The sequence below is a fragment of the Pygocentrus nattereri genome, chromosome 30, assembly GCF_015220715.1.
Source record: "Pygocentrus nattereri isolate fPygNat1 chromosome 30, fPygNat1.pri, whole genome shotgun sequence".
NCBI lineage: Eukaryota > Metazoa > Chordata > Actinopteri > Characiformes > Serrasalmidae > Pygocentrus > Pygocentrus nattereri.
In genome coordinates, this window is record NC_051240.1 from 101,636 (window position 1) to 173,724 (window position 72,089).

General features: G+C 38.9%; 2 protein-coding genes and 1 long non-coding RNA gene across 6 annotated transcripts in view; 1 reads left to right on the forward strand and 2 right to left on the reverse strand.

Annotated features, from left to right (window-relative positions):
- The window catches only part of pck1 (phosphoenolpyruvate carboxykinase 1 (soluble)), a 3,848-nt gene extending 3,230 nt beyond the window's left edge, over positions 1 to 618 (forward strand). Inside the window, exon 9 of the mRNA XM_017712862.2 lies at positions 1 to 618. This exon is cut by the window's left edge and continues 363 nt beyond it. Coding sequence (XP_017568351.1) covers positions 1 to 95 — 95 coding nt within the window. The 3' untranslated portion in view covers positions 96 to 618.
- A 17,154-nt stretch (positions 619 to 17,772) lies between these two features.
- On the reverse strand, positions 17,773 to 20,946 carry LOC108436409. 2 transcript variants are annotated; one of them, XR_005129987.1, is made up of 2 exons: positions 19,853 to 20,946; positions 17,773 to 19,761 (listed from the first exon to the last, which is right to left on the reverse strand). It is a non-coding gene; the product is annotated as an uncharacterized LOC108436409 (long non-coding RNA). The 2 variants fall into 2 exon arrangements; XR_001858525.2 differs by having other exon boundaries at positions 17,773 to 19,779.
- A 3,918-nt stretch (positions 20,947 to 24,864) lies between these two features.
- On the reverse strand, positions 24,865 to 44,320 carry pmepa1 (prostate transmembrane protein, androgen induced 1). 3 transcript variants are annotated; one of them, XM_017712866.2, is made up of 4 exons: positions 44,021 to 44,320; positions 30,004 to 30,158; positions 29,373 to 29,426; positions 24,865 to 29,284 (listed from the first exon to the last, which is right to left on the reverse strand). In XM_017712866.2, the coding sequence occupies exons 1-4, from the start codon at positions 44,124 to 44,126 to the stop codon at positions 28,760 to 28,762; spliced, it is 840 nt and encodes a 279-aa protein (XP_017568355.1). In that variant the 5' UTR covers positions 44,127 to 44,320; the 3' UTR covers positions 24,865 to 28,759. The 3 variants fall into 3 exon arrangements, with proteins under 3 accessions (XP_017568355.1, XP_017568354.1, XP_037392426.1); XM_017712865.2 differs by having other exon boundaries at positions 24,865 to 29,287; XM_037536529.1 differs by lacking the exon at positions 44,021 to 44,320 and adding an exon at positions 31,859 to 32,528 and having other exon boundaries at positions 24,865 to 29,287.
- Positions 44,321 to 72,089: the final 27,769 nt, after the last annotated feature.

Genomic DNA, 72,089 nt, shown 5'->3' on the forward strand with positions numbered 1-72,089 from the left:
TTAGGTTATACTTTGATCATGAGGTTAATAATGATTTGCCAATAGAGATGGAGAGGCAGCTCGAAATGCTGTCACAGAGAATTAGACAGTTGTGAGATAAAATTGACTGAAATAGACAAAGACTAAAGAAGACTTCATCTATACAATGTTTTAGAAAGTCTCAACAATTAAAAAAGTAGCTACTGCAGAAGTATTACTTTTAATATTTAGTGCTTAAAAATTCTGTTCTATCCATTAAATGGGTAGAGTCAGAGAGAGATGAGGAAATAAATAGGTTCAAACGGTAGTTTTTCCCAGCTGATACTCTTTATTAGTAATTACGTTAGTTATGTGAACTAAACTTTATCAGGGCAGTATATTTAAAGTATATTTTTGAATAAATGTATTATTTAACATTAAGTTATTAAAAGAAATTTCTAATAGTTTCTTACTCCAGGTTCTTCGTTACATAACAGCTTTATTGTATTCTGCCACCATGATCTGATTGTCAATGATTTTTTTCAATGATTTTTGCTTGGTTTTTTTTTAGATGTCTTCAATTATTTTGTATTCCTTTGAACTTTGTTTGTAAAAAAAAAAAAATTGAAGATATATCAATAAAATGTTAACATTACAGCATGTCAGAATGTCATTAGTCTTATGTATTTAAAGGGGAACATCACTGTTTTTTTATTGATTTTTACAAAATGAAATCCTAAAGATGTTAACAATGTCATTCAGAGTGGTTTAACGTGAAAAGCATCATTGCAGACAAACACGTTGATCATAATTGTCATAACTGGGAATAGGAACATTAACAAATCATCCTAACACTGAAATATTATCTCAATTTCAGATAGGACTGAATTTAGGGCAATACTTGATACAAAATAACAGTTCCTAAGTCCATAATTTTATCCTAACTCCATATAAGAAAAGAGCATTACAGAAACATTCTAACTTGACTAAATTTCCCAAATATGGTCCTACCTTTAGAATAACCCTGCTTTTAACCTTGTTTTGACCATTAGCCATGCTACTGAAAAAAGAATATTATTGGTTTTAGGCAAATATAACAAGACCAAGGGCTTCCTAATTTAATATGAGATGCTATAAGATTCCCAAATTAAGATAAGATCTGCTTCCATAATATAACCCCAATTCCAGAAAGGTTGGTACGCTGTGTAAATTGTAAAAAGATAGGTCGTAGACCCATATTTTATTCACAATAGAACATAGAACACATACCAGATGATGAAAGTAACACATTTTACCATTTCATTTCAGTTTTTATATACATTCATTTACATTTTACAGTGTCCCAACTATTTTAGAATTCGGCTTGCATGAAGTAGCTAAAAATCGTATCTAAGATCTCAACAGGAAATGTGTATGGGGCAGATATCTTTTACAATGGTTACAAATACATTGCCTGGTGCATGAGATTGATTTGCAAAAGTATTGTGCAAGACGGAAAAAAAAAAAAAAATGTATCAATGTTGCATTTCACAATGACTTTCCATTTCCTTAAAAATTTCAGTTTCCATCAGTTTTGTGTTTACTTATACAAGCTGTGATTGTACAAGCCTCCTATTTGCTAGATTTAATTGATCTTAGTCTATAATACAAAGAAATAGTGTTGCACATAGTTATGTTATCAGCAAGCACAAACTGTTAGCTGAGGTCTACGGACATTTTAGAATGAAGTACTCCGGATAACCATATAGATAGTTGTAAACCAAATGTAGTCACAACAGCCTGGGATTAATTTACAATGCCTTCAAAAATTATTGAATCCCCTTAAAAGTAATCAGATTTATCTTGATTAAACAAGACAGACTTTCACTGCAATGACAGTTCTAAATCTGTTTAGATTTCATTTCACCAGCATTGCACACGGCTATAGGAATGACTTTCACCCATTCTTCCAGGCAGATTTGCTTCTTGCGCTTCGGACCTCTGTTTTTGCCTCGTCTGACTACAAAACTGAATCCCACATTTTAGCTGGGTCATTCTGATGCTTTTTGGTAAACTCCAGACATGCTTTGTTGCAGACATGCTTTAATGCATTGTTTTTTCTTCAGCAATGGCTTCTTTCTCGCCATCCTTCCAATCAGACCAGTTGTATGCAGAGCTTGTGATATTGTTGACTGGTGCATCAATCACTTCAGTCTCAGCCACTGAACTCTGTATCTCCTTCAAAGTAATTGTGGGCCTCTGTATGGATTCCCTCACAAGTTCCCAGTCTTGCTCTATTGCTAACTCTATTGTCATTTGGAGCCTGTTTATTTTGTTATTTAATCTTTGGACTAACTTCCATTTTTGTGAAGTCCAAAAATACATGTCTGAAAGGTCATTGACAACTTTAACCTAGTGTAATTGAGCATATCTTTTTGTATTAGGTGATTCCTTAGATAGTTCAAGTGTATAAATATAATTTGCTAAAGCCAGTGACTCATCCATCCTCTCAGAGAAATATCTTGACCTCAGTAAACTTTCAAAGTGCTAATCCAGGTCCAGATTAAGTCACATGATTAATATCACATTCATTTTAGCATAATTTTTCTATTCCAGCTTCAAACACATCTAAGTTCTCAGTCAAAGTTTGTAGTATTTGACTGTATTTGCTGGCACATCCAAATGGAGTATCCAGTTGTTTCACTTGAAATGCCCCATAGAAATGATGAAACATTTAGTCTGATAGGGGTAACTGGATTAAAATAGTTGAAAAGCACATAAATACCTCATTTTGCCTGCGCTCTCAAAAAAGGTGGTCCCCTTAAGGGTACATATTCACTACCTTTAGCTAATTAGGAAACATAACTACCATAGTCATGTGCAATTACTACACCAATTCCAAAAAGTATGTAAAATGCAAATAAGCCATTTTAAGTCTACTTTGATTTGTATTTAAAGCCAAACAGTACATATATAATATTAAATGTTTTACTTATCAGCTTCATTATTTCTTTGCAAATATACATGAATAGATGCCTGGCACTTTGCCAAAAATGAATCAACAAATAGCAGCAAACTTTCTTCAAGGAGTGTTTGCAAACATTTTAAGTATTTGACTCTCTACACTGCACGGTCACTTAGTTCCAGTGAAAGTAACTGTTAATGCTTCAGCTCAGAGATTTTGGACAATTTCATGCTCCTGACTTTGTGGTAACAGTTTGGGGACGGTCCCTTCCTGTTCCAACATAACTGCGCACCAGTCCTGACCTCAACCCGATAGAACACCTTTGGGATGAATTAGAGCGGAGGCTGTGAGCCAGGTCTTCTCCTTCAACATCAGTGTCTGACCTCACAAATGCATTCTGGAAGAACGTCAGAAATTCCCATAAACACACCCCTAAACCTTGTGTTCCCAGTAGGGTTGAAGCTGTTATAGCTGCAGAGGGTGGGCTGACATCATCCTCCGGTGCTGTTGACCAGCAGGGTGCTGGTGGAAATTGGACTACTGTAGGTCGAAGACCATCAAAAAGGAGAGGAGGAAGGCGGGTTAGAAGGCAGCGAGAGAGAAGTTAAGGCAGGAGTGTGGAGGTTAGAGTAGGGACATAGGGACAATGACTGGTAAAGGCAGAGAGCTTGCAGACATGATGGACAGAAGGAAGGTAGATATTCTGTGTGTTCAGGAGACCAGATAGAAAGGAAGCAAGGCCAGGAACATTGGAGGTGGATTCAAACTGTTCTATCATGGTGTAGAGAGGAAGAGAAATGGAGTAGGGATAATCCTAAAGGAACAGCTTGTAAGAAGTGTTCTGGATGTAAAGAGAGTGTCAGACAGGATCATGAGCCTGAAAGTGGAGGTTGATTGTGTAACTTTGAATGTGGTCGGTTCATATGCACCACAGGTTGGTTGTCAGTTAGAGGAGAAAGAGGAATTTAAGATGGATGAAGAGGAGTAAGATGGATGAAGTGGTAGATGGTGTCCCTAGAGAGGAGAGATTAGTGATTGGTGCAGACTTCAATGGACATGTTGGTGAAGGGAACAGAGGGGATGAAGAGGTGCTGGGTATGTATGGTGTGAAAGACAGAAATGCCGAAGATCAGATGGTTGTAGATTTTGCAAAGAGACTGGAAATGGCTGTGGTGAACACGTATTTTCAGAAGAGGGAAGAACACGGGGTGACATACAAGAGTGAAGGGAGGTGCACAAAGGTGGATTATATCCTTAGCAGAAGATGCCACCTAAAGGAGATTGGAGACTGTAAAGTGGTACCAGGGGAAAGTGTATCAAGGCAGCATAGGGTGGTTGTCTGTACAATGAGATTAGAAACAAGAGGAAGAGAGTGAAGACAGAACCAAAGATTAGATGGTGGAAGCTGAAGGAGGAGGATGGTTGCAGGCAGTTCAGGGAAAAATTGCAACAGGCCCTTGGGGGCAGTGAGGAGCTACCTGAGGACTGGGAAACTACAGCTAAGGTGGTGAGAGAAACTGGCAAAAATGTGTTGGGTGTTTCGTCTGGTCAGAGGAAAGAAGACAAGGAAAGTTGGTGGTGGAATGAGGAAGTCCAGGAGAGTATTCAGAAGAAAGCAGCTAAGAAAAAGTGGGATAACCAGAGAGATGAAGGAAGTAGGCAGGTGTACTGTGAGGCTAGCCGCATAGCGAAAAAAAGAATGTTGGCAAAGGCAAAGGATCAGGCCTATGATGAGCTGTATGAGAGGCTGGACAGTAAAGAAGGAGTAAAGGACTTTTTGTTTACGTTTGGCTAAACAGAGAGATAGAGCTGAAAAGGATGTACAGCAGGTTAGGCTGATAAAGGATAGAGAGGGAAATGTACTAGTGAGTGAACAGAGAGTGTTGGGTAGATGGAAGGAGTACTTTGAAGAACTAATGAATGAGGAAAACGAGAGAGAGAGAGAGAAGGACAACAGGGGGAGAGATAGTGGATCAGGAAGTGCAGAGAATTAGTAAGGTGGAAGTGAGGGCAGCTTTAAAAACGAGGAAGAATGGAAAGGCAGTTGGTCCAAATGACATACCTGTGGAGGTATGGAGATGTTTAGGAGAGAAGGCAGTGGCCTTTTTAAGAACAAGGGTGATGTGCAGAGCTGCAGTAACTACAGAGGTATAAAGTTGATGAGCCACACCTTGAAGGTATGGGAAAGAGTTGTTGAAGCAAGGCTATGGTGAGAGTTTCAGATCAGTGAGCAGCAGTTTGGCTTCATGCCCAGAAAGAGTACCACAGATGCAATTTTTGCGTTGAGAGTGTTGGCAGAGAAGTACAGAGAAGGTCAGAAGGAGCTACATTGTGTCTTTGTGGATCTAGAGAAGGCATATGATAGGGTGCCAAGAGAGGAACTGTGGTACTGCATGAGGAAGTCAGGTGTAGCTAAAAAGTATGTTAGGGTGGTTCAGGACATGTATGAGGATAGTGAGACAGTGGTGAGGTGTGCAGTTGGAGTGACAAATGGTTTCAAGGTGAAGGTAGGGTTACATCAGGGATCAGCTTTGAGCCCCTTCTTGTTTGCAATGGTGATGGACAGGTTGACAGATGAGGTCAGGCAGGAGGCTCCATGGACCATGATGTTTGTAGATGACATTGTAATCTGTGGTGAGAGTAGAGAGCAGGTGGAAGAGAATCTGGAGAGGTGGAGGTTTGCACTGGAGAGGAAAGGAATGAAGGTCAGTAGAGACAAGACGGAATACATGTGTGTGAATGAGAGGGAGACAGGTGGAAAGGTGAAGATGCAAGAGGTCGTAAAGGTGGATGACTTCAAATATATTGGGTCAACCATCCAGAGCAATGGACAGTGTAGAAAAGAGGTGAAGAACAGGGTGCAGGCAGGATGGAGTGGGTGGAGACCGGTTTCAGGGCTGATGTGTGACAGAAGGATAGCAGCAAGAGTGAAAGGGAAGGTTTACAAGACAGTAGTACGTCCTGCTATGATGTATGGTTTGGAGACTGTGGCTCTGTCTAAAAGACAGGAGGCTGAGCTGGAGATGGCGGAGATGAAGATGCTGAGATTTTCGTTGGGAGTGACAAGGATGGACAAAATTAGAAATGAGCAGATCAGAGGGACAGTGAAGGTAGAGCAGTTTGGAGATAAATCCAAAGAGGCCAGGTTGAGATGGTTTGGACATGTGTTGAGGAGAAATAGTGGATATATTGGTCAAAGAATGTTGGAGATGGAGCTGCCGGGTAGAAGGAGAAGAGGTAGACCTCAGAGAAGGTTTATGGATGTAGTGAAGGTGGACATGGAGATGGTTGGTGTAAAAGTAGAGGAGGCAGTAGATAGGGCAAGATGGAGGCAGATGATCCACTGTGGCAACCCCTAAAGGGAGCAGCTGAAAGAAGAAGAAGACTTGATATAGCTGTGTTAGACAGCAGCCCGAGTTAACTATCAACATGCAATGTTGTAAGACTAGTAATGACCTTGAAGCAAATGCTGGAGAAATGCAGCCACTGTGTCACAGGCACAGAGCTGTGCTTCACAGATAACTAGTAATCATATAGTATAATTGCAAAATGTTTGTAGAAGAGAATGCAAAACTGCTGTGAGAGAATACAACATGGTTGTTTTATGTCTCTTAGCATTGTTTCTCCCTTTTTTATTTTAATTGCTCTCATTAGCAATGTACTAAGCAATGTACTCAGGCTGCAGGTATAGGCTTTTATAGTATTAATGTGAAAGTCTCTCATCATGCACATACTGTACACTGATGAAACAGATATTGCCACATGTGAGAAACATTGCACAATGTGTAATGCTGTAATAATCAGATGATTGTCTAAGGAATCAGAGTTTAGTTTCCATGTCCCTTATAGCAAAAGCATTAAAGTTGTTATGTTTGGAATATAACTTAATTAAAACATCAAGACATAAAGAGGCATCAGCATAGATAAAGTTGCTATGGCCACCTAATGGCCACCACATTATTCTGTACTAAAATCACCACTGGATCTCCTTAACAGAATGGCAGTTGTAAAAAAGGCAATCAGTGGACACACTAAATACAAAAAGTTGTTGAGGTTTCTGTGCAATTTTTTTATTAAATATGTTTTCTATTTTTACTCAAGAAGCTAGACAGAGAATAAATAACCTGTACTTAATGGCCACATTACTGGAAATTAAGAAATGAAAGGGTGATCTCTGTATGTAAAGCTTTTATGTGTAAGAGACTAAAGAAAATAACCTTTGCCTTATTAGTTTGTGACATCTTAAACTGAAGCTATTGCATTAGAAGGCACCTGGGGTGGGCTATTAGACTTGGCCATTATTCAACCTCTTGACGTCAAGCTGCCGAGTCCCCTACACACTCTTACACACATGGACCATGAACTACTATTTAATTTCTGGACTCTCTGGACCTTGTACTTCTACCTCATTTCACTGTGAACCCATAGATCTCCATTGTGTCAGCTCAGACCGAATGATACTTTTGCACTCACTTTATAAGACTCAAACAATATACTTTATATTATATTTGACCTATTTGCACCAAACAGAAATTGTACAATTCCATCCACAGCACACATAACGTCATTAGCCAAACTATGCACTGTATGATAACCAAAAATAATACTGGGCTACCACAAGGAGAGCTTAGAAAATGCTTAAACAACCACAATGACATACAAATAACAACTTAATGTATTAATGTTATTTGTATTCATAGTCATACCTGACCAAATAAATAACTTCCATCCATCCATTTTCTAAGCCGCTTTTCCGTCAGGTACGCGGCAAATAAATAACTTTTTAAATATAATTTTCACAAGTGTCTCTTTTGAATATTTAACAGACATTCTTGAGAGTTTTGGTAGACAGACAAAGAGACAGGGGCATAAGGGAATTGAGCTTCAGACTAGAAACCAGAATGTCCGGGCCATGTACTTTTAATGATTATTTGTCAATGTAGAATGCCCCTAGCAATTCAGCGCAAAAAAAAAAAAAAAAAAAAAAAAAAAAAAAAACCCACAATTAACTAAGAATACTGCAGTCAATCCCATTTTAACTTCTCAGGTACCTCAGATTAAATTTATGTTTAACATTGAACAACTACTTCTACATTGTAAGACACTGCTCCCTTGGGCTTCCCTTTCATAAACTAAGAAAATATAAACCTTTATATCTTTATATCTTTATTTTTTCTAACTGGATGCCCTCGTTTCTGCTGACAAACTTGCCTTAAGCATAAATCATATACTAGCATTTGGATTTCAAACAAAGTGGAAAGCTTTCGGCAAAATAGAGCCCAGATTACATCATGCACTCTGATCTTATTCTTAAGAGCTGGCTGATTTGTTTATGGACATATTCAACCTGTACTTTGCATGTTTCAGTTGTATGACAATCATCATTGTCCTCCTCCCAAAGAAGAGCTCAGTGACCTGTATCAAAAACTACTGAGTTAGTAGCACTGGATCAAACTGTGATGAAAGACTAGCCGTGACCCACATCCAGGAGAATACACCAGACACTTTAGAGCTTTTCCAGTGCACTTACTGCCTAAACGGGTCCCCAGAAGATGCCATCTGTTGCAGGGATGGAGGAGAAGCTAAGTAGCGTGCTATTTTTCATAGCTAACTGCAAATATTGTGTAGCTAAAAACTGTAGCTGCTACAGTTTTATACAATGTGGCTAATTACAGTAGCGGCTACAATTTTTTTGTGTAGCTACAGTCATCATTTTCACTACAATTTCTCTACAGGCTTCAGGCAATCTATGCAAAATTTTAACCATAGAATGCGGCCATTAACAAGGCTACTGCCGATTGTGCAATCCTGACTGAGCTGTGGACAGTTTGTGCATGTGCTGATCACCTCTTACTAGTAGGCTCAGGGGTTGGCAACTGCTATGTTAAGAAATGCCATTTTCAACAAAATGAAACCACCTTGGGAGCCACATTTTATGTCCGTTTTACCATCATTAATGTAAATGTGTCTCAGAATGTACTACTACAGGCTAAAAATATATTACAAATGCAAATTTACTTTGCTCTGCTTTAAGCTTTAGCTCAGTTATTCCGCCTTTTCTCAGGCAGGAAAATTTTCCATGAAAATAGGGTTTCTTGTAAAATGTCTCTCAGTGTTCGATTTTTTACGAGGCTGAAGTCGATTCTCATTCACCAGCATCTTGTTCGATTTGACCCATTCCATCTTAAGGCAGGGTGTTGCCTAGGTCAGATTGTTATTATCTGCTTTGCTGTGTGGCCAGTCTGCACACTGATCTTCAGGGTTAAAGGGTGAATTAGCAGTTATGCGTTAATTTCAGTGTTTAAGACCTTTTTTTTGTTAGTGAGAAAGCCAGAGGCGACGGTGGCAAGGAAAAACTCCCTCAGACTGGAGGAAGAAACCTTGGGAAGAACCAAGAAAACGGGAGACTCATCCTTCTCTGGTCAAACAGTATTTACAATTTAATAAGCTAAATACCAAATGAAAGCGAAGAGGATCTCTGTTTGATGTCAAGATGGTAAGGCTTTAGAAACTACACTGGTAGAGGCAGAGAAAAACTTCCTCAGATCTGAGGACAAAACCTTGGGAGGAACCAAGGCTCACAAGGGGGGCCCCATCCTCCTCTGGTGAAACTAACTACAAATTATTGCCCAAAAAAAAAAGATCCTATACATCACATAGGTCTGCTCTTATGCTCATGTGTACTGATACAGTCATAGTATATATAATGTAAGCAATGATGATGATGCTATTATTATTATTATTATTATTATTATTATTATTATTATTATTATTATTATTATTAATAATAATAATAATAATAATAATAATAATAATAATAATAGTAGTAGTAGTAATAGCTGAGTCCATGAAAAATTCAATGTAGGGTGGGGAGCTAGTCCAAGGCAAGTGGTAGCTGGAGCATGGGCAGCTGGTCTGAAGCAGGTAACAGGAGAGCTTGACAGTCAGTCATCTATCAGTATCAGGTGGGCAGTCATTTACTCAGAAAAAGGTAGGGAGATGGAATTAGTTTTCTCCTGTTTTGTGTATGTAAAACAGAGAATGTGAACATTTCCAGAGTGTGCCTAATGACTCCCGCAGATCTGACTATAACAGCATAACTAAAAAGAGAGAACCAGAAGGAAGCCAGCACTCTGTGATCTAATAGGAAATAAGGTCTTGAAGGTACTCAGGAGCAAATCCATGTAGGGCTTCATACGTGAACAAAAGAATTTTAGAATTAATACAGAATTTAACAGGCAGCCAAAGAAGTGATGATAGTACTGGACTGATATGATCCAATTTCCTAGCTTAAGTGAGGACCCTGGCTGCAGCATTTTGGACTAGTTGAAGTTTGCTTAAATTCCTGCTAGTGCATCCTGACAGTAGTGCATTACAATAGTCTAGCCTAGAAGTAATAAAGGCATGTACTAATGTTTCTGCATCATGCAGGGATAGGCCATTTCTTATCATGGCAACGTTGCGAAGATGTAAAAAAGCTGTCCTAGAGATGCTGCCTATGTGTTGATAGAATAATAAATCTGAGCCAATTATGACGCCAAGAATATTTGCTGCTGAACCAAGTGTAACTGGAAAGTCAACGAGATTTAAAATGAAATCTGATCACTTTTGGACCCAGAAGAACATCTGGGCATATAACAATAAAATCTTGAAATGTAAAAAATACAAATATTTGTCACAAAAAAAAAATTGTGTTTACATGTCATTAAAAGGCCACATCTATGTATCTAAATACTAAAATCTAAATACTTGATATGTACACCCACTAAACATTAGAGCATGTTAACAGTTGAGTCTGTATCAACCAGGTGACCTACCAGAACCTTAGCTATCACTCTTCAATGCAATAAAAAAAAAATAGACAAAGTTCATTCATCCTAACCACCAATGACAATCAACATAAGTTATACAATCCTAGGTACAATACCAAACAATGTTTCCTCGGGACAGAGATATGAAGTGTACAGAGACAGACTGTGCACATGGATGTTGCCCAATGGTGAAAACATGCTCATCAAAGGTGAATGCTTATCAGCCAGCACAGACTGGGTAAATCAAGCATGTGCTGGACATATCTGGTTGGCCAACAGCCTCCATGTAACATCAGCAAATGCTGCTACCTTAAACCAGTTACAGAAAACATGAGTCTTGTGCCAAGAGTCATATACACTCTGTACCAGTAAAACATTTTTCCAATGCTCAAGTAAGTCAGCAAAAATGTTAACCTCAAAAATTTTTGTTCTACTAATCTAATCAATATCAGACCAGTTTAACCTATTTGCAGTAGCAACACCTTTGGTCTAAAACTAGGACTGCTGGACGTAAGATCACATCTAAGGCTGTCATTGTAATCATTTATTGTGATTTTGATGCACTGTGCCTCACAGAAATGTGGATTAGATCTGATGAATACTTTGCTCTAAATGAAGCCACCTCCACAGACTACCCTTATGTACATAGCCCTCATTTAAGCGACCAGGGTGGAGGTATAGCAACCTTTTACAAAAGCTTCAGGTGTGAACAGAAAGCAGGCTACAAATGTTCTTCTTTTGAAATTATTCTTCTAAATGTAAGTGATTGAGAAACAAATAAGAATTCCTTTTTTAAAGGAATTTACTGACTTTCTATCAAGTTTAATAATGCTCTTGAATAAAGTAATAATCGTTTGAGATTTTAATATTTGACAAACCGCAGAATCCATTAAGTAAAGCATTTGTATCTATCTTAGTCTCTGCTGGTTTCAGTCAAAACATAATGAGTCCCACTCATTATTGTAACCACACTCCTAACTTAATTTTGACCTTTGGTGTAAATATAAGTCATTTAGCCATTCCCCCCCAGAGCAACGCAACAGCAATCTCAGATCATTATCTAATCTCATATGAAATTCACTTCAGTTGTAATATATGTTCATTGCCATGTTATCTTGTTAAGAGGATTATAATATCCTCCCGGATCTAATCAGGTTGTGTCAGCTGTCTGTCTGAACTTCCTGAATTAGAAAGTATGACTACATGCTTCGATGATACTTTTTATTCTACATCTAACTAATGTGTCTTTAGTAAAAAGTAAAAGAATAAGGTAGAAAAACTTGCTCCATGTTACAATGATCATACTGAAGCTTTACAACACCCTGTCAGACAATTAGAATGAAAATAAATATAAATATGTAAAACAAATAAATAAATATATAAAATAAAATATATAAATAATCTTATATTATTATTTATTTAGCATACATTCTAAATAGACTAAAACCTGAACAGCTACTGAATTCCAGGTGCCATCAGTCTAAAATAGCAATGATTTTATAAATTTCTTCAATAATTAAATTGAAACAATCAGGTAAAAACGTCAAAATAACACAGTTAACCTCTACAAACCTGCTGCCCTACATTGTAACTACTGCAGAGAAGCGGGGATCATTTGCTTTACATCAACAATCTTAGCTAATGCAGTAGTGGTGTAAAAGACATAAAAGTCTACATGTCAAGTAACATCCTCCTACTCATCTCAAACAAACAGAGGTTTATTTTTCTGGTCCAAAAGAACGATTTGTTTCTGCTGGAAACAAATAGTTTTTTTTTTTGTAAAAGCCCCCCAAAAATGAACAGAAAACGGGTTTTATGATCATAAACATAATGCCATATACTTACAATTTACTGCTGAAAGCCAAAAATCGACTCCCTCCCTTTGTATTTTTTTTTATAAAAATATATATTTTTTTTTTACAGAGCACATCACTGAAGAGACACCATCTGAATTTAGCTTCTTTTAAAGTTTTTCCAAGTCTGAGTAAAGGAAAGTGTGCTTTTCATACCAAACTACTAAAATAGCATCGATCAAGAATTTCTCCAAACATACGGGTTGTTTGGTGGACATTAGTTCACACTAGCATGCGCTACCGCTACCGTGCTATACTGACCATATTGGGTTCCCTTTTTGCACAACAGGGGCACAAATCCCCAAAATGCAAAATCATATTCAAATAAATACATTTCTATAGCATCACAGACTTTCTGTCCATTGCTGGAAAATATGAATATTTCAAAACACATATACTATATTGCCAAAAGTATTTGCTCATCTGCCTTCACACACATATGAAATTGAGTGACATGCCATTCTTAATCCATAGGGTTTAATATGATGTCGGCCCATCCTTTGCAGCTTTAACAGCTTCAACTCTACTGGGAAGGCTTTCTACAAGGTTAAGGAGTGTGTTTATGGGAATTTTTGACCGTTCTTACAGAAGCACATTTATGAGGTCAGACACTGATGTTGGACGAGAAGGCCTGGCTTGCAGTCTCCACTCTAATTCATCCCAATGGTGTTCTCTTGGGTTCAGGTCAGGACTCTGTGCAAGCCAGTCAAGTTCTTCTACACCAAACTCGCTCATCCATGTCTTTATGGACCTTGCTTTGTGCACTGGTGCACAGTCATGTTGGAACAGGAAGGGGCTGTCCCCAAAAAGTTGGGAGCATGAAATTGTCCAAAATCTCTTGCTGCTGAAGCATTAAGAGTTCCTTTCACTGGAACTAAGGGGCAAGGCCCAACTCCTGAAAAACAACACCACACCATAATCCCCCCTCCACCAAACTTTACACTTGGCACAATGCAGTCAGACAAGTACCGCTCTCCTGGCAACTGCCAAACCCAGACCCGTCCATCAGATTGCCAGATGAAGTGTGATTCGTCACTCCAAAGAACACGTCTCCACTGCTCTCTAGAGTCCAGTGGTGGTGCTTTACACCACTGCATTCCACGCTTTGCATTGCGCTTGGTGATGTAAGGCTTGGATGCAGCTGCTTGGTCATGGAAACCCATTCCATGAAGCTCTCTACGCTGTTCTTGAGCTAATCTGAAGGCCACATGAAGTTTGGAGGTCTGTAGCAATGGACCAATTTGCCGACATCTTCGCACTCGCATCAGTATCTGCTGACTCTGCGCTGTCATGTTGCTGTCGTTCCCAATTACTTCCACTTTATTGTAATACCACTGTCAGCTAACTGTGGAATATTTAGTAGTGAGGAAATTTCACGACTGGACTTGTTGCACAGGTGGCGTCCGATCACGGTACCACGCTGGAATTCACTGAGCTCCTGAGAGCGACCCATTCTTTCATTAATGTCTGTAGAAGCAGTCTGCAGGCCTAGGGGCTCGGCTTTATACACCTGTGGCCATGGAAGTTATTGGAACACCTGAATTCAATGATTTGGATGGGTGAGTGAATAACAGTGTATATACACGACATAATTCAACATCTGTCTGTCAGGTTTTGAGCATCTATTTCAGCTCAAGAAGACTCCATTGCTGAAAGCAGTTTTCATTAGTATCGTTAGGACACATTAGTATACAAACATCTCTCATTTCTAATAATAATAATCATAAAGTCTAGAACAGAGCCGACATTTCTGCTAAAAAATATTCTCTTTTCTCATTCAGCGTGCGTCTCCTTCCTTGAGCTCGAAAAGAGGGACGCTTCGTGAGCGCATGTGCAGTTTCTAATAATTTCATCTTTGACTGAAACTCTCAGCAAATTATTTCTTTCTACAGGCCATCGCTAAAACAAAACCTAAAAGCACATATAATAGTGGTTTTTGAGGTGTTTCTGACGCGTTTAGCACCTATACTGTGCGCCTTTATCTGGTCTATGCGTAAAACGTTATTTACTGGGCCCTTTACGCAAGCCCCTCCCGCGGCATGGGATTGGCCTACGGTGACATGGGCGGTGTCATATGAAAGGTCAAGGCTCACCCGTCATGACCATATAAGGCATGAGGTAATGGCATCATCGCTTCCCTTTCTCTTTTCTCATTACGTTTCAAAATAAGAGACCCATTCTCACAGGTTATGGTCTATTTGAATAAGTAAGTGGATTATTTAGGATAACTTCAGAAGAATCTAAGGAATTTAATGACGTCTAAGGCATGTACTGAAGGAAAAAAGAAAGCAAAAGTAAAAAAAAATAAAATGTATTGTTCCATTCAAAATCAGTGCTAATGAAAGGTACATATTTTCCTGCAATAATTAAATTGTCATCTTACAGAATTCTGTTGACAGTATATATGCATAGTGCTGGGATTCAGACTTTTCCTTTGATATAAGATTTGTACACGTACCTAAAGTTTAATTTTCATGCAGTCCATGCATTGATTACCTCAAGGCTGGATGACTGTAATGCCCTGCTGTCTGGATGTTCTAACAAAATGTTCTAACAAGCTTCAATTAATCCAGAATGCTACAGCCATAGTCCTTACAAAAACTAGAAAGTTCATATCAGCCCAGTTTTATCAAACTTGCACTAGTTGCCAGTTAAATTCGGCATTGAGTACAAAATTCTTTTAATGACAAATAAAGCTCTGAGTGGCCTCGCCCCTCAGTACCTGAGTGAACTTATCTCTCATTATAAACCACTATGGCTACTCTGATCACAAGCTGCTGACTTACTATTAGCATCTAGAATAATTAAGTTACATCTAAGGGTGGAGCCATTTAATAAAAAGCCCCCCAGCTTTGGAATAACCTTGCAGTGAGTATTCAGGATGCAGACACAGCCTAGGCTAAAACCTACTTGTTTATTCAAGCCTTGGCAATTTTCCCATTAGATAAAGAGTGCAGATCTGGGAATTAAAGCACATAGAGTATTATGGTAAACTGGGAGAGTTTGTGCTGCTCTCACGCCTTCACTCAATCTTGTTGATGGTGGAGCGGAGGGATCTCTGCTGCATTTTGGCTCTTACTTTTAGAAAAGCTGTAATAGCTACACCTACCAGAGACTCTGCTGCATGCTATTAACACTGGATAATATGTTCAATCTCTCTTCACAAAAAACTGTCTGCTTGCATCTTTGCCGAGCTGAACAACTGCCCATTCTGTGTAGTCTGATCATGTGTCGACTGCTCACATGACTTCTGGACCAGTTTCACCACTGTGGAGCTTCCTTCTGTACAACACAGTGTGCAAACTTTACCTGCATGCCTCTTACCCTCCTGATGATACTGCTGCTGCACAAACTCAAGCTATTTAATTATAACCAGTGCTTTACCTGCTTTTCCCCTTTTCTGTGTTTGAATATTTTATACTAATGGTAAAACCTTCTTTTCTGTTCAAATTGCTTGTGTTATTTTTTCACTATCCTATTTGAGTCTTCATCCCTCTCCGGGTTTCTAATTATATGTTACAATGAGGTGCTTAAATGAAGAAAGAATTTCAAAAATTGGCAAATACAAAAGGTATCAGCTTACCTCAATGAATGCATCAATTTACCTCAATAAATGGAGATGTTATCAGCCATTGGAGCTGCTGATCAAGTACCACTGGCTGATCTAACGGTGAGTCCTGAACCACACACTTCTTTACTTCATCTACTACACTAATGAATGCACTTCTAATAGTATATGTGCGATTTTTGCATACTATTTAGTGTCTTAGTAAGTTGCAGCACAAAAATAAGAGCAAGACATCTCAGCCATTGAGATTCTAGCTTTTGTCTGTCATCACTATAACCACAAATCAAATGAAATCAAGTCAGTACACTCAAATACAGTGGTTAATGTGCCGTTGCTTAAAAACGTGTTTTACTGCCCTTGCTGAGTTGGTCAAGGCTTTGTTATCTCGTTACAAACAGAAACATCACTGCAGAATGAACCTGAAGTTGCCACTCAAAATGGTGGGTGTGCAATTATGACATCATTGGAGTACTATCAATTATTGTTCAAAAATTTAACTAAGCCCAGGCACTTCTGAGAGGCTTTCAAGACAATACAAAAAAAAAGGTTCTAATATTATGCTGGTGTCAAACTGCTTCACACTAGGGGCAGGAGTCAAGTGCACGTTTAATTCCTGATGCAAGGTAGGTAATAACAAGCAGAGAACCGTCAACCTCAAATGGGGGAGGAGGCGCAGCCACATCAGACAAAGCCTGGGAGGAATGAACAGGTTTAAGCAAAGACATGAAAGGTAGGAGCTATTCGGCAACTTCTGGGCAACTCTAATTTATAAGAAACTGGAGCTATTTGACGAAGACTCCTGAAAGGTCCAATGAATCTGGGTGTGAGTTTCTTACATGGAAGTTTTAACCTTAATTCTTTTGTGCATAACCAAACCCTTTGCCCTGGTTGAAAAGGAATTGAAGGTCATCTGTGCCTATCTGCATTTATCTTTTGTCTACGTACAGCTCTTTGTAATCTTACATGGGCCTCCTCCCAGGTCTGACCACTTTGCCTCATCCACCGAAGGCACACAAGATGGCTCTCCTGACCAAGGAAACAAAGGTGGTTGAAATCCTAGAACACACTGAAAGGGAGGAGTGGGTCAATGAATTTTGGGCATACTCAGCCCATATTAAGTATCTATACCAATCATGTTGTGATCTACTACAGTAAGATCGGAAAAACCTACCGATTTCTTGGTTAAGCCGTTCCACTTGCCCATTCGATTGCGGATGGTACCCTGACATGAGACTTGCATTGATGCTGAGCAGTTTTCAAAATTCTTTCCACAAATGGGAAGTAAATTGAGGCCCCCTATCAGATACAATACAATGTCTTCAGGTAGTCCATAAAATCTAAAAAACCTGAATGACCATCGCCTCAGCAGTTTCAAGCGATGTTGGCAGTTTCTTCATGGGAACCAACCTACAAGATTTCGAAAACCGATCAATTATGACTAAAATGGTTGTAAACCCCTGAGAATTAGGCAAATCTGTTATGAAGTCAATACTAATGTGTGACCATGGCCGTTGCGGAATGGGCAAAGGTTCCAGCTGACCTGTAGGCAATTGTCTGGGAGATTTAGATTGTGCACAAACACTACAAGCCTTTACAAAATCTATGGCACCAGACTCCAAAGTATTCCACCAAAACTTATTCCCAAGTAAGCCAATGGTTTTATTAATACCAGGATGACCAGAACTTGGTGTAGCATGTACCAACTGTAGAAGTTTTGACCGCATTGCTGTGGGTACATACTCACGATCTAGTGGGCAATCTGGAGGAGATGGTTAATTTTCTCTTTCCCTCCGAACGTCATCCATGATTTCCCACCGGATCGGAGCCACAACACAGTCAGAACAGAGAATGTCTTCCTCAATATTCTGAGGCTGTTCTGCTTCCCACAATCTAGACAATACATCTGCTTTAGTGTTCTTTGTACCAGGACGATATGTAACATGAAAACTAAACCTTGAAAAGAACAATGCCCATCTAGCTTGCCATGATTAAGTCGTTTGGCTGTTTTGATATATTCAAGGTTACGATGATCTGTAAATAGTACAAATGGGTGATTAGCTCCCTCTAACCAATGCCTCCATTCTTCAGAGGCTAGTTTCATCGCTAGTAATTCTCTGTTGCCCACATCATAATTACGTTCTGCATTACTGCATTGAGTTTCCTAGAAAAGAAGGCGCAAGGATAGAGTTTCCTAGGTGAGCCGGTTCTCTGTGAAAGTAAAGCGCCGACCCCCGAACCTGAAGCATCCACCTCCACAATGAACGGCTCTGAGGGATCTGGATGTTTCAGTATGGGAGCAGAAATTAACCGATTCTTTAAAGACACAAAAGCCTCCTCTGCTTTAAGATCCCACTTCAGAGTCTTACTCTTATTCCTTAACAAGGAAGTTAAAGGTGCAGCAATAGAACTAAATCCCCGAATGAAACGTCTGTAAGAGTTTGCAAATCCCAGAAACCTCTGCAACTCCTTTACTGATTGAGCCCTAGTCCAGTTATTTACAGCATTTACCTTGGTTTCATCCATGCTCACACCACCCTGCTCAAGTACATAACCTAGAAAAGAAATCTTAGTTTTAGAAATTCACACTTCTCTGATTTGACAAACAAATGGTTCTCACACAGCCTTTGAAGAACCAGTCCAACATGTTGATGTTCTTCCAAAGTTTGTGAATCTCAAAATGTCATCGATGTAGACAACAACCCACTGATCAAGCATCTCTCTTAACACGTCATTTATAAACGATTAGAAGATGGAAGGCACATTTGCCAGGCCATACGGCATAACAGTAGTCATAGTGCCCTCTAGTGGTTAGAAATGCAGTTTTCCCATTCATCCCCCTCCCTTATCCTGATTAAGTTATAGGCACTGCGCAGGTCTAATTTGGTAAAAAATGCAGCCTCTCAACTGTTCGAGTGCTACGGGTACCAATGGGAGGGGGTATCGATATTTCACAGTTATTGCATTTAAACCTTGGTAATCAATACAAGGACGTAACCCACCATCTTTCTTTTCTACAAAGAAGAAGCTAGCTGCTGCAGGAGGAGTGGAGGGTCGAATGTAACCCCATTTAAGAGCTTCATCAATGTACTCATCCAGTGCCTTAGATTGAGGTTGAGAGAGGGGGTAGATTCTGTTCTTAGGTGGTATAGTGCCAGGTAACAAGTCTATAGCACAGTCATAGGGACGATGAGGTGGCAATTCACTGGCTTTTTGCTCAGAAAATACATCTGCAAAATCTGCATAGCATTGTGGAATGTTATTCTCAGTAGAAACACCAGAACTCTATTGGTAGCTCGCAGAGGCAGAGTGATACAAGTTTTAAAACAATTTTGACCCCATTGACTAAGCTCACCCTTGCTCCAGATAATGAAGGGTCATGCACTAACCACGGATAACCCAGAATAATCGGGTCCTTAGGAGAACAAATCACATAAAAGTTTGTTCTCTTCATGCACCAATCCCACCTTCATAGTCAATAAACTAGTTCTCTCAGTCACTTGGCCTTTACCCAGTGGTCAGTCATCCACGGCAGATTCAAGGGAGGATTTATGGCTTCTATTGGAACCTTCCAACGTCGGACCAGATCTGCATCAATGAAGTTTCCAGCCGTTCCTGAATCAATCAAGGCTGTGACAAAAAACACCTCTGAACCAGAAGAAATAGCAACTCCAACAGTCATCTTTCCAATGGACTCAGAAGCAGTAAACAGAGTACTCACCTCCAACGTCCTAGAAGAACTAGGTGACCAATACGACCACAATATAGACAGAGGTTCTCTCTCAAGCGACGACGTCTTTCTGACTCTGGTAGACGTGTTCTCCCTAATTCTATGGGTTCGGCTTCAGTACTCGAGGCCAGGGTGACTGGAGTGGTTATAGATGGTCACTGCAGGCTGTTCCTCTCACGCACCAAACCATCCAAAGCAATTGAGGTTTGAATAAAGTGATCTAGAGTCAATTGCTCACCTTGACAGACCATTTCAGCCTGGAGATCCCTCCTCAATCCTCTCATACACTGTGAGCAGTGCGACCTCACTCCAGCCACTACCTGCTGCAGAGGTCCAGAACTCTAGTGCATGATCTGCTGCAAAGCGTTTTCCCTGACGAATATCGCATAGGGAATTTCCCACATCACGTCCAGTCAACAGGTGATTAAACACCTTAAAAGAATTCAGAAAGCATGTCTCCGATTTCAGAATGTCACTATTCTGGGCCCAGAGTGCTTAGCCTTCCCAGTTAGCAAGGAGATTACAAAATGAATCTTCTCAATCTCCATCAGAAACTGCTCTGGGTGATTTCAATGAACATACTGCACTGCATCAAGAACCCCTGACAGAGGTCGGGAGAGCCATCATACCTTTCTAGGAGGGCAATGGAAACCGGGGGACGCGAGGTGGGTATAGTTGAGGTGGAGGAGTTTTGTTCTGGAGGAACTGTTGGAGATGTGGAGGCTATGCTGGGCTGGTCAGAGCGTTTCAGCAATTGTTGCAACATACCACATAGTTCCTCCAACTGCTGTTCCTGTTTGTTCATACGCTCCTCCAAACTTGCTGACTCCATAATAAGGTGAAGTCTTCTGTCAATGCTTCACACGAGGGGCAGGAGTCAAGTGCAAGTTTAATTCCTGATGCAAGGTAGGTAATAACAAGCAGGGGGTCAGAAATCCAAAAAAGCAGGCCACAGAAAGCAGACAAATCCAAAGAGGGCAAATCCAAAAGTGTAGTCAAAAACAAACCAAGAGGCAAGGTCAAAACACCAGAAAACCAAATCATAAACATAAACACTCCAGAATTTGGGGGGGAACCAAACAAGACTTCGCAATGAGCGCCTGCAAACGCAGGGTATATATACACAAGATGGCAGACTAAAGAGGTCAAAGGATCAAGAAATGCCTAGTATTCGGCAGACGGTGACCTCCTGTGGTGGGGAGGAGAATGGCAGGCGGCAGATGTGACAGCTGGGTGTATTTAAATCAGATACACAGTATCAATACTGGATGAGGAGTTAAAGTTTACCCATTTCCTAAACTGAAGCCACAGGACGAGAAATGTTGGACTGTTAGAATATACTTTAGTACTTTAGCACTTTAATGCCAGTTGAAATATGAAAAAAGCACTTAGAGGTTTACTTGAGAAATATTTGTATTTGTATTACCTCTTCTTAACTCGAGTACAGGATTTGTGTATTTTGCCCATCACAGTTTTTTAATTAATTCATTTTGTCAGGTTAACATATCAAGTGCTTGAATTTTTGTACAACCCTCATCAAATTATTTATATATGAATATATCTAATTTCACCTGTAGAGCAATTCAGAATAATTTCAGAAAGGCCTGTTTTATTAAGAGCATTTGACAGCATACTACAACTGATTTATAGCACAGTTCCAGTCCTGTAGGGCCAGTGTCTAGCACAGTGGTAATCTACCTACTCAGACACCCCGGATTAAACACATCTGTTAATTGTCTTGTTCATCAGGCGTGTTTGAGTAGAAGAACTACCAAACTTTGCTGCACACCAACCCTTTAGGACCCAAGTTGTGCACCCCAATCTATATTATCAAACACTGTCTACAACCACAGCTACAATCTCATTACTTCAATGTAAAAACTGATGAGTTAAGTGAACTAAAGTGGTTTGAAGAAACTTATTGCCTTAAATGATTTAAGTTAAAAAACTCAAATCATTTGACCAGAAATAATTCTCTAAGATAAGCATGAACAAAACATATGTTTATTGATATGTACATTTAAATAAATTGAGTAAATTGTACAAACTCCCAGTTGTTTTGTTGACAGTATTTGGGACTTATGGTAAATCTGTTCTAACTCAATGAATTTAAGTAGCTTTATATTAAATTCACTGCTTGGTTAAACTAGACTATCAATGTAAAAAAAATAATGTTGTATTAAATAAAGATAATAATAATAATAGACATTGATAACAATGTCTTATCCAACTTAATATTACTCTGAATCGTCTTGCCAAATGCTGAGCGTTTGGTCTCAGCTCCTGCTACACTTATTTTTCATCAGGACTGATTGGTATGAATTACAAAAGCTTAGAAATTGAAGTAGACAACCAAGGGATGGTAGGCTGGAAGAATGACAACACACAGAAGGTAGGTAAAACAAGTTGAAAAGACACACCCAAAATGTAAACATATGGCACTAAGAGCCGATAGAAATTATGTACGTTTTATCAAGTAAATTTGGCAAGTCTGAACTAAACTGCAAAAGGTTTATTCAACTCAAAGATCCCATTTGAATGTCTGAAATCATCATAATATATTATGATAACAGGACAAAAAGTCATTTAAATGTAAACATGTATGCAGTATCACTTAAATTTTTATCTGGTACAGAATTACACCAACAGCTCACCCACTGAATCAACTGATGTTTTGGCTAAAAACATTAGAACATTTTCTGCTTGTGCTAAAGTGACCAGCTAGTCTTGATAAGCATCAAGACTATTTAATTTGCTTGGCAATTATCACTTTTAATGTAAGTAATTCTATAATAAATGGAGTAACAGTCAGTCATTCACACATTATATGTGAGTAAGTAGAATGGGGGAAAACAATCCAGCCATGCTACATTTTCACTTTTTAAAAATGACCCATTATTGGTTTGTATTTGCGAGTAAAGTCAAGTAAAGTCAAGTGACTACAATACATTTCAATAAAATATGCTGAAAAAAAAAACAATCTTACTCAAAATGACTATGAACTATGAAAATTCATTTTTAAGTTAGTTTGAATTTTTCACGCTAAGTTACTCAGTCTTTCTGTAGTATTTAATTTGTGTTAATTTAATTCTTTTATTAAGATGTGCAGTTAGGTTTTACAGTGTTCTCAGATTTTAGTCTCAGATAATTTTACTTCCATTTAAGTGTATTACTAAAATGATTTATTTACTCTTACGTGTAGGTTGTTTTTGTAAAAAAAAAAAAAAAAAGAAACTCAGCTATCCTATCCCTGCCTATATAACCAATTCCATTAGTTTTAATTGATCACATTTTAGGAAAACTGAATCAAACTTTGGGTAATTAGACCCAGCTTATAGTACTAGTTATAGTATAGTATAGTAGACCCTGTTCATAGTTCTTTTGATGGTCCAGTGTTTTTGTCATGTCCTGTCTCATTTATCACTCTTCTGTTCAAGAACTGTGTGTTTGCTGGGAATTAATGAAAAGTGCAGGTATTGCAAGTTGACCTTTGTCTGGGATCAACAGTCCCCAGTTTCTTCTCTCAACACTATACTTTGTAAAGGACAGGAGTGCTTTAAGTTACAATCCTAAACCATGGCGCTAGTTGTAATATGATTGTGAACTCGGCATAAAACTGGTAGATACAATATTGTTCCTGTAAAACAAATCAAACACAAAATGTGCATCTTGAGTCAAACAGGTCTTTTTAATATTAAGAGGAGGGGTTCTTTTTTAAATTGCATAGTGTCAACCATGCAAATAACAATCTGATATTTTGCAGAACCTGTCACTAAAATATCAAAAACCTAACTAAAACATACCTTTGGCTGCTATGTTGTACCTCCACCTAGTGGTGAAACACAAGTTAAAGGGGAATTCCCCAGACTCTACAAGATTTCTGCCTAATTCAGTTTTATAGATGTCTTTAAAAATGATTTCCTATGAAATGTAACAGTAGAAAAACCTTTTGACGTGGTGATAGGAACCAGGGGTCGCATGGTATACTGCGCAAATATAACCAAGTGATATTTACTATCCAAAATGACCAATGAATCCACATGTGTCTTCTAAGATTTATGATGCTGATAAAGGTTAAATAATGGTAAATTCTAAAATAAATTTTCTTTGGGTCCTATTTTGCCTTACACCCTCTTGCATGAACAAACCTCAGTCCAAAAACGGTTGAGATAGTATGTGAAATGTGAATGAGAACAGAAAAGATATTTATCCATACTGAGCCTGTACATATTTGAAAACAGTACAAACACAAGATATTCAATGTCTTACTTTACCCTACATTTAAAAGACAATTGATTTTTAGACTAGGAATTTTGTGAAATACTCAGTCCCTCAGAAGGCAGTGCATTAAAAAAAAAATGGCACGCTTCTCAGGCACACTTTGACAAAACATTGTCAATAAACACTGTTTGTCACTGCATCCACAAATGCAACTTAAAAAGGTACTATGCAGAGTGGAAGCCATAAGTATAAAGTTTAAAAGACAGAGTCTGTCGTAGTATGGAAATGTATTAGTGCCAATGCCATTAAAGCACCATTAAAACTGAAAAACACACAATTTGAAGCAACCTATCTAGATATCTAGATAATATCTTTTTGACAACACCAAGCTACACTGCATTTTGCAACAGCATGACTGGGTAATCAAGGAGTGCATTAAAAATATATGGTGCAGCATGAAGCATAAAATACAACAATGAAGGCCCTGAACACTTATGCAGCTCAAGACTTATATAATGGAAGAATGACAATTTTTTGACAAAACATTGATTTCAAAACTTTGGAATTGAGGTTTGTATTGCCTGATGAATGGCTTTAAAAACATCCCAATTTCTGAGGCGTCATGGCTGTGTACACTGATTCCAGTCTTCACTACTAGGCTTGGTATTTAACATGTTTATTGAATTTAATTACTTTATTTTACTTACCGTTGTTATATTTATCGACAAATAATGCAGATGAAGTTTTGCCACGACCAAAATAAAAGACAAACTGTAATTCACTCAGTACTATGTAAAATGTTTTATTTGCTGAATTGAAATGTTTCAGATTTTACAGCATGTGTTACGGACACTGTCCTCAGCTCATTTGTCAAATAGTAAATTCACGTCTGATAACACTAAAGGTGTTACATAAATAAAAAAATAAAGATTACATTTCATGCCATTGTTGACAAAGATGTCTCTATATTAACTGCAAAGTAAAAGCTTGAGCCATGCTAGTGGTATAACCATGGTAACATTGAACATAAGAATTTCTGGCTTAAAAAGAAAAAGAAAAAAAGAATTTCTGTTCTTACACTTAAATCTAAATATACACACATTCCAATTGCAAATTCAAAAGTACTCTTTACTGTCTATTCTCATAAACAAGTTTCAATGTACATCTTAGAAAAAAAATGAGAAAAATGAAATGTATATGAGAAATAAAACTGGTGTTAACAGGGCCCTTCCAAAGCTCTTTGAAAATGCCTATTTGCACATTGAAAAAACATTCAGACTGATTCAGTTGAATCTCTCTGGCTTTTTTTTCTAAAGCTACTGCTTTAAAGTCATACTAGATTGATCCAGAATCATATTGGTGTTCTTAAACTTAAGTGGTTCAAAGATTGATCAGCCTTGTCATGAACCAAGCTTAAAGCAATAAAACATTGGAAAACAATGACAGTTCACTCTGGAATGTGTTAACTGTACTTTTCATTTACAGTGCTAAGAACAGTACAAACCAATGTAATCCCATTATTTGGTTTGATATTATGCTTCAGTTGATTAAAATTTGCATGCAAATTGGTTGTATTTGGTTGTATTCTCTACTGATTACCAATATGTATTTATTCTGGGTATCAGATTCAGATGGGCAGGGGACTCCTCATGTGTGAAGGCAACAAACAGAACGAAGAGTAATCACATCGATTACTCGAAGGCACGCATCACAAAATGAGTGGGAAATAAAACAAGAATTTTGTTTTTATTACAATGAATTCTTACATGATTCTGATTAGCAGAAAAGAACACCAATAACAAATAATATTCTAAACTCAAACTACACCTTAAATTAGGCCTAAAATGAACTATAATTAACCACAGATTCCACTGATAAATGCTTTCTTACCATGATGGCTCTTAACTGAAAGTTGTCAGTAGGTCAGTAGGTCTGCAAGTAAAAGGACAGGCCAAAGCAAATAAATGAAAAGCAACTGATATTACATGTCTGTGACTTATGCATAACAACCTTGTATAGGTGTTTCAGTATAAGCAAATAAAAATACATAAAACAAAGCAAATATAATAACAGTAACAACAAAAACCTGAACAATAATGACAACAAACCAACCATTATTATGTTTAATCTACGTTCAATAAGATACTATTATCAAAAGGCAAATATTAAGTATATTGCAATATTCTCCACAACATCGCTACCATATCACCATTTTTGTCACTGTCATCGTCCTCCACTTCCTTTCATAATACATCTCTGTCACTGGCCTTCTGATTGGCAGATTGTTTGCCTAGGTCAGTGGCAGTAGGATCAGGCCACATTGGCATGTTAGCATAAAATAAGCATCTCTAGAAGAGGGAGAGCTCTCGTTGGGTGGAAGAAAAAAAATGCACAAAGGGACACCCTTACCCTGTTTGGAATATAAGGATTCCAATGCATAACCAATAAAGCAGTATAAAAACTATTGTTTTCCAGTGCATAGATGTGCAAATATTAATCTCCAAGCCTTACCCAATAAGTCTGGTATAGAATGACCTGAAATGGGTGAACTCCTGAGGTGAATATTTGCACAAACTCACATCACTAAAATACAACTACAGCAATATAAAACAAGCTAAAGAAATCTAAAAATGCATCACTTTTGTAATTCATAAAAAATTATGCTTTGGGTGTTATCTGCTTCCCCCAAAGATTTTGCTCCTGGCAATTTGATGCCATAGTAAGTTGTGGTTTCCCTGAAGCAAGACTGGAGAAATCCAGTTTAAAAAGGAAAAAAAAGCGCCCATTGGTCAAAAAAACATATTTTATGATTACCTTGACCTGTAACTGGCAGCTAATTCCAACCAGAATAAAGAAAAAGCCTATATTTAGAGTCATACTGTAAGTCACTATTTGGCAGCATTTGAATAGGATTGTGCTCAACCTTGATTGATGGAGTGACTTCTGATCCTCAAATTATGTTACTGTGTGAACATAAAAGGTAGGATCTCTTTGAATGGTTTGATGGCTACAGAAGTGATCTGCATGTTCAGGGGTGTCATGGTATTGAAATATGTATCATGGTAAAAAAGCTGTAAAGCTTTACTGTGCCAATGGACAACTTGCTAACCACTATGAAGAATGAACTGTAAGTAGACTCATAAGTATCAAATAAGTGCCGATGTTTATATAATAATGACTGTGACGTCCACACTCATGTTGACATTTCTCTCTATCTCCATTACCTCTCTATGATTCCAGCACTTTCATGACGGTCCTCCTGTAATTTTAAACTGATGAGGAAGCACTTGCATAACATTTATTTATGTATTTTATTAATATCTTCTCTTACTGATATCTAATAGCTGGTGAGCTGGATTGTGTTTCTCCTCTTATCCATAAAGTGCCATAAGAGATGCCCATTTCAGAAGATAAGAATCCAAGCCTGTGCTCAGCAGCAAAACTGAAGAAATGGACTGAAAATAGTTTAATTAAATCAAGCTCTAAAGGATGAGTTCTGGGTTTGTTCAGGTAAGGCTGTGAAGTGCAGGTGTTTCAGGGTGGCTCCCCAATGTGTTATAAAAAAAGATTTTGAAGTTAAGGGCTAAATGGTTTTCTCAGTTACATACATGCACACAAACTCCGATCAGCTCAATAGTTTCTCTCATATTATTCACAAGCCTTGGCTTGCCATTCAGTTGTTTTAAAAAATAGTGCAAGTTTTAAACATTAATATAAATAACTAAAAGTGTTTTTTGTTTTTTCAGTTTTTTTACATGTGCTGTGTGAAATTAAATACACACACACACACACACACACACGCACGCACGCACACACACACACACGCACACACACACACACACACACACACAGTACATGCTTAGCACAATATCAAACACATTAAGTGTTGGCACTCCAAGTGATAACTATATTCCTCTAGCTCAGACTAAATAACTAAGGAACTAAAGCTTTCTTAGACACCAGTTCTACTAGAAAAATACCTTCACTTTCTTTGTTTCACAAATATTGTAGATTTTCCATTAGTGGAAATGCATCAGTGTTGCTGCTTTTGTTTCTGGTTTGCCATCAGAAATAACAACTGACAAGTCTGTCGAAAAATAAAGAAGGGCGTAAGACTCTGTAAATACTGACCAAAAGCAAATATAAGGGAAACCAGGAGAAATACTTTGTGAATATGATTTCAGAAACAAACTGTTGATTACACAAATCATGTCAGCAAAGGACAAATAAAAAAATAAGTAAAAGTTTACTAGAAGGTAATTATCGAGGTATGCAGCATAATAGTCACAAAAAAATAAAAATAATATATTTTCTAGCTGTTTATACGTTTTAGAGTTTCTATACAGAGTGTCATAAGTGTGTAAATATACAAAGTAAATATCAGACATGAACAGTTTTAGGTTCTTCTCTCACTTTCACACAAATATGTTCCGATCAACAGAGGAAAAAACTACTGTTAGAGGATATAGTGCATGATTTTTTACGGGGATATTGTACGTCTGCCTTCAAATTCCTCTTCCTTCCCTTACCCTACTAGTTCAAAAGGATGGAAGCAAGGCCACTGATGTTAATGTATTATCACACTAACCAGCAATGACACTAGCATTCATGCTAGTCAGCACAAGCAGAAGACTCTGCAGGCTGTGCAGACAAAGATAAACTAACGTTAGCCAAAGGTCAGACCTGCTGTGATTTGTGTTTCTCCTTGTTACGGGTGTTCTGGCTGTCTGTGCTGTTGATTTGGGGTAACACTGGCTGCAGATCACCCTGGATCAGCGGAAGAGGGGGGTCCACGGCTGTTCCATGTGGAGACTGTGCGTGATGGGGCATTGATGAAGGGTGAAAGTAGTGACCGATGACCTCAGTGTAGGCAGGCGGAGCACACTCCAAGCTGGCAGTACTGATGCCAGCGTTAACACTTGGGGGGCAGAATGAAGAGTCAATAAGGAGGCTGTCAAAAATAGTGCGGTTGGGAGGGGCACGGACTGACTCTCTGTTTAGCTCCAGCTGCTGCTCTGGGTCTCGGAGCTGGAGGGTGCAGGGGCCCTGGTACGGAGGGGGCTCTTCCCCGTCTGAGAGAGGGATGTTTGGGGGAAGATCGATGATTGTGTGAGACAGGTAAGGGTAGGTGGGTTGGAACCGGGTTAGATGGTCTTGTTGTATGTATAGAGGGACTCGATCGGGTGGCCGTGGATTATACACCTGCTGAAATTAAAGTCAAAGAAATGATTAAAAATAAAAAAGGATGCTTAAAAAGATGATTTTCATAAGATTACATAATGAATCTTACCTCACTTATTCCACTTGATAGGCCTGGCCCATCTGATGACCATAAACTCCCATCCTAAAAAAAAAATTCATATTCAGTCATATTCAGTAACGTGGCATTGCTGATTCTGATCTCTTTACAACTCACATGCCCAATGCACAATCTCTGATGATGTATTGTTCTGGACAGATTTTCGGGCATATTTGTTATTAGCCCATTTTTTTAATAAACACACATTTTTATTCCCTCTTTACCCAAAGCTCACAGTTTGCAGGATGAATGAACACTTAAATAATCTGAACCAGTAATTACAATTATTAATTGTACAAATAGAACAAAATAAATGATCCAACATGTTAAGACTCAGTGTCGGATCATTCCAATCATGACCAATTCCAAATGCATTTCATTAATGTTCAGTTACTTTTTATCTGTATATTCAATCTAAACCAGTGGTCATCACAGTTTCTGTACAAAGAAAATACCATATGGCAATTCACAGAAAATAACATTTGTCTACTTGTAAACATCTTTTTTTATATGCATGTCAATTTTAGCAGTCATGTGGTTTTGGATACCTCACAACATAACTTTTATGCTGCATTACTTAAGATTCGTGTCAATTTTAGTTTTTAGTTAGTTTCGCACTCACTGCACTAAGTGAAGGGTGGCACCGACGAGTCTGCCTGTGTTGCGAACTGAGGGATTGAGCAGAGAGCCTGTAGTGGTTCAACAGGCATGTGATCACAACCACCATCATCATCATCACCACCACGATCACCAGGATCTGTACAAATTCCATCTGGGCTAAGAAAAAGAGAGATAGAGAGTGCATAAGTGAATCAGGTCTGGGTTTGCATATGATTGTGTTACCATCAGGCTATCTATGTGAACACATTTTAATGCCCTTTTCTTTCCTACCATGAATGAAAAACAGTACTAGGGAGGGTTTCAGAGATAGCTGAGCATTTTACTTGATGATATTTTAGGGTGGTCAGAGGAGAAGGTGAATCATGATTTCCCCAGCCCCCTGGTCCATGGTGACAGAAACTCATAAAATGTTTTATAGTCAAGTCACTAAACTTCATTTCAAGGCTACAGGACAACTAGAATAATATTGTGCTTTATGTGGCCAGAATAATTATAATAATTGAATATAATATAATGATAATAATAATAATAATAATAACAATGAAAAAATGTAGGTGATATATTAAAAATATGGTTTAGAACTGAGAAAACAAATGCACACAAGACATTTCTAACTCTGAAATATTCAGCAATATAATGCTTCTAAGCATTAAAGCAGGACTGTGCTAGACTTTTAGTGCAGAGTACAACAACCTTAATTACCAATTGCCACAGGTTTTATTATAAAAAGCATGCTTCTGCTAATACAAGACACATCCTCCATCTCGCAATTTTTCACAAGAATTCTCTGCAGTCTTAGCAGCTGTGTTATGATGGGCAAGGTCATAGGTCAATGCACACACACACACTCACACACACACATACATACACACACACACACACACACACACACAGTCCTTTGTTTGTTGAAAAAGGGGGTAGGCCAACCTACTCTTGTCTGAAGCATCCCCCAACACTCAACACACATTCATACATCACATTGTCTATGTTTAAAATGCTAATGGCCTACATAGTTTCTTCATAAAACAATGCACAAAAAAGCTAATGGTGTTTTATATCAGTGTATGGCAAATACAGGCAAACTTATCATCACATCACCACTACTTAAAAGCAGAGTGAAGAATGACAGTATACATCACTCTTTGGGAGCTATGTTTTAATGTAGACACCAAGCAGATTTTGTTTGTTCAAATTTCCACATCTTGTCAACCAACTTTACATTTTGTGTAAAAAACTTTAAAAACACTGATTCTTAGAAATCATTGATTCAGTTTCAAAAATATCTCAAAGCTAATTTCACACTTAAAGTTTCCCACTTTAACCACTAAGAATGTAGGATCAAGTTAATTTAATGTGTATATTAAAAGCTGATATGGCACAATATAGGATAAAATGGAAATAAGGTATTGAGTGCCCTAATTTTAACCCCACTGCAACAGGAAAAACAATTATATTAAATGAAGATCTATACGTCAGTCATCAGAACCTGACATCACATTTTAAGTCATTATCTAGTGCAACAGTCTTTTTCCTTTGGCATGTATTTGTGCTTCTTTTGGCCATTATTTCTACAATAAAGTATCTGCACTGTGTCTTGAACTAAGCATTAATAGAGTAAAACAATGATTAATGACCCTGCATAAAATAACTTAAAACAAGCTAAAAAAAGCCATCTAGAAAATCCTTCAAAATGTTCTTGCTCATCATGAGAAATTTTAGATATATTGACTAGATTTACAATGTTTCCACATGCCAAGATATCATTTTTGCAGTGAATTTTCTACAGAATTTAACAAGAAACAAGAAAACAAGAAAATCAATATCAGTATTTTTTCCCATGTAGTGCTGAGGCTCACCAGTGCATAGCTGTTTGCAGTTATCTTCACCTGTTCCTGGACATGGCTGCATGCTATTCTTTTCCCAAATAAATCCAAAGTAGAAAACAGCCCAAACCAAAAGGATGCTCTGGAGTATTGCGGAGCATGACAACTACACTGAGCATAAACTACTTGTCAATTCCACTGCACACACACACACACACACACACACACACACACACACACACACACACACACACACACACACACACACAAAATACAGCCCACAGACTGAGAGAAAAGAATGTGGTGGTGCAGAAAGAAAAGGAATAGATTATTTCATTCAGACAGACAATGGCAGGGAAGGAAATCCAGGAAAAGACAGATGGGGTGAGAGAGAAAGTGTGAAAGAGAGAGGGAGAGAGTGAGAGAGAGAAGGAGAGAGAAGAGCTTTCACACAGGGCCAAGTCACAGTCTAGACTGAATTATTTGTCAGTCATTTTGCATAACAGAACAAAAAAAAAACATCCGTGACAGCAGAACAGTTTTAGACATGATATTCTTCTAGTGCCAGAGTTACGAACTGTGTGTGTGAGCTGTGTGGTGGCATGGGAAAAAATGCTGGGCATAAAAAAAAAAGTTGGATGATGCCAACCAAATAATGGCTTGTTGAGCATAAACTGATTTTTATGCAAACTGATGATTACTGTTAGTTGCATACTTTGCAGCAAATTTAGTTATGACATTCAAATATAATAGGTGTTAAAGAAAATGCAAACTAGAAAACATAAAATAACAACAGAAACGGACCCACACATGCCTGTCAAAAGCCAAATGTTTTGAGATAGACTTTCAAAATGTTTTTTGTTTTTAGCAACTAACCAGTTTTTTTCTAAATAATGCTATACTCCACATTTATATACTTGGGATGTCAGCATTTAAAGCTATCAGATATTTAAACATTTAACCTATGTGCTTTTAAAGAGGAATTACATTTCTGTATAATTAATTCACTAAAATATAACAGGCCTTCAGAGTAGTATGAGGTGAAATGCTGTGTTCTAGAGAAACATACAGTCAGAATTGCTCACACAGATGGCAATAGGAACCAGGCATCTAAAACGTCTCATGACTCTAAAAGCTACCTCTCATTAATCTACTGCATCAAATAGTTCCACAAATGCTACATTTTTTTCATAAAAGATATTGTTTTTTCCAATAATGGAGAGGTACATGCAAGGTGTTAAGAAGCAAAACAAGCCCAGAGAAAACTTTTCAGATTTACTTACCAGTATTGTTAGGAAGGGTCTCCTTGGACAGTGTTCTTTACAAGTATATATAAAATTAATTACATATAAACACACATTTTTTCATTTGGGACAGTAAATAAAATGGGTGAGAGCCAGAAATCTTGGTGTCTTTCACTGCTACTGTAAAGAATTTTACGTTTCTGTAGTCCATTTCACATCAAACCACTCTGAATGACTTGATTATTCAGATATTTAAAAAAAAAAAGTTGAATACTCTGTAAACTATAAAACTGCCAAATTATTATTTAGGCAAAAGCTTACTCTTTCTAGCAAGGAAGATAATTCACAGTTAATATACCCAAAGCAATAGCTGTTTTGTCTAAACAAAATTATTCTATTATAACTGATAGTTAAAAGAAGCCAAGTTTTCCCAAACTTTTGAATGGCAGTGTATACACACAGACAAACATGTGGTTGACTCCTGTAGTGGGCAAGGAGGGGCATTCAGCACTGGGAATTATGCCATTATCACTGTGTTCAGGAGCTTCCCACAATCATGACACACTCTTCCTTCTCTGTGTTACTCTGCTGTTGTTCCCCTTAAAGCAGCAGGAGAAGGAGGGGCAGTAAGGGTCTCTTTTGAAAGCAGTGACACAGCCTTTACTGACCTCTCCTCTCCATTCAAGTCGTTCTCGGTCACAGCTAAGCCAGACAGCAGGAAGCTGTCAGAAAGGGAGGTGTTTAGAACGTCACACACACTCACTCTGTGTATGTGTGTGTTTTGCACTCTTTCACTTAAGTCTGTTTTTATTTAATGCCTTGCTTCTTGATTTTTACTATTTCTTCTATCTTTACCTTCTTTAGCCTCAGTAGTTCTCTCCTATTGCATTCAAACAGCCACAAACATTAATATGTGCCACAATGTAAAGTCATATGCAAATGTTTGAATACTCCCATGCTTTGTTCACTTTCTAATTGAAAATAATGTAACACATTCTCTAAAAGGAATACATTTAAATGACATTTTCTGCAGATTTCAGTGCATAATTTCTGTTCATGTGCTGAGTTTCACATATTAAAAAAACAAAAAAAAACAAGGCACATAAAACTAAATTGTGCCATTAGTATTGCACCGGCCATTTTTCATGTTTCATTTCCCCCAAAAATGTAAAATTTAGCCAATAAGTGGTAATTGTGCAATAAATGTGCAGTAGTGTGTTCTCTTACTTTCAATCAGAAAATCAAAAATATGCTATTTGTCTCTTGGTGTGTTGGGGGGAGGGGTAGATGTTGTCCCCTATTGTTTCATCCTGCATACACAACTTTTTTGGAATATTTACAATGTAATTCTTTTTCACTTTCAGAGAGCATTATTACACAAAAATTAAGATCACAGCAAAGTCATCACTGTGTTTCACATGCAGTCACTACAAAATTGCACACTATGGGTCAGAGGTCAAGATGTTTTCCCTGAAAATTTCCATGAGAATGATGGAGAGAGAGTGACATTTCTTTTGTCTTTTATTTTTTTAAAGGGGAGGAGTTGTGAGATGGGGAGGAACAAGTGTGGGAACTTTTGGGGTGTCTGCTTGGTCAGCTGGTGTCAGATGGTGGGAAAAAAGTTTTTACTTTGGTGTATGCTAATTATTCAATGAGTAGTAGGTGGGGCCACAGATGCTAAGAATGCCAACATTCTCACAGTACACTTGGCTTTGACACAATTAAACTACAGTAAACCCAGACAAATACATTAAAATAAGTTTGGCCTTTTATGAGACATAATTATCAGAGGGTTACACAACACGTAGGTAATTCATTGTATAATATGCTATGAACGATAAAGATATCTTTCTAATAATGGTGTATTTCTATATGTTTAACTGATAGCATGTCTGTGTGGTCGTGTGAATTGAAATGCACATCCAAACTGACTGAAACACACCATTTACTGACATGGAGAAAAGAAGGAGATCAGAGTAGCATCAGACACCGAAGCAACACTGAGTGCATTTACATGCACTTAATAATCCAATAACCACAGAAAATCAGATTGTCATTAATCCTTAAAAAAAGCTCGCCTTGATTATTAGCATTATTAAACACTCTTAACACATTACTAAAATACTCTCATACACACACACACCCCCCCCCACACACACACAAACACAGAACATGCTTAGCACAATATCAAACGCATTAAGTGTTGGCACTCCAAGTGATAACTATATTCCTCTAGCTCAGACTATTTCATAAGCCACTTCTCCCTCAGGGAACTCTCACACCCTGCACAACAATTAGTTTATTTCATGCTGCATGCTAATTTTGGCCTTTAAATTAGCTGTATGGACAACATGAAATCTTCAAGAGTAATAGTACAGTATACATGTGTTGTTATTTGAAATAATTCTCATCAACATATTATCACTTCAGCAATTCAACACTTGCTCTACAATAAAGCTACAAGTATGAAATTAAAAAAGAATATAACGACCTCTCCCTCAAACTTTGGGTGTTTTTATCAAATACCACACTTCTGTTGTAAAAAAATATTTGCAAGTTCTCCATGACATTGAAGTGACTGAGTTGCTGGCTGTTTATTATCATTAATATCATAGAAAGATGTTACAACCATACAATGTCCAAAAAGAAAAGGCCTTACATTTTCACAAAATATAAACATAACAGAACTCTATTTATTACCTTGACAGGATCAATCATGAGTTATACATGTACGTGATATTTCAGAAGTTGTAATCACACATAGATCCTTGCACACTTTTGCCAAATTTCCACTGCGGTAGTTGTTTCCGCTTCCAGGCTCTCTTCCTGAGAGATGATCATGCTTATTACCAGCAGCTGCAGCTCTAGACACAACAAACTTGAAACCACTCCTGCCTCCCTCCCTCTCTTTGTTTCTACAGACACAACACCGTCTGTGTGTCATATGGCCACAGCCCAACCTGTCTGACAGCAAAAAGTGCGCTACCTTTGGCAAGTGAAGGTCAGACAAAACAAACATAACACTAAATGCAAACAAACCTAATAAATCTCTATCTACTTGCTGAACAGTATGTGACTCATTTTCCATAGTATTAAGTTAAAGGTGACCTATAAAAGCAAATAGGCTGAGACCTTTGCCTCATGACAAACAGAAATCAAATAGGTTAAATACAGCAAAAGACATTTTCACTTATAAAACCAAAAGGTGTTAAAAAGCAACATCAGACAAATGTAGATGTTTAGATTGCTAACTGAAGTAATTTTGCATTAATGGATTTGTAAACAAGGACAAAAGCACCATCATGGTATCAGACAAGCCTGTCTGCCACTTTATCCATATCTAGCAAAAAAAAGGAAAGTACATTTTCACTCAAAGCAAGTAAGACCATCAGCAAGGCAATAAATAACCAACATGCCACCACTATACTTGGCACAAAGTTAGCCACAAGACCTAATCACACATGACGATGATATAGACTGTTAAATTCCAATTAGACATCACTGCAATGGCACTTCATGTCCGCTTATTTATCTCTGCTGCTGTACTGAATCAGTGCCTCTACTATATCACCCCTACACATCACTTTATACATGTCACTTATACATTACCAGTATTAAGATGTACACCTTCTACCTCGTACTCATGCTGCTGTGTTTCATGCTGCTGTTATTTGCACCTTCTATTTGTTGTTTGTTATTACTTTTGGGAGGTAACTGGGACCTTGAGTACATTTCGTTCCATCTCATGTTCCACATGTGATGCGAATAACAATAAAACCTTATCTTATCCTATCTCTTATCTTATCTTATAAATGCACTGGTTGTATGTCAGCTCTTTTCCCTTAGGAGACTAGTCATATAATCCAGTGATGCACTCACATCGACTTATGATTAAGTACCATATGCAATCATATGTAACACACTTTTGTACTTTGCATGCATATGCATATTCTGTACTTTCCGTGGCACATTCCGTTAGTCTAAGACAACGGAAGGCAAGTAATAAAATTGCAATACAGCCTGTATTTAGCAGCACACATCTTCAGACAATACAATCACAAACCAGGTAGAAACACACACACACACACACACACACACACATTCACACGCTTGTCTAGACAAAGCAGCAGTGACCTTTCTCTCTCCAGATATGAAGCCTAACCTAAACATACCTCAACCATGCAAACACCACTTGCACACTGAAATATCACCTTATTATGAGCTATGTTACTGAAAAGGAGAGCAGCAACTTCCCACGACACGATTTCATCTCAACAATTCAGGCTTGCCCTCAGTGGTAGACAAATTGTCAGTGAAAGCCCTTGCTGTTTTCTGAGTACCACTTGGACCATTTGACCTTAATGACAACAGCCAGACTAGAATTAATATAGGGATGCATCCATACCAATACTAGTATCAGGTATGGGCTGATACCATGCTCATTTACTCATACTTGTACACGTAAATTGTCTTTGTGACATACACTGTAAAGAGACTACTATCCTACCCATGAACTTCACTGCTTGCTTTAAGTTTCAATGCAGTGGTACAAGTTAGCAAAGCTGCTGTAGCAGTTTCTCTGTGTGTTTGCCGAGTATTTGCATGCGCAGCATGTTATTTTAAAGGAAGCATGTTAATTAATGAAAACTCTTCATAGACTGTCTTCATAGCTGTCTTTAGGCTTTGTTCATAAATAATGGTGTAGTCAGATCTACAGTGTGAATCACCATGTAACAAGATTTCAAAAAGCATACAGTGTATGGCTTTAGAGGACACTCAACTACAGCTCCACTAGCCAAAAAGATTCCAAGACATAAAACTCCTCAGATTAACCTTGGGTTTCTGCTGTCACTGTGTTACAGAGATTGTTATTGAAAGAGGCAGATGAGGGTCAAAACTATTAAATTTTATTTACAGCTCTACAGAAGATGCTTTTATGATGTGGAATAAAATCCATCGCTCTCCACTGCAATGATATTCAATCCAAAGTAACTAACATAGCTAAAAATGCACTTCATTTCAAATAAGCAAATAAGATTTAAATGATTTAATTGTTAAAGCACACTGTACGCATTTACACTAACAACTACTTAATTCTAAGTAGGTTACTCATTATGGCATCAGTACCAGTTTTGGCAAGTACTAGAAAGCATGTACTGAAAAAATCATGTACTGATGCATCCCTAAATTAATGAGTTTTTTCCTCTTCTGTGCATGCACACACTACCAGTTATTCCAAAACCATTTAATTAGGGGTCACTTGCACACATGAATGTGACCCATCAAGACAGAAAGATTGGATCTGGAATTGAGCAGTAAGGTTTGTGATATGAACGTAGCATTTGGCAAAATCAGCCTAGGCAAAACATGCCCTAGGGTTTTTAATGCAACCATGCAAAATATGTCAATTGCACTGATGTAACACTTTATAAATCATACTCCAGGAAGTAAGAAAGATTTACAAAAGTAAACATTTTGATTACAATTTAGATCCCCACTGTAAAAAGGACTGAAATGAAAGAAATGAAATGCTTGGCTACATTTGCACACAAAGACAAGGTACAACAGGTCACATCTACTGACTGAATATAAAAGAATTGCTTTGTAAAATCTTTCATTGCTTAGGCTAAAAAAGCTATTATTATTCACTATAAGAAAAGTGGCAAATATTCACTAATGACATTGTAAACTGTATTGAAAATTTCGTTGTTTGTTAGAACTACAGATAAAGAGCAAAACAATTCTAGCCAATCCCAAGAGACTCAGTGTCAACTCTGTTGACTTAAGGACGGCAGTAGCAACCTCTCCCCCCACACCAAGAAACACACAGCACAGATACAGCACCCCTCTATGGGTGACAATGAACCTTTCAGCTGGCGCTCCACCCTGGCTGGCGCTGCTGACCTCTGGACTCTGACCTGTCTGACAGACATGGCACAGTAACCATGGAGACCTCTCCTTAAAGTCCACTCCCATGCAGACAACCACTGTTTCATATGCAAAACTTTAATTTACATAATTTTGAATTAAGACATTCTTCTCTGACTGTGACTTCTAGACAGGGAGAGACCACATGCTTAAAAAAAACACCTCCAGAGTCCATATCTTCTTGCTGTTCTCAAAATTACAGAAATATTGAATAAATGTATGAAATAGCACAAAATGATTAATATAACTAGTGATTACACGAGTTACTAGAGAACTATAGAATGGTAAAGTATTTGTTGGTTTCTTAACAAAATAAAGTAGTTTAAATTTGAAAAAGGCAGGATGCTTGATCCACTAGCAGCACAAGTGCATGAGCACAGACACACAGATTTCTATGTGCAGCCCCCCTGCTGCTTGACTGCCTTCTAGAGTCAGCTGTGTAGTGCCCAGTATTCCCTTTTGCATCATGTCTAGACATGAGGACAAGTGCGAGTGCATTTTTAGAGTAAGAGAAATGGAGGGATATAATGATCATCTGCAGAAATCAGAAAGACTGGTTTTCTCTGTCTTGCCTTAAAAATGTCTTAAATTATTGCACATGTTCTGCAAAAGTCCATAAACTGCAAGCTGATATTCCATTATATCTTAACTTGTATTATTTAGTACGTTCCATAAATGACTTGGTAATTACTATGAAAACAATATGTAAATTCTGTAGCTATGTGAGCAAGGAACTTTGCATTTTAAGAGACTTCCAATCATCTTTTGCTTTGTCCACATTTCCAACAGTAATAAAGGGGAATTCCACAGTTTTTTCCAACATCTCAACAAATGAATAATGCAAAAATGTTGAAACATTGGTAGAACAGCCCTTAGAGACTATTGGCATAAGCCAAGAGGAAAGTTAAATGATCTCTGAGCAGAGTATAAGTGGAATTCAATCTCCATGGCTCAGATAGTATGCTCGTACACATCCACATCAACAAAATGAGTTAGTATTTCTTTAAAACAAGTTTACATCTTTTACAATTCTGTCCTGTGCAACTAACAGCCCATTGGCCGTTATCCCTTCTTAGTACTTCTTTAAAAATAGTGTGATCTAGTGTGAATGACAAATAAAAAAGACAACACCTGGGAGAAAAAGACAGTGTGAATCAGACATTCTGTCACTCCGTTTTCTGTCCAGCACATGATATAAGGAATGCATAATGAAATGTATATGAATGTGATAGAGGGAGTAGTTTTAGCCAGCGTCAGAAGGGCTCTCAGGAGTATTCCTACAGCCCCACCCCCACCTACCAACGTCCAGGCACTTTAAGAAAGCAACAGGGATGTCAAATTGAAAACGTAAGACTTCTTCCTCCCTTCTTTAGGAGATAACATACAAGGACAGATCATTTTAGGAGATAGAGACACAACCTAGCTTTACTCTCTGTAAACTGTAAACCACATCCAAATAAATAAATACAGAATACTTAAATTATTTTATTCCATTACCATCCTCAACTATTATTTGCTATACGCTAGTTCATATTTGTGTAAGGATCAGTATCAGCCATTAGTCGCCACAGCACACATCCCTTTCTAGCTATTTTCCATATAACTAATTGCTTAGAAAACTAGGCAGTCATTAGACCATGGTCAGCACTGCTGGGGAAGATTACAAGCATCACTGCTGAGGAAATTTACTCTTCACTTTAAAAGTTTTACTTTTATTATATTACTTTTTTAATAATTTAAAAAGTTATAATGTAACTTTGCACTTATTTATTTTAGGTAGTTTGTTTACTTTTGTTTGCTGCAAAAATCATCAAAATTTTTAAATATAATTTGCCTAGGGATGTCTAGACATTCACATACAAGTATGTGTAAATGCAAATACTTTTTGTTTCAGCCCTGGTGGCACCCATTCACCATTAGTACAACTCAAAGTAGCCAAGGCAATTTCAAATCAGATTTTATGAAGCAGTAATTGCATGTAAAATGTTTTCTTCTTTTTAATTCAAGGTAATCCAGACCCACATAGAGCCTTAAAGTGAGTGAGTGAGAAAGTCATTAGAGTGACAGAAAAACTGTGGTAAGTGATTTAGTTAAACACTTAACAACAGCTGTTAAAAAACCTTTCTTCTCAAAGTGCTACTGTGTGGCAAAAGATATGAATTCACAAAGCTTGCCAATTAAGCATTTTTACACTACATTTTACACTTTCAGAAAAGTATTATAATCAATAGTTCAAAATTTCAAATATATCGATGAGAAGGAAGCAAGTTTGCAATATGATTCATACATTTTACTTTGCACAGCACCTTTACAACAGACAATGTTATAAAGTAGCTATACAGAGATTTTGCCTCATTCAGCTTGATCTGGTTTGCCTCGTTTTCACAGCTTAACAACCATGGAATGAGAAACAGAAAGTACTGTTCACACTTCAGTTTTTTAAACTGATTTTTAATACTGATCTCTTTTACTCACTGAAGGTCCCATGGCTGACACATACAGTGTCATAAATCTGCATCAGAAATAGTCTGTTGTTTCTAATCTGAATTAGCTAATTTTGTGTATATGCATGGGCAGTGAGCAAGAGCAGAAGAAACAGCAGCTGTGAACAGGAAAAAAACAAAGGAGATATATGCATAATGAAGTATACCCTCTCATCCTCCAGGAAACACCCCCCCCCCCAAAAAAAAAAGATCACATTGAAGTTTTGGTTTTATTCCTATTGGTTTTAGGAAAAACATTTCATGAGTTAATTCAGGTACTCTTCAGTGGTGTTACAGGCGTATCTAACGTACAGCACATGTCAAGACAGCAATAAGACAAAGTTTCACAGAAAAGTTGGTGTTTTTTCAATGATTGAGTGATTTCAGACAGCAGTGTCAACATTAAATCAGTCCAGACGGTTTGAGGTTTACTCACATCCTATTCACATAAATACTGGAGAAGTGCTGTAACCGCTAGATGCAGCTTTGAATTAAATGTGACACAGTCTTGAATGGAACGAATATTTGCTGCTGCTGTGGTATATCTAACATTTATGATGTGATTGTCTATCAATTTAATAAATAAATTTGCCCAGACCTTTTTATAGTTTCCCACCATTTATTGTTGTGCATAGCCCAGACTTTGGTACTGAGGAACTTACAAACCCCCTGAAGCTTTAGCCACTGGAATAGTCTTGAAAATATTTTTAAGCCTTAAAACTGCTAATAAATCTCCTGTTTAATAACAGAAACCTCATATCAACTAGCACTTGTCTTTAGGGGGAAAAAATACTCACTCAGCTTTTATTGACTTTATTTTGCACCTGTGCAAAGCTATTCTTCGTTTAGCTACATCTGCACTAGAAGAATGATTATGAAGGACGAAGACTGAAGATAAACGCTTTGAGATCAAAGTGGTTTAACATAGTCAGCCAGCAGTATCTGTGTATGAGTGTTTTTTTTTTCTGTAGGGCTTCTTGTATTTTTCTCATCAAAGCTGGTTTACAGCAGAGAGAAAGAGAGGGCAATTCCATTTGTGCATGGCCTTTACTGTTATTATATTATATTATATGTTATTAAAATGCATAATTATCTATAACTCATTGCCTCTTTAACAGTGGTGTCTTTCTTTTGATGTGACACTTTACTTTAATTCATGTTATTTAAAGAACAAACAATGTTAGTAATGCAGCAACTCTAGCTAAACTATGCTAAGCTGCCAAACTATGCATTTGTTAAGTTAATTGTTAGTCTAAATAATCACAAATTAAATAGTTAAATATTTTCTAACTGTTCACTCCCTTCTCTCCTCATTTTTCTTTTTTCCCATGGTATATCAAGGGTAGCGCCAGGCCAGACACAGCTGGCTAACAGCACAATGGCACAGAGCAGTAAACAAAGTACACAATCTGATGAAAGGAAACTGACAGGGAGCAGATCACAACATTTTAATATTTGTACATGTATATGTTCAAAATGATCAGTGAGATCACGATCAGAAGTAGCGTAGAAGGAGAAAAAGGAAGTCATTCAAATATGGAAAGACAGCTAGTCTGTATGGTTCTGAATATCCAGACAGTTTTCTGCTATAGTAAATAAATCCACTGCTGTGCTCACTGGTCTTATCAACATCTAAGCACATAAACTTTTTTTGAATATGTTCAATCGATTCACCAGGAAGCCGGCTACTGTCTCAACAGTAAATTAGTCACTACAGATTAGGCAGGCTATTGCCCAGACAGCTCCCTGGCGGGCAAGGATTTTAGAGCAGACAGCACGTCATACACACTGTCAGCTGATGAGACTGTCCGACTGAAACCTCGCCAAACACACGGTGTCCTTTCAGAATGTCTATATCTTGTTAATAAACGCGTTATTATGCAGACAGCCTCAAACATTTCATCAAAAAGAAAACATTCAAGACTATGTTCCTTCTAATTCATTTGAAACTTACAAAAAGCCTGAACGTTAAACAAAAGCAGAAATGTGAACAAAGTAAGAAGACAATAGTAGCTAACTAGGTAAATGAGAACATTTACATGGTCGTAGCCTCGCTATGTTACGGGTTTGGGTCAGATTTGTTCCACTTGGCCACAAACCACTGCATAACTGTAGCTAGCTAACAAATCTGGCGTGATCTAATCTGAGCTAATTATCAGTTGAATACAGTCTGCTAGGTTAGCTGTCTGTCTGTCTGTCTGGCCCGAACAAGTCAACTTTGTTGTAACGACGTCAAGTTAAAAAGAAAACCTTGGCGACCGCTGGATTTAATCAAACCCAGCCAGTGCCTCTGAACTTCAAAAAGGTGGCAGGCGCTAAGGCCGACAAGTATTGCTTTGCAAAATAAAAGACAGGACATATTGAAGTTTAGGCTAGCCTGCTTAATGAGACACCTCAAATACAAAGCTAGCAAGACAGCTAGCCAACTTACAGCTAGCTAGGTTAACTAACTAACGCTATATGATCAACGTACCGCAGATCTGGCCGGCCCAGCTGAGAAGCAGATGAGAAGAGCGTGTGAATCAGATATGTATACTTACTGATCGTCATGCTTTGGTACGAAGTCGAGCGTTTGCAATTACACGTACAGGACACATTGGTCTGAAAGTCCGCTGTCCCGTTTATGACACCCATGAAGCTTAACATTTAAAACGTGTAGAAGCAGCTCACAGTATTTTGAAGAACGCCACCTTAAACTGAAGCTTTCTTCTTCGCTCACATTCCTCTAAGTAGTCGCTATCAAACGAAAACACCGATGATGTGTTGACCTGTTTTCGGCTTCGACAATACTTTTTCCAGTGAAAAGCAACGTTAAAAGTCTTTCGGGGCTTGCGCCGATGTCTCCCCCGCTCCCCTCGCCCCCATCAACCCCATCAAACCCCGGGACGCAGTCTTGCTTCGGTACCGCCGTATTTCCTGATGGTATTTCCAGACGATTTGTTCTACTCGCCACTCGTCTGGCTGGGGGACTTCTACCCTCATCTCTTTCAAGTCCAAGTGGGCCGAGCCTGGGGGAGGGACTTTGAGGCAGACACGATTACGTCAGACCCAGACTTTTTCAGAGTTTTTCAACAGTCTTGAAGTGCAGCGCAGATCTCGTGCAGATATAACCTACGTGTGCAGACTTTTGTTCGAGATTATTTGCTATGCACCTTGTGGTCTACATTAAGCTTCGCTGGTGAATTATGCTCGAGATGCGAAGCTATGTCAGCGCTAGCCACAGCTGAACTAACTAATGCAGACATCCAGAGTAGCAGATGTGCTTCCGGCTTTTTTGGGCCTCGCGTGGTCGAAACAGATGTGCGCTTATTCGTGTGATTTCAGCAGATATAAATAAAGATAAACGTGTAAGGCCTGACATCGTGACCATTTTGGACTTATTTCATGAGAGTCAGACACCAACAGCCTCAACCTGTTCTTCTTGGGTTTTTAAAAATGGCTTTATTTTTAATCACTATTTGTCTGTTTTTACTGTTTTTAAAGTTTTTTCTCCTTTGCACGTCATACCAAATGCCTATACCTATTTAGACTAACAGTGTAGATCATTTTTCTTTATTCTTACATCTTTCATAATGATAAGAATTGGCCTTCTGTGGCCATTACAGTGTCATTACAATCATATTTAATTCAGTCATTAGTGTAGCTGTGCAATCTTTGCAAAGCCTTTACTCTGGCAGGCCTAGAGATGACAGTTAATTGGGCATTAGCTGTTAGTTAGTTTCTAAAAAGAAAAAAAAGCATGGGTAAAGGATGCATGCCTCCATCTCTACAGGAAAACATGATGAGGAAGCTCAACAACTGGAGAATTTTAAAAGAAACTTCCTGCACTTCCCCAGCTGCAATTAGCATTAATTTAAGCACTGATACCGACTAACGTAAGCAAGGAGGATTATACAGACGAAATATTTCACTCAGATATTAATTTCACCAAGATTAGTTGTTTACTAAGGTATTGTGCGCCAAGAACATTTGAGTTTTACAAGTTCCATTCTCAAAATAATGAGCAATGATGGATCACTCCGTATGAAAAAGAATGGGAAAAATGCTGACATAGGTCTCAGCCAACCATGGTGTTATGGACATGAAGTTAATTAGACATGCATTGTATAGGCATGATGTTTGGTTTTTATTTTGAATGTTTAGAAGAAAACCTTATAAAGGACACTATATTTATCTACCAGATGTTCAGGGAGTTAGAAGCGGCTTAGACAATGGATGGATGGATGGATGAAGTTCAGGGAGTTAATTGTTTACTTTTGTTGGTGTTTTTAATGTGTCTTGGTGTACGTTGGTCTGTGCACTTGTATTCTAACAAGACAGCATGGAAGTTAATGCAATGGTAATTGGTACACCTAAGGCAATTGAGTTTTTTCTTATTTGCATGTTTACTGGGTATATGTGCATAACATAAAGTGAACACCTATTCAATGTCATCCATAAAAGACAAAACCCTGTAGATAACCTCTAGATATATGTATTCAAAGTTTAAGAACAGTGTGTATGAAAAATTGCTAATTAAAAAGGTTCGCTCTATAGACAGCCATTGATGGTCCATCTCAAACATTACTAAATAAAATTTGTTTTAACACCAAACTGTTGCTGTGCTTAAATTAATATCTGAGTGATTTTAAGAAAAATATAAAGATTTATTTGTGTTCATGAGTTTTTCTCAACAATGGCTGCAGTACAACAAAATATCACTTACATCCAAGACTCTCATTCTAAACGAAATCATTGGTGGTCATGACTTTGTGCTTTATGCCTCACCTCCTTTCAACAAAAATCAAACCACCTTGGGAGCCACATCATTTTGAGTCCATCTTACCATCTTGGCTGTACATAAGTTTGTAACGTGCCACCCAGATTCAGACGCTCATGGATGTAAAACACAGATGAGGTTTTACTGAAGGACTCAAAGTCCAGAGTCGTCATCACCAAACAGGCAGGGGTCAAATCCAAAAGGCATAGCAAATACAAACAGATGTACATAACACAAGGCAGTCCAAAAGGGAGAGGCAAAGACATAGTCAAAGATGCCAGCGAAAAGGTAAAAAAACAGGAGACAGAAGATAAGGCAAACAATCCCAAGGGCAGAGCAAAAAGGCAGAGTTGAAAGATCAAAAGGCAAAGGTCAGACACAATATACAAACAATGGGAAGACCGCTCAGTAGATCACAGAATGGATGCAATACCTTGTAACTATTTACTGCTAAAGCCCAGGTTTACATATTAAACCATGGGAATCATAGGACTAATGACACAGGTGACAAACAGTACTCCGGAGATCTAGAGCACAAATTCATGTGAGTAGTCAGGTGATCTCCTGGAGGGTTCTGGGAGATTGAGTCCGTGTGAGTGTCTGCATTAGAGGGAAGTCCAGAAGTCATGTGATCTCCCAGAGGCGTCTGGGAGATCGAGTCCAGATCCACACTGGAACTTGGTGGATGCATGACAGTGTTGTAATGTCCTAGCATAGGCTTAAAATGTAATAGAAACAAAAACACAGATATACTTTGCTTTGCTTTAAGCATTGCATCACTAGCAGTAAACATTTCCACAAAGTAGAACAGTTTCTTCTAAAATGTCTCTCAATGTTTTACTTCTTATGACGCTGAAGTTGGTTTCTCGTTTACCAGCTTTTTGTTGGTTTGCCAGTTTTTTGTTCCCGTTCCATCTTAAAAGGTTCCTGAGACACCAGAATGTAACTGCTGTACCATTTAAGGTGAAATGAGAAAATTCAAACAAGCAGCTGACTTCAGCTTCACATTTTTCAGTGTTTGACAGTTTCTCATTGCAGATTAAATGTATTAGGATACCAGTAGGAGTGCTTATAAATGGAAATAAGTCTATTCGTCTCTAAAGCTAGGTGAACTAGTAGTTATAGCCTACATTAACTCCAGAGTTTATGATCATTTATTGTCAAAACTTTGTTAGAACGATTGCCAGAGCTTTATTTTACTGCAAAGGAGGATTTTTTCCCCCTAGAAATTTAATTCTGATGTAGAGCCACAACAGGGCAGAGCCCCACTCTCTACAACCAGACCAAAACCGAAGGTATGAAACCACTAAATAAAACAGGTAGGATAGCTGTAATGTGATGCGTGGACATCCATTGCCAAAAGATCTTATGTCTCTGTAAAAGTGCATTTTATGAACGGCAGATGAGTAGCAGCTAGTGTCTCATGTGCTCCAAACAAAAGCAGTGAATGAAAGCCTTCCAGTTATAGACAATTCCAAATACTTTGCTTTAAAAGTACCAAGTTGTCACACAGTGAGAAAAAAAGAAATCCTGTAGAGTAAAACAATTGCATCAAGATGCATGCAATGATAATCGTTCACATAACAGCCCTCTGGATCGTTATTGAATCTAATCGTGAGGTGCCTAGAGATTCCCACCCTATCAAACACAACTGATTACATTTGTCTGTTAATTGGCAGGTTTAGTTAGGCGTGTGAGTAGGGAAACCTCCAAACTGTGCTGGACATCCGCCCTACAGAACAGAAGTTGTGCACCATTGGGCTAATATTATGTACACAGCCCTTGGATTTCATGGCCATACCAACCATTTATGTAAAATTAATCATAATCATATTAATCATAAAGATGTAATGCGGCTATGACAAATCAGACCCTTGTGGACGTAAAAAAATAAGTTTTTTAACGTTTGAAGAGAATCTGTGTGATAACAATAGTAGCAGTTTAGTGTAGTTTTTTCCCCCTCCTGGTAATGCAAGTAAGTTTTCTTGTTTGTCTTATTCTGACGACATCATCACTAGTTGCCTGTTGATAATACAGAGACAAGCTTGGTTGTATCTGTCGAGTAATCCTATTCCATCTAACATCTGTTTGAGCCTTTTTGAAGCATTGTTGGTATGCAGATTTTTTTCATGCAGTATAATGCAATATTTTATATATGGAAGGTATTAATTGCATATGTCTCTGTCTGGTGCTGATGTTAGCGGTATGCTAATAGAGAAATAAGAAATGCTATATAAATACAGTTACCAGTCATTTGTGATTGAAGTACCCTTTATCTGTATCACATTGTTTGTTTTGCTGTTTTGTTTCAGTTTTACCTTTTCTCAACTTGCTGCATTAAACGAGTAAACAGTGCTTCCTCTGTGTTGTGAATGGGAAATGAGTTAACTGCCTGTTAAATTATACAAGGGGTATAAGGAAGACAGAACAGTAAACCTTGGCACAGCTGTAGCCTCAATGATCTCAAATCAGTAAGGTAGTTTCTTTATCATGGAAGGACAGAGTACAACCCCAGATCATTCATGAAAGACAAGGTCCCAAGTCTTGTGGTCATCAAGGTGCACACAAGGGTCCTTTACTAGCAGAGCCGCCGCAGTGGCCCACGCTGAAGCTGAAGCAGCTAAAGCACTGCTTGCATTTTCTGAAAAGGAAATATAGATGAAGGTACAGAAGGCATGTGTGGAAGCTGCCTTAGATGTCCTGCATTTAAAGAAAACTGCAGCAGCAAAAGCTGAAGCATTAGAAGCAGCTTTGGGGATGGACGATGAACTCAGTCAAGTTAGACCCTAAAAATCCCATGCAATGCACAGGACAATACATAAAAAACATTCTCAATCAAACACTAGCTTCGACTGGAGTCAAATCTAAACGTTTCTTCAATAGATGACCCTCAGGTGTCACCTGTGGTACAACGGCAAACAGACAGAATGTCCATTCAACAGCCTCAGCCACTTCACATTGCTAAGACAGAGCTCTCTGATGCAGGACCAAAATTAGGGCTCACTTCTTCTGGGAGACAGCAAAAGGTATATCAGTCAGCATGCCTTCCTCTCAACAGAGGAAATGGTGGAATAAAAGATAAGCAACACAGCAGTTTGTAGGGTCGAGAAGCAAGTGATGATCATAAATATCCACCTGTCCCACCTCCAGACATGCATCAACAAGCAGACTTGCAAATGGACAGCAATACCATGCTCAACACATGCTCAACATACGTTCATGGCTAGACGAGAAATTTTTACTACTGGGCTTTTAAAGTTTGATGATCCACCCCGAAAATTATAGAGCCTGGTAAGCATCATTTGTGAATACCGTTGGGGGTTAGGTGTGACAGAGAAAGAAGAATTTAACCTCTTGGTCAAGTGGCTTGGTCGTCACTCTGCAGAGCATGTGTAACGGATATGGGCTGTACATGTTAACGACCCCAAGAAATGGCTCCAGATGGCATGGGAGAGACTAAATCAGTGCTATTCAGAAGGTTTCATCTGGGGGAAGAGCTTTTTCTTATAAAGCCCCCAAACTCTGGAATAATCTTCCAGAAACTGTTCGGGACTCAGACACAGTCTCAATCTTTAAGACTAGGCTGAAAACTCACTTGTTCAGTTTAGCTTTTGGTAGCTATTGTTCCCCCTTAGATAAAGGCAGCAGATCCAGGGGTCCATGGACACAGGGAATTATAGTAAACTGAGACGCTGGTGCTGTCGTCCCGCTGCTCGCACACCGTCACTCAAGTTTGTGGACAGTGGAGCGGAGGGATGCCAAACTGTGTGTCCTTCTGGTTCTCTCCTTTAAGCTGTCATAGTCAGATCTGCCGCAGTCATTAGCCACACTCTGTAAATGTTTACATTCCCTGTTTATGTACAAACGGATAGAATAAAACTAATTCCATCTCCCTGCTTTCTTTCCGAGTATACAATCACCCATATGTCCGGCTGGACACTGAAGGACGACCGACTGCCGAGCCCTCTTCAGACCAGCTGCCCATGCCCCAGCTGCCACCACTTGCCTTGGACTAGCTGCCCACCCTACACTGATGTTCTCATAGACTCCTAGTTATTCCTAATACCAATATTACTGCTATTAATATTAGTAGTATAATCACTTGTAGGCAGTTTGACCAGAGGAGGATGGGTCCCCCCTGGTGAGCCTGGTTCCTCCCAAGGTTTCTTCCTCAGTTCTGAGGGAGTTTTTCCTTGCCACTATTGCCCCTGGCTTGCCCACCAGGGGGGTTTCTGTACATTCTTACAGTCCTGTTAAAACTTTGTCTTTTCCGAAATTCTGTAAAGCTGCTTTGTGACAACATCCGTTGTAAAAAGCGCTATACAAATAAATTTGATTTGATTTGATTTGATTTGCTATGGAGCTCCAGAGGTTATTGAGGAATCACTGTGGGAGAGAGTTGAGACCATCAGAGGCCCAGAGAGCTTGGTGATCTCCTGATGGAGCATAAAGCTGCAAGACAAGAAGGTAACTTTCCAGGACTTGCTTACCTAGACACAGCTAGAAGTACAAGTGGCATAGTACAAAAGTTGCCATTTGCTCTTCAAGAAAAATAGCAAACGGCTGTAAATTCAAAGACGAGCACAATGTACCGTTCCGACCATTTTCATTTTTTCTGAACTTTTTCTGTCAGCAGGCAAAGCAGGAAAAAAACTTTTCCAGGAATGGCAAGAGCAGAACATCTATTTCAGTCCACAAGATGGATGTTGCTGCAGATACTGCCTTAGCAATGAATGCAGTATGCACTAAGATTGTAGATCCACCCAAAATATGTCCCATACAAAACAGACCCCACCCATGACACAAATGTCGTCTTTTCATTCACACCTTTCTCAAGCAGAACGGCATCTATCGTTACTGTGGTTCCATTTCACATCTTGCTAAAGCCTGTGAAAAAAATATTGGATGCACTGAATGTAACAGTGAAAAGTACCTTACCGTTCTTTATCCTGGACCTGCTCTGCATCCCATGAAGGCCTCATCACCCGTCACTGTGTATGGTGGAGAGGAAGAAATGGAGAGCTCTGAAGCAGCAACTGCAACATGCACAGAGATTTGTGGTGAAGAAAAAAGTCTTGTTCCAACATTTGTTTGGTAAGAGTCTTCCCTGTTGGCCAGAGAGAAAAGGCAGTTAAGATATACACAGTCATTGATGATCAATGTAATCGTTCACTGGTAAAATCTATTTTTTATTTAATCTTTTTGGAGTAAGAAGTAGTCTGTCCTCTTACTCGTTGAAGATGTGTGCAGATACAACCAGCACCACAGGATTACGGGCTAGTGGCTTCCAGGTTGAGTCTATGGATGGGCATGTCCACATTCCACTACCCACTCTTATTGAATGTGATGACATTCTTAACGACCTGACAGAAATTCCCACTCCTGAAACTGCATTTCACCACGAGCATCTAAAATCACTGGCAGGACAGATTCCAGAGCTAGATCCCAATTCTCCACTGTTGATGTTGCTCAGGAGGGATATCATAAGAATTCACCAAGTACGTGAGAAAATCAGCTATGGTCAAAAACTGGACTTGGGATAGGTAATTGTTGGTAACTTCTGTCTGGGAGGTGTCAGTAGTGTTCACTGCCACTCTAGAGAATGGTCGTAGAACTGTCTTTAAACCTTGCCCAAGCCATTATCACATAAAGGAAAAGAATTGTGACATGGCATCTACTAACATTCCCTCTCAACTGCACACAGAAATGAAAAACTATCTGGGCTATGCTACATTCAAAAGGACAAAAGACGATGACAGGATAGCTCCTTCTTTGGAAGATAGGATGTTTCTAGAAATTATGGAAAGGGGGTTTTACAGAGATGCTGACAACAGCTGAGTTGCTCCTTTGCCTAAACCACAAAGACGACATCTTCCAAACAACAGGGTTCAGGTTTGGAATTGCTTCACATCACTACAGTGATCATTTAAGTCAAAGCCTGAGATGAAGGCCCAGTTTTTCACATTCATGGGCAAAATGTTCCAATGTGGACAGGCTGAATTGGCTCCACCACTCAAAAAAGATTGCGGGTACCTCCCTATATTTGGGGTGTATCACCCAAAAAAGCCAAATCAAATCCAGGTAGTGTTTGAATCAAGTGCCTGCTGGGATGGAGTGTCTCTGAATGATGTTCTGCTGAAGGGCCCAGACCTCAATAATAGTCTTTTTGCAGTTCTCATTAGGCTTTGCAAGGATTGTTATGACCCCTGGTCATAATATACCTTTTATGTGCCTTGTGCTGGCATTTTGTGTTTTGCCTGTCGCGTGTCCCCTTATGTGCATGATTAGCCAGATCATAAGGGTGAGCCACCATCTTGGGAGCCGTTTAGGGCTTTCTCCCCTCTGACTTGACCTGGAAGAACACCTGTCCAGACCAGCCCAGCACTTTTCACTTCTATCTGATTCTCTTTGCTGCTATTGTTAAAATTGTGACTGATTATGCTTTGAAAGCTGGGTGAAAGTAAGGGACAGGTGCCATGTTTTTTTGATTACCTTTTCTCCTGTTTAAGGTAGGTATTTAGGGTAGCTTATATGTATTTTGTTTCTTTTGTTTTTAGTTAAGTTTAAAATCATTAGTTGTTTTGTTTGTTATTTTGGCTAATGCTTGTCCCTGAAGCCATCAAACCAGCTTGTCTGAGCTTTTTAAGAAAATAAACCTGTCATTTTCTGGTTTAAATGGTGTTTGGTGTCTGGTCTGGTAGGAGTTATGGCCTGACCCTAGTAAGAAGTTTGCAATCGCATTCATGACCGACATTCACATTCATGACTGATATTCAGCATATGTTCCACTGTTTTGCAGAGAGACCCTAAGACACTAACTTCCTGTGTTATTTATTTTGGTTCCAAGATACCAACCCTAATAACACATTGTTAAGTTTTGAATAAGGGTGCATATATTTGGGAACAGCCCTTTCCCTGCTGTGGCCATTTACGGCCTTAGACGTGCCACTTAAGAGGAAGAAAATGATTTTGGTACAGATGCGAAGATATTTGTTGAAAGAGACTTCTTTGTCGACAATGGGCTGAAGTCAGCGCCCACTGCAGATGTTGCCTTTGACCTTTTAAAGAGGACACAAAAGATGCTGGCATGCTCAAACCTCCGGCAACATAAGATAGTAACTAGTGACAGAGAGGTCATGGAAGCCTTAACAACTGAGGATCATGCCAGTGATCTAAAGGATCTTGATTTCAGTGTTTATTCACTACATGTTCAGTGAAGTCTTGGGGACAGCTGGAACCTCAAAGATGATACATTCATTTTTTAGATATCCACTGAAAAGGAGCCATTCATGCATCGCGGAATCCTGTCAACTATTAACAGCTTATATGATCCCTTGGGCTTTGTTGGTTGTCCCAGTCCTCATACAAAGGAAAGGCTTACTTTGAGATCTGACAGCAAATATTGAGGACTGGGATGCACCCTTACCATCTGAAAGAAAAAGAAGTGTGGGATACTTGGAGGGATTCTCTTCAGGCGCCTCAATGTTTTCATGTCTAGAAACCCCATACAAAACACAAAGAACTGTGTGTATTTGTGAATGCTTCTGTTCAGGTGGTAGCTGCTGTTGCCTACCTGAAAGTGTTGGACTCTTCTGCAGTGTACCACTCAGGTTTTGTCTTAGGAAAAGCAAAGCTGGCTCCATGCTCAGAGCTGTCACGTCTAAAGCTTTGTGCGGCTGTGCTCGCTACAGACACTCACAACTGAGCTTGACTCAAAAATAGACACAATCAGTTTCTTCATAGACAGTAAAATAGTCCTAGGGTACACCATTCCATGTTTTTGTCAGCAATAGAGTCCAGCAGATAAGGGAATACTCTCTTCCTGAACAATGTCACTATGTGCCTAGCTGACTGGGCCACAAGATTGGTCATTGCAGCGCAACTCAAAGAAACAACATAGCTCATGGGGCCTGCATTTGTGAATGGTCCATGGATCGAGTCACTCAAGTGTTTCCACGCAAGGATGGAAAAATCTGCAAAGTGGAAGTGAAAATCGTCAAGGATGGCAATGTCAAATTACTCCTCAGACCAATAACTGAGACTGTACTACTTCTGTGTTCTGACAACTCTGACAAATCTAGATAGATAAAGGGCAGCTAAATTGTGGTATCTAGAGAAACCAGGCGGGGAGTGTGATGATAATAGTAGTAGTTTAGTTTAGTGCAGTTTTTCCCCCCTCCTAGTGGACTTGCAACTAAGTTATCTTGTTTGTCTTATTCTGATGACATAATCAGTAGTAGCCTGTTGATAATACAGAGGGATAAGCTTGGTTGTATCTGTCAAGTAATCCTGTTCCATCTAACATCTATTTGTGACTTTTTGAAGCATCATCGGTATATAGATCACTTCTGACATGTTTTCACGTTTTATGTATGGAAGGTTTTCATTGCATATGTTAATCTCTCTCTGGTGCTGATGTTAGCAGTATGCCCATAGAGAAATAAGTAATGCTGTAGAGATACAGTTACCAGTCATTTGTGGTATCTAAGATTCTGTGGGTTCAGTCAAAATATAAAGGTGCCCATTCATTATTGCAACCATGCTTGACTCAATTTGATCTCTTGTGTAAATGTGGATCATTTAGCTTTTTTCCCCATAGCACAGCAGTCTCAAATCATGACCTAATCTCATATCTCTTAGGATTACTTTAGTCTCAAACCTGAGTCAAAAGGTACCTCACAGTTATTAATCTCACCAGACAAAATAATTACACCACACACAAAGAATAGCTTCAATCACTTGGCTTACTTATTGACTAAATATTAAATGACAAGGAAGTTAATGTATTAAATGATAGTTTCCATTAAAGAACAGGCATACAGGACTCAAATACAAGAGTAAACTAAGGAAGGCTGTGAACCAGTGACAAACTTCATGAAGTTAGCTTTATGGTATATGGGGTTTGAAAACACCTGTAGCAAGTATAGGAGGAATCACCTAAGGTGGGTTTAAAGGGGGATTTACAAACCTATCAAATTTAGCAGTGTCATCCTCTGAGCATATAAAAGAAACCACTTCTTCTTACATTGGAACTGGGAATGAAGCTGGAAACCCTTTGCCATTGAAGAGGCTGGGGAGGCAGCGCTTCTGGATGATGTTCCTCTCGTGTTACCATGGAGCCTGTCTTTGTAGCAGTAGTACGCAGTGGACGGCAGGCTGTGCCACGATGGTTGTAGGCAGCAAAAGAACTTGGCTGTTCTTTGCTGTGGTAACAACAGTGAGACTAAGGCCCTTCTCATTTGAAAAAATGGCACATGGCTGCTGGCACAGCTGCTAGCACTCCTGATATGGTTCCAGTGGCTCTTGGGAGCAAGCTGGACTTCCTGAGACTTCCTGTAGACCTTTTTCAAAATTAGAACCAGATTCTGGTAAAGTTGCTTTATGCTATATGTTTAAACTTTAACGTGATTTGACTTGAGATGGTGGCTACCTCCAGAAATTTTGCTACTGCTCCAGTCCTCCTCCTCTCTTCCTAACTGCTCCTCTTCTACCCTGGATGAATGTGAAGGAATTACGGAGGGAAAAGAGCAGAAGGAATGGAAAGAACAATGAAAAACCAGGGAAACAGTGGGGACCGTTTGTGTTATTTCGTGAATGGCTTATCATGTGGTGGATATTGGAAACGTGTCAGACTACGCACTGTTTGTAGGAGCTGCCCAGCAACAATCTGTGAAGGTGTTGAAGCAACATAAATCATCTTAACCATTGAGTTTTAATCATTATTTCCTAGAAATTATAACAGGAGAAATAAATTTTGTTGAGATCTGAATTATTATTTTATCATTTATATATTTATTTACAGTGATATCATAATATAATAGCTGTAAGAAATGTAAATAAACATACATATTATTATTAGTTTACAATCAAAATATGACAAACTAAATTTAGTGAATAAATAAATACTTATTAATTAAGAAGTAAAAAATACAAAGGTTGTATAAATGTCTTTACCCACTGTATGGATTTATGGTGTTGTGATTGTCTCGATTGGGAAAATGTTTTTTGTGCCTAAAACATCAAACATTGAATTTTACTTAAATTAACATTCCAAATGACTGTTTTTTACATATCTTCTTCTTCTTAATATTATTATTATTATTATTATTATTATTATTATTATCTTATTATTCTTATATCATTGAGGACCTTCAGCTTCAGATGTCACAGTGCAGAGCTGTTCAAAATAAACATTTATTTTAAAGCTTAAAAGTCATGGTTGAGTTCGTGGATAAAATGACATACAGTCCAGTCTCTGTGCAAGAGACTAGGCTATGAGGTGACCTAAAATGGCTCAGATGTGCCTTTATTCTTGGACTGAAATCAACTTGCAATGAATAGAAGTAATTGGAAAACCTCTCCCAAATATTCCTTTCACGCCTAAACAGCTTACTTGCAGCAGCAATGCATTTGAAGGCAAAAGCTGGGGTCCTGATTCTTTTCAGGGTCATTAAATTTGATGTTGGCTATTGATGAACTGAGCCCATCATAACATTCGCTTGAAAGCACATCTGTCACGACTCGCACTCTTCACTCCATTCAGGACTCCAACTCCCAGAATCCTCTGGGGAATCTCAACAATCCATCTCTCCATGCTCTTGTTCACATGATTATTGACTGTTGATACCTAGGGACTATATATACACATGCGTGCCAGTTGCTTCTTTGTGAAGTATCTGCCTCCTGTGCATTACCGAGTTTTTGTTGTTGTGTTTTGACTTCCCGATTTGTCACTGGGATAGGCTCCAGTAACCCCGCGACCCTGAGGCAGAAGCCGCTTAGAAATGACTTCCTGGTTTATGTTTTTACTTGCTCTATGTTCTGATTTAGTCTAGCCTTACTGCTCCTTTGCCCTTGTATCGCGTTTCATCAGTTTTGTATCACAATTATGGATTTGCCCTTACTAAACGTTTTCTATCTCAGCCTCCTCTCCGAGCGTCTGACAATTCCCAAAGCCAACACAACCAAGGATGGGGTGTTGTATACGCTTCAGTTCCCCAGGTTGATTTTGGTTAAATAAATAAAACCAGAAAGCTTCATCTTTGTGACAGGTCATTATCGGCAGTCTTTTTGTGTGTTCATCTTCAAGGACATATACTACTGGTTGTTCTGCAGACCATCTGCCTTGTGTTAAAGAGTGTAATGTCTTCCAATTTCATAAAAAAAAAATTCTCACAATATTTCTGCATGAATTTTAAACCATGGCGGATGAAAAATTATTGAGCCAAGTGGAGAGGCCACTGAAATAGAGGCTACATCTGACATCTTCCTTGAAGCACTGTTCAAATGGGTTTAGAATGTAACTTGTCAGACATTTTATTTTGAATCAGAGATGACAAAAATGTGTGAAAAATTATACTTGAGCAGTCTGTGGAATAAAAACAGTTGTGTGTTTCCCTGAAGTATAGGTGTCAACCCATTTAGTATGACTTTAAAAAAAAATTCTGAGATCAAGCCAACTGTATGTGACACTGTTTTGTAATTTAACTTCAACAGCTAAATTTTGTGCAATAATTACTATTTCTTTTTAGTAAACGAATACAAACCGGATAATCTGCGGTATGATTTTAAATGCATGATATCATTCTATATTATGTTAAACATGGGCCCTTTCTGGGAGTTGCATTGGTTCCCACTTCAGCAAGAGGTGGGTTTAGAAACCCTGTGGTGGTAGTAATGTAAGAAATACAGAGACATAACTGGTTCCATCATGACCTTACGTGGGTATAGTATGATCAGTTTGCTTTGTTTGCATACATTCATTTTTACCAGTGCAGAATTCCTTAAACAAAACAAAAAGCAAAAGCATTTAGAATGTATTCATATTTTTTATTGTGTATCACAATTGTAAACACTTTCAAAGTAGAGAAAATATTAATGCACAAAAGCAAACACACAAAGCAGAAGTGTTTTGGTCTGTTGTAGATGAACCCCATATTAGCATTTTCATTTTAGATATGGCCATGGAATTCCAGAATAATGACTAAAATGAAATGACAAATGTCTATTTTAAATGTATTTTTATTTTTGTCACAAATTACTTGTGCTTATGTGAAAAATGATTGCAAATATAGGTATTTTTCATTTTTCGGCAGGATATTTGCGCAGATGTTTGGAAAAGAGATGACATAATGAGGTTGGGATTTACATTTTATTGTTTTAATTGTAATTTCTTTTCTGGCTGGATTTGCCTTCCATACATACAACGGCTAGTGAATAGACAAATTAAAACAAGCATAAAATGCATGTTTTTGTTAATTACATGATCTATAGTAATATATAATAAATAATCTAAGTTTGAAAAGGTTTGTTGTTCAAATATTTATTTAAAATACTAGTTAGTGACAGTTATTCGGTGACCTTAATAATAATAATAATAATAGTTTAATAAGTTTTATATTATATTATTATATTATACATTATAGTTAATATGTTTTTAATACACTTGTTCTAAAGTAAAAACTTACCATTTATAAACATTCCTAAAATTCTACATCAGTCAAGGCCTGTGCACTTCCTGATCCCTGAGGATAGAGGAAAAGCTTTAATTCTTTAATGGATTTCCAGATAACAGTTTTTGTGTTACATTATACAACAACTCCATTTACCTGACAATCTGGAATAACACCACAGTCAACATTTTCAACAGTCCCCTCTACAAACTGAATGTGCTCTGTCACTTTGGAAGTTGTTCCACCATAAGGAGTCACAGAACCACAATAACAGCTGGTATGGAATAGATGGGTTCTACTTTAGAAACTGAATAATGAGCAGTAAGCCACTTACAGGTCAAACTCATGTAAATCACTCCTGATAATGAACCCTCATATGAACCAGGGAACATCACCTCAGGTGAGCAACCAGAACACCCATTTTAGAGTTTTCTAGTTCTACTGACTGACACAGAAGATGACTTAAGATGACTTAACACTGCTGCCAAGACAACGTGCTAGCTCCAAGCTAACATGCTAACCGCAAATTAAGGTGCTACACTATTATGCCGTAACACTTTAAAAGCACCTGCTATTCATTTAAATGTTCAGAGTAGTTGGCTAATGTTAGCTCGCGGTTAGCAATGTAGCTAGGAGCTAGCACTTTAGCTTGGCTTAACACAGTTAACACATTAGCTCAGAGCTAACCCACTAACCACGAGCTAACATTAGTTAACTACTCTGAACATTCAGCTAGAAGGAACAAGTTAACATTATTCACGACGAATTAGCAATGAAGGGTAATGTAACAAAACCTTAAACTGATTAACAGCACTGTTAGCTATAGTTATAACTTTTCATTTTCCATACTGTAACAACAATTCGAAATAGTTCATCTCACTGAACTAAACGTCCACATCACAAATCATGTTAACGTTTGTACATGTGATTTTTAAAGTATATTAGTTAGCCTTTTAATGTCCTCTCTCACTTGTCTTCTCTTCAAACCCAGCTGCTGGCTTTCCATTTGAAAATGATAAACGTAGCTGGGAATATTTGATAAATGAGGGTTTTAACTCTTCTGTAACTTCAGTAATGGGCCACTTGTGGCCCAATTCTGGTCCATAAGCCTAATGTTTATCCTGAAGTCAACCAACACTCGCGAATGTAAGCCTGAATTGGCCCAAAACAGTTTGCTACGAATCAACGAATCTGCCACAACTTAATTGTGCTGTGGCCCTTTTGCTTCAACCACATTGTTGGGCCACAACATTCATGCCAAAATTGGACCTTAAAATTAAATATGAGTCAGAACCTTACACAGCTCTCCAGTATCTGGCCCAGTTGTGGCCCACATGGCTAATATCTATCCGGAAGTCAACCAACACTCACGGATATATGCCAGAATCGGCAACAGACCTGTCTGCTATCTGGGGAAGGCGAGTGCTGCAGATCATCATAGATCATTAACAGTTAAATAAATAAAGTAAGAAACAAATAAATTGGGCCATGAATGTGGCAATCGATATATGTTAATGTTAGCGATTCCTTCTGCCAAATTATACTTCCTTAACACGCAGATTGTTGCTACATCAGAGTAGTGAGCTCTGCTCACTCGCTGCACAGCCACCTGTTCTCCATTCTCCAAGTGACAGTAGGAATTTAATCTCATCTTCAGACTCTGACCAAATCAGCTGTAGGTCAAATGTGATCTTCAAAGTATCCATTTTCTGTTTGTGCACTAAGCAAGAAGTAAAAACGTTCAAATGTTCAAATAGTTTGAGTTTTAGTGTCTAAAACTCTTCTCAACCACTCGGTGGTTGGAACTAACTGATGTATAATTATAATTATTTTCACCTCCATCGATTTATCACTCTGTAGCCGATGTCATTGTATTCTGACACAGGAGTTTTTCCAAGAACATATATTCTTTATTTAGTTTGGACTCCCGCATTGTTGTGTGTTTGGTTCTCCAATAAGTCTGGACATATCCTTGAATTTCAATTTTGGTGATTATGACAAAGAGACACACTGTGGTAAGCTGAAATGATACAAAAGTCTATATTTTAAGGTTAACAACTGTCTGTATGGCAACAGCGGAACTTGTTTTACCTAGTGATTACACGCTTCTGTTTATTCTAAAAAAAGGGTCTATTTGTCCTACCCCTGGAGTGGTCCTACTGAACATACACATATTATTATTGTTAATATAATTACTTACTCCCTGATAAGGAAATTTTGGGTAAAAAATATATCCTACCAATACATTTCAGTGATGATAGCATTTTCTGATAGGGTAATACAGGCCGTCAAAATATCCTACCTATAGTGGCCACGTTTAAATGCAGACTAATAATCCGATAGTAATCCGACTAATAGCTTGATCGGAATAGAGTATGTCCATGTAAACACCTCAATCGGAATAGTCTAGTCCGATTGAGGTCATTCGGAATACAATTTCAATCCGATTGAACGAGGTGGGTAATCCTGTAAATAATCCATTAAATAGAAGAATAATAGCCGTGTAAATACCTAATCTGATTACATTCCCTATCGGAAAGTTTAAGACCGTTCTGCGCATGTGCGTCGTGTCATTGCGAAAGGTTTATGACGTTCAACATGGCGGAGCAGAAACTGGTATGCTGAGGAGACGAAGTTCATGCTCTTGAGCTTTAAAAGATGGCGGTGGGACGGACATCCAGTTTATGTGTCTTAGAACGCGACGTCCTCTAGGCCTTCTTTAATAAGGACATGTGAAGGATTGGAATTCATGCAACTTTTACGTCAGTCCAACTCAACATTCGTCATAATCTTGCGCTGCTGAGACTCAAACATTTATGCTGATGATTCTGTACCAAAAATTAGAGGAGACTCATCACAGGCGCTCCGAGTTTGAAGAGGTTTCGAACGAAGTGGCCGAGCGCGGCCAGAGGAGCCCGAGGCTGCAGCGCCAGAGAACAGTTTAAACAACCCGAGGACATGAACCAAACAAGTGGCTGAATAACGCGCCCTTTTTACGGGGAACTCTTAACACATTCTGGGTGATGAGTCCAGCTGTCAACCACTGGAACTTCATAATCGCTCCTGTGATGCTGGCAAAGACGAAACTGGGAGCGACTGGTTTCTGCTAGTCGTCATGACCTCTGGACGAGCCACGTTAAGTATAGCTCTTTTGCGCATGTGGATCAGTTTGGGAGCTGATCTGTGAAGACTGATGTCGCATACAGATCACATTTAAATGATAGTATGAACAAGCAAAAAAAAAAGGGGGGGATTTTAACTGCTATGGAAACGTAGCCTAAATTCTCTTAAACTGGTGCTTTTCTCTCAGGAGGAAGGGCAGGTTAGACTAGGTGTACACTATTTACAATAGTAGGTATTTGTCTAAATACACTAGATTAGAGGCAGGCATAACTCCTTGTATGCTGTGTTAGCCAATAGGGTGGCAGGTGGAGCTCTTTAGCTCTTCACTTAAATCAACAAAACAAATTATTCTTTCTTTAGTACTGTCTGTAGTCTGTAGACTGGGTAGAATGCCCAGTACGCCAGTACAACTTTAATAACTACACTACACGGTTGTTCATAGCTTAATTGTTTGTGTGGGTTGTTTAATTATCTGTGTAATCAAAATGTTAAATTATCTGCTTTATACTGGTTTCTGTACTCCTTTATTGTGCTCATCCATCCTCATTATTGTCCCTCCCTCCTCCTAGACCTGAGCATATGGTTGGGACGTAACACCATCTTTTGTGCAGTACAAAACTGTGTTACTAAATGTGACCTACTTTCCCATTTGAAAAGTCTGTTTAATTTTGTGTTACAGTGTAACGTGCCAAACAGATTCAAACGCTCGCAGATGTAAAAGAAAAAGGAAGCTTTACTGATAGAATCACAGTCCAAGGTCATCGTCACAAAATAGACAAAATCACAAATATATCACAAGGCAAACATTCCAAAATGGGAAAGGAAAAACGAAGTCAAAAATACAGTCAGATCAAAAGTCTGAAAATCAACAACAAGGCAATAAATCTGAAGGACAGGGCAAAAACAGCAAAGTCAAAGAACAAAGGCAAAGGTCATATACAAGAAACATACACTAGAATATACGCTCAGTAGATCACAGAATGGATAAAATACTGGATAAAATATGGATAAAATATATTGATAAGAGCACAAAGTCATATGAGGAGTCACGTGACCCCCCCCTAAGAGTTCTGGGAGGTTGAGTCCAGATGAGTATGATTGTTGGTTGGTGGAAGTCATGTGATCTCCCAGAGAATTGTGGGAGATCGAGTCCAAATCCAACGAGGCACTCAGAGGATACGTGACATATAGCTTGTCCGTTGCTAGCTGAAAATGGCATTCTTCTTGGTGTCTGACAGCCTACAGCTGGCAAATGCATTTTGCCAGGCAACATTTCTCTCTGCAAAGGTGGTTTTATTATTTACTTTTTGTGATAAATATATGCAACAGTATTTGCCGTTTTAAGCACTTTTCATTTTCTGAAACCAAAATATATGTACTGTGGGATATTGAGTAGCTATTTTTCATATGCATAGAGTGCATATGTTAGTGCTGATGCTGATAGACACACAAGTTTCTAAAATTTAAAACTGCATAAACAAGTGTAACAAATACGCAGCTTGGCTGGTTAGTAGGACACATAATCAGGCTTTGTTTTGACAGAAACAATGGTACAAAACACAGTCCAAAAGCAGTGTCAGGGCAGAGCAGAACCTCAGAGGACACAAACACATACAAAAGAGCCAAGGCAGAGAAAGCCAGGACAAAATTAAAAAATCAAAGTCAAAAAGACTAGCCAAGATATAAAACCAAAACAAACAACAAAAACAAAACCAAAAGAAAAGCACAAAAGTTGCAGGGAAAAAGACTCAGGAGTGACACACTAGCAATGCTTTGCAAAGTGTGGAATGAGTGTGAGAGTATTTGTAAGGAAACTGATCAGCGAGATCAGGTGTATGACAGTGACAGTTAGATGTTTAGATGATGACCTCTGGTGGACAGTGTGGGAGTTGTACATGACACCTGGACACGATGTCTTCTTCGGTTAAATGGGGAATGACTTTTCATAATTTATATCAGAGGTGGGAACAAGTCACTAAGTTACAAGTAACAAGCAAGTCTCAAGTCTTAACACTCTAGTCCTGAGTCAAGCCCCAAGTCAAGAGTCGAGTCTGAATTCAAGTCCCGAGTCAGTACAGGCAAGTCTCAAGTCCCATGTCAACAGTCCCATTCTTCGAGTGCTAAACAAGTCAGTATACATTTTTAGCTAATTTAAAGCCATTGCACTGAATAAAGGTAGCAGGACTATAGTCTTTTAGCAATGGCATGTTAGTAGTGTGTAACTGTACATTCATTTTTCATATTTTTTTTATCCTTCCAACAAAATCCATGGTACACAGAGAACCACACTCTTAAAAAGAATCCTGAAGGTTCTTAAAGAGTTAGGAAATAATTCTAAAAACACTCAAAGAATCCTTTGCATGGTTAGTGTTCTTTGAATCATGAAAGGTTCTTAAGAATATGCTGCAGATGGTTCTATATAGAACCTTTTTGAAAAGGATTCTATAATATGCAATGTGTTCTTCTATTGTTACGATGTCAAGCGTTTTTACAATAGTAAAACCATTTTGGGTGCTCTAGAATCCTTTTCAACATTCTCCATTAATCTGAAGACCCATTTCATGCAAAGAACCCTTTAATAATGCAAAGTGTTCTTTATAGAACTATTTTCCTTACCAAAGAACCTTTGAGGAACCTTCGTTTTTAAGAGTGTGTGACAGACTTTTTGAGGATTTTGGTGAATGTTGGGCACACAGGATTAAAATAAAAACTAGTTCAGCCAACTAAAAACAATGACGTTTGAAATTAATTTAAACCACAACAGAAACCAAACTGACAGAGCTGAACGAATTTGACAGAAAACAGCGAAATTATGGTGAATGTATGAAGCTGAAGTTGACTTTTTTCACCAGTAGCTTCTTTGTTGAATATTAAGTTGAACCTTAAATGATGCAGCAGTCACGTTCGGAACTGATGTGCCATTTAAGGTGGAATGGGAAAATTTGAACAAGCAGCCAGCGAAAAAGAAGCTGACTTCAGCTTCATGGAGAGTTGAAAGGCATGATATGAGGATATTTCTCTATTTCCACTTAACAGCTGAGTGACCATCCATCCATCCAGTGGTCATCGGACGGCAGCTGAGTGACATTAACTTATTTTGATGTTTAACAGAACCGACAGGTCAGTATTTTGTCTAGTTTGCTAATGTTTGTGATGGCTAGTCACAGCTGTTGCACCATTTAAAACCTATAAGAGCCCGGACCCAGTTCACCTTAAAGTAAAATTATGAGGGATATAAAACAGACCAAACGGACCACATAGAACATGTTTTTGACATTTTTTTTTTTTTAATTCTACCTCCTATTGTCCAAAATCTGTATTGTTACATATATGTCACATTGGGCATTTATGGTAAATAAATGCCACATTTACCAATAAATCAGCTTGAGTTTTTTGTGCTTAATAATAGAGATAAAACACAAATTAGCTTTATTTACACTTTCACAACACTGCTGTTTAAGCCAGGCAAAATCATATTTTTCAGATTTTTTACAACACATAAAAGTGCAAAATGTATAAAATAAAAAAGACCTCATATCTGAGGTTTTCTCAACATGCTATTGTAGCTGTAGAAAACTGAAAAAAGACTTATGTAGTGAACTTTCAAAAACATGTACATAGTGCAAAAAAATGTTAAGAATTAAATAATTGAGCACCAGTGGTACATAAGAAAAAAAATTGTCAACAAATACTTTGTAGTTTTGGTTTGATGGGAGTGTTTCACACAGCTTGACCACAACATCACGTCCCATGCCAAGTAAGGGTTTCTTCCCAGTGCGACCTCGACAGACTAAAAAATCACAGAGGGTTCCTGAGGAAGAGCAGCAGCCCCAAATTTTCAGGCCCTAAGGGTGGGGCTTGCCCTTCACATACTGCCTTATTGGGCTGTATGTCCCTCTAAATGGCATCATTTGTTCATCAGCAGAGTTGTGCTCTTCTGGGGTGATATCTAGGCACTGTCTGTGAAACATATGAAGCCATGGACGGATCTTCCAGCACTTATCCTCTTCTTGCCTGTTTGGCAAATCAGTGTTGTCAGTGAAATGTTCACATGACAGCAGGATCTGAAAATGGTCGCGTGACGTTGTCAGCCACCATGGGGCACCTTCTGTCATTTTCTCAGTATGCACGATTTCCTGTCAATTGGCAAAGACCCATGCGCAGGTAAAGACCAATCAATATTTCCAACTCTTTAACAATGGTGTTACCCTTTCTATAAGATTCACACTGTACAAATTTGTTTGTTCCATCAGTAAATGCATTTCTGGTGTTGTGAATTTTCTGAAATACTCCAGTGGAGTATGAAGGTTCTCTGGAGGTGTGACACTTTGTCCTTTGAATGTGCATTCAGGGGTTTCAAAAGGTTTCTTTCTCCAAGAAAGTTCTTTTTTTCCTTGGATGGTTGTATTTTGCTGTCTGGGGTTCATGTTTGGTTGCGGTACATTATCTAAATCCTTTGATTCACTACTGTCCGAATCATCAGGCCCACTTGATTCATCACTCTCCATGTCTTTGTTGCTTGGTGTGTAATCAGGGTCTTCAGGGTCTTCATCTGAGCTATCTTTACATCCCTCAAACTCACTGTCATCTCTAGTGATGATCTTGAGTGCATCCTGAAGACAATGTCTGTTCTTGGTATTCATACTACAAGTAAATAAAACTACATTTAAATAAGATCAACATAGTAAAAGTTTTGTTTGTTTTATTTACCAAACTAAGCGTCTCAGCTAAATTAAGGTGTAATTTAACAAGTGATACCCAAAATTGTATCACAATACATTTTATTATTAATTTAATTGATTTGACATTATTTTTCTGTTTACATTTGTTTTAATATGCTTTGAATAGAACAACAAAACATATACTGATACAAAATAAGAGAATAAGTCAAATTAATTGAGCAGATAATTAATTTTTTTCTTATTGTGACAGAGGTCACATGATGTCTTCTGTAAATATTGTAAGAATAAAATCCCAATGTAACATATTTGTCACAGCACAATTTCGTAACTTTTATTTTACGATTTTATCCTAGAAATGGGGTCAGAATGGGTTAAATGTAATATAGGACATGTTATTAAAGCATTGAAGTTGTTAAATGGGATGGAACATACCTGTAGAAGCAAATAGCACACTTTTCAACTTAGGTGGTTTGGTCTCATGCACTAACCACACTGCCATTTTGTTAATGAGGTTACATGAACACAAATTCACAAAGTGTCATATGACTGCATCCACAATGTTCAGTATATGTCAGTTAGGGACATCATTAAGATAAAATAAAGGTTATAGCTGTTTAAGGAACTTTCCAGACCTTCTAAAATGTTTGTGACCCACATGTCACCATGGGTACTTTTGGGTGCAGGACCACTCAGACAAGAAGCTGCGAAAAAAGAAGCTACATTCAGCCTCGTAGTTTTAACACGGGTAGTATAAGGAGCTTTAGCCTATCAAAATACACTACATAGAGGTTTTATTTACAAGTTTACCTTTAAATATGTGCTACAGTAGAACGTTTTGATAAGATCACACAACTCTGAGCACCGGCTCAGTTGCCTTAGTTTCATGTAGCATAGTAACATCAAATTGATGCGCGGTAGCTTTAGCTCGCATGTAGCAATATTAGCATTATACCTTTCTACGACCTCATAATTCGGAGGATCCAGTGGTATTTGTGAGAAAAATGTACACAGGACAAAACGTATTGGGTTCTGGACATTTTTATTTAACACAGGGTGTGAGAGAGGCGACTTTTCGAAAACCCTATTCATTCTGGCCATAGAAAAATGGGGCTTAGACTCGGAGTTACAGTGTGGTAGCATGAGACGGACTCTACAACCCACACAAGTGGCTCAGGTAGTGCAGCTCATCCAGGATGGCACATCAGTGCGAGCTGTGGCAAGAAGGTTTGCGGTGTCTGTCAGCGTAGTGTCCAGAGGCTGGAGGCGCTAGCAGGAGACAGGCCAGTACACCAGGAGACGTGGAGGAGGCCGTAGGAGGGCAACAACCCAGCAGCAGGACCGCTACCTCCACCTTTGTGCAAGGAGGAACAGGAGGAGCACTGCCACTGCCCTGCAAAGTGACCTCCAGCAGGCCACAAATGTGCATGTGTCTGCACAAATGGTTAGAAACCGACTCCATGAGGATGGTATGAGGGCCCGACATCCACAGATGGGGGTTGTGCTCACAGCCCAACACCGTGCAGGACGCTTGGCATTTGCCAGAGAACACCAGGATTGGCAAATTCGCCACTGGCGCCCTGTGCTCTTCACAGATGAAAGCAGGTTCACACTGAGCACATGTGACAGACGTGACCGAGTCAGGAGACGCCGTGCAGAGCGATCTGCTGCCTGCAACATCCTTCAGCATGACCGGTTTGGCAGTGGGTCAGTAATGGTGTGGGGTGACATTTCTTTGGAGGGCCGCGCAGCCCTCCATGTGCTCGCCAGAGGTAGCCTGACTGCCATTAGGTACCGAGATGAGATCCTCAGATCCCTTATGAGACCATATGCTGGTGCGGTTGGCCCTGGGTTCCTCCTAATGCAGGACAATGCTAGACCTCATGTGGCTGAAGTGTGTGTCAGCAGTTCCTGCAAGATGAAGGCATTAAAGCTGTGGACTGGCCCGCCCGTTCCCCAGACCTAAATCCGGTTAAGCACGTCTCGCTCCATCCACCAACGCCATGTTGCACCACAGACTGTCCAGGAGTTGGCGGATGCTTTAGTCCAGGTCTGGGAGGAGATCCCTCAGGACACCATCTGCCACCTCATCAGGAGCATGCGCAGGCATTGTAGGGAGGTCATACAGGCACATGGAGGCCACACACAATACTGAGCCTCATTTTGACTTGTTTTAAGGACATTACATCAAAGTTGAATCAGCCTGTAGTGTGTTTCCACTTTAATTTTGTGTGTGACTCCAAATCCAGGTCTCCATTGCTGAAACTGATTAACAGGGTTTTTAAACCAGCAGAGGTACCATCCACCTAGGCAAAATCTAGCAATTAAGCTTTTGAAGGCCCAGAAACACAATACTGTCTTGCTTTGCTATTTCAATAGCCTCAGCCTTCATTGTAAGACCTTTCTGTTTTGATTAAGAGGAGAGTTTTTTTCCTGTTTAAACTGAATGAAGTGCCTTAAAAAGTCCCTGTTGCTGAATACATTGTAGAAGTGTGTATAAAAAAAAAAACCTTTACAGGCCCATGGCCTGTTCAGGGGTCAGGTCAGCATTTTCTTCTCCATGGAGGAAAGTGCTTAGAGGGTATTCACAAAGGTGAAAACTCTTGCCTTCATTAGCTTGTAGGGGACTTCTCCCATGGTAATGTAACATGACAGAACCAGCCAGATGTTTATGGTGAAAAAACAAGTAGTAAGGCTCAAATGTAAAGGTTTTAACATATGCTTTCATTGCGATAGGTGCAGCTATAAATAAACTTCCCCAGGTGTTGGTTCCACAGGTGAGTTGAATACATCACTGTGTTCAACGTGATCTGTGTGAGCATGAGGCATTCACAAATGAAGTTCAACAAGAAACAATTTGGACTAATCTTCACTTTTTCAAATGATAGTTCATACTTCTTGCTTTGAACCACATATTTAGTCTTCACCTCCATCACTTTAATGTGAATGACAGTCTGATTGTCTCTCAGAGTGGGTCTTATAACTCTGTTAAAGCTATCATTATGCTAAGCTATGGCTAGGCTAATACTAGACTACATGCAACATAATTGACAGTCAGGTAAATGCCTCCTTGCCTTTAGTTTTGTCCTGCCTTTAGTTTCGTCCTGCTGTTATCAAGCTCCATTGTCTTATCCTGATGTCCATTCCCCTTTACTGCAAGCCATGGTATATCGGGCCTTTATAGCAACTATAGGTCATCTATTGTACCTCACCAAATGATAAAGGGCTCAAGGGTTCTTTACTGAAGACAGCAGTTCTGTATAGAACCATGAACACTCAAAGAACGACTTGTATGCTTAAAGGTTTCTTTGCATCATAAAATTGTTTTTCAGACTGATGGAGAATGTGTTATACATGGTTCTATATATAGCTTACATACAGAAGATTTGCTATGATGTCAGGCTTGTAATAGAAGAACATTTTTAGTACTATATAGTACCCTTCCCAAAAGGTTTTCACAATGCAGAGAACCCTTTAAGCATGCAAGGGGTTCTCAAGAGTATTCATGGTTCCTTATAGAACCACTATCTTTATGAAAGAACCCTTGAAGAACTATCTTATTTAAGAGTATAGGCATAGCAGCTGCCACATCCTATAGTTTTGTACAGGTGGGGAGTGATGAGGTGGACGCACATGCTCAGATAAGCGACTTTTATTATGGGCAAATCCAGGGTCACGTTCAAAACAGTCCAGGTTCATATAGCCGACACAAAGAGCAGGAGGGACAGACATGATAAAAATGAACACAGAACTCCAAATACTTCAAACCAAACAAACATCAAACATATCTATCAAACAGTACATACAAACATACACCAGGGCAAACACAGGGCTTAAATACATGCCAGGATAATGAGGGACAGGTGGAAAACAGGTGGAAACAATCAGGGGCAGAGTCACGAAACAAGGGGGCAGGATTGTGAAAACCAAAACAAAAAAGCACATGGACTACCAGGAAGAAAAAACAACAGGAGCACACGAGGGAGTAGGAGGAGCCAAGTGTGACAAGTTCTTACTGTTTCAAGAAAATATTTTCAAAATGGTATTACAGAAGACCTCTCCTTGGATCACCACCTTATCGTGCTGGAGGGGTTTGCGTGCTTGAATGATCTTAGGAGCTATGTTGTCTGGAGCAAAAGTCAAATCAAATCAAATCAAATCAAATCAAATTTATTTATATAGCGCTTTTTACAACTGATGTTGTCACAAAGCAGCTTTACAAAAATGGGAATCACAGCACAGAGAATCAGACAAAACACTGAACATAATATACAGAATATACAGAACCCCCATGAGCGCTGAGGCAAGGAAAAACTCCCTCAGAGCTGGAGGAGGAAGAAACCTCGGGAGGACCAAGACTCACATCTAAAGGGGGGACCATCCTACCACTGGTCAGACAACTTATAAGTTAAACATTGAAAAGTCAATTTTACATCCACGCAGTTCTAATATATTCAGGTGTGTATAATCAACAGTGGAAACAATTAGAGTTCATATAGATTTGGATGTGATCTGTAGTGGAGAAGCTGCGTTCCAGAAACTTCCATCAGTCTGGTCAATCAGGGGGACAGGGGGACTTGAGGGTGGGACATCCATCAGTATTGGGCCGGACCGGTGGACAGTCAGTAACTCGGAGGAAGGAAAGATTTAGGAATTAGTTTAGACTGGATTTATGAAGAACAGAAAATGTAAAAAATTATCAGAGTGTGACTAATGACTCCGGCAGGTCTGAATATGACAGCCTAACTAAAGGGAGAGAGTCCCTTTTTTTAGTCTAGACTTAAAGATTGAGACTGTGAAAGCTCCTGGTAGGGTCTCCCATGGCAAACTGGTCCTAGGTGACAGGTCAGACAAAGTGTGATCCACAATAACCCCTATGAAGACACAAAAACGGGACTTGTGTACCCTGCCCGGAACAGGGTTACCGGGGCCCCACCCTGGAGCCAGGCACCATGAGTAAATGCCCGGCCACCAGACGCTCGCTGGCGAGCCCCTCCCCCAGGCCTGGCTCCAGGGTGGGGCCCCGGTAACCCTGTTCCGGGCAGGGTACACAAGTCCCCATGGTACACAAGTCCAAACGACCCACCACCAATGGGAGGGGCAGTAGTAGGGGTTTGGTGCGTTGTGGATCGGGCAGTGTCCGAAGGCGTGGGCCATGGCGTTCTGATCCTCGGTTGCTGAAACTGGCTTTTGGAACTTGGAATGTTACCTCACTGGCGGGGAAGGAGCCTGAGTTGGTGCGCGAGGTTGAGAGATACCGGCTAGATATAGTCGGGCTCAGCTCAACACACAGCTTGGGCTCTGGGTCCAATCTCCTTGAGAGGGGCTGGACTTTATTCTTTTCTGGAGTTGCCCATGGTGAGAGGCGGCGGGCAGGTGTGGGCTTTCTCATAGCCCCTCGACTCGCCTGTATGTTGGGGTTTTCTCCGGTGGACGAGAGGGTAGCTTCCCTACACCTTCGGGTTGGGGAACGGGTCCTGACTGTTGTCTGTGCTTATGCACCGAACAGCAGTTCACAGTACCCAGCCTTCTTAGAGTCCTTGGGAAGGGTGCTTGAAAGTGCTCCTCCTGGAGACTCTATTGTCCTACTGGTGGA

Bases quoted from the DNA above. Each gene is read 5' to 3' on its own strand.
- pmepa1 (XM_017712865.2), bottom strand. From the start codon at position 44,126: ATGTTAAGCTTCATGGGTGTCATAAACGGGACAGCGGACTTTCAGACC. The intron at 30,159-44,020 runs GTAAGTATACAT...TCTTTTTCTTAG, and splicing joins GTACCAAAGCATGACGATCA to CCCAGATGGAATTTGTACAG. The intron at 29,288-29,372 runs GTAAGATTCATT...CTTTAATTTCAG, and splicing joins TATCAAGTGGAATAAGTGAG to CAGGTGTATAATCCACGGCC.